This window comes from Chelon labrosus, assembly GCF_963514085.1.
Source record: "Chelon labrosus genome assembly, chromosome: 8".
NCBI lineage: Eukaryota > Metazoa > Chordata > Actinopteri > Mugiliformes > Mugilidae > Chelon > Chelon labrosus.
Genome location: NC_140358.1, coordinates 11761092 through 11815431, shown reverse-complemented (window position 1 = coordinate 11815431; position 54340 = coordinate 11761092). Strand labels below are relative to the sequence as shown.

The 54340-nt window shown below is 41.1% G+C and overlaps 2 protein-coding genes across 2 annotated transcripts; both read left to right on the top strand.

Moving 5' to 3' along the window:
• Positions 1–11859: 11859 nt before the first annotated feature.
• Positions 11860–25930, top strand: LOC311491351 (neuronal acetylcholine receptor subunit beta-2-like; the record flags this gene model as incomplete). Its single annotated transcript, XM_084549256.1, has 6 exons — positions 11860–11911; positions 19183–19328; positions 19485–19529; positions 20474–20583; positions 23643–24633; positions 25766–25930. 6 exons carry the CDS (start codon positions 11860–11862, stop codon positions 25928–25930), a joined length of 1509 nt encoding a protein of 502 aa, XP_084405382.1.
• An 8700-nt stretch (positions 25931–34630) lies between these two features.
• Positions 34631–50596, top strand: LOC311492222 (neuronal acetylcholine receptor subunit alpha-3-like; the record flags this gene model as incomplete). The annotated part of the gene is made up of 7 exons (XM_084550439.1): positions 34631–34691; positions 45740–45879; positions 45974–46018; positions 46110–46219; positions 47010–47217; positions 47476–48489; positions 50387–50596. The coding sequence occupies 7 exons, from the start codon at positions 34631–34633 to the stop codon at positions 50510–50512; spliced, it is 1704 nt and encodes a 567-aa protein (XP_084406565.1). The 3' UTR covers positions 50513–50596.
• Positions 50597–54340: the final 3744 nt, after the last annotated feature.

The following is a 54340-nucleotide window of genomic DNA, read 5'->3' as shown; positions in this document are numbered from 1 at the left end:
TCACCGTCTGTTTCAGTTTTAGACTGGAGCAGTGACAGAACCTGGCAAAAAAACAGTCCATTGTGTGGTCAAACTTCCTGCAAGTGGGTTCAGCATGTTTCAAAGTATGAAAATAAAGTTTCACTCTTTCAAAATGTAAGTTTCCGATATACTAAGAGTATGGTTAATAAAGACTTCCCACCAGTCCCCGATGAACTGAAGAAGCTACTTGGATGAGCGGTGAAACGTCTTCTCAAAAAACTCTACAAGTCCAGTTGATTTTTTTGAACCTTTTTTGGATATACCATGACCTGGATGACTGAGAACCTGTTGTTAAAAGCATTATGCAAGCTTTCAAATATTAGTTTCAGACTTGCAAACCATTTTTTAGTAGATGCCAAGCTTCCAAATACGAGTTTCATTTTGAATTGTGGCGTGGTATATGGTTTTTAAAGAGAAGATATTACTAAACGTGATCCTGACAGGCTGCTGCTGCTTTGGATGTTTCCATATTCTGTTCAGGTGGTGCAACCGCTTCACGTGACCACTAGGTGGTGCCACTGTCCTTCTGGACTTCTATTATCCCACTTCTGCCCAAGTTCCTGTCCTTGACTTGTGTTTTTGTTTCTGTAATGCATACACTATGTTGCACTATTGTGGCTTAATGCAACTGGAATTCTTTCATTGGAGGAAGCTATAATAATAACTAACTATTAACTGTCTTTTGTGTAACCCCAAATTCACTGTGGATTGAGTCTTCATTGAGACTCTGCAGTTATATCTGTTACTTCACTATCACACAGAAATCAAAATAATAAAAAATAACGAACTACAATTAAATACAGTGCAATAGAATAATTGATAAATTAGATATGAACAAACTTAAGAACTACAGCATGGTACAAGAACCATGCGTACACAGTAGACTGTATGGTAGACCTCTTAATAAAATGAGGATGTATTATAAGTGAAATGTTCCTATAAGTTGACAGTGTGACTGAAACAAGTGCATGCACACAGTTGCACAGACAGGCTGCCCACCTCCCCTTGCGGCTGACATCTGTTGCCTTGGTAGCAGCCCTGTTGTCCTGTGCCTTATGTTGATTAACGGAGCAGGAAACCGCGTTATAGTGAATACTGACAGCGTATCTACAGCTGAATTCTAAAAGCCTGGCATCACCTCTAGGCTCTGCAGCACAAATGGCTACGCTGCATGAGGCTGCTTGAGGCTCAGACAGCACAAATGTCATTGTTCCTTTACTGGACACACAACTTACAGAGCGCATTTATGAAGAATGTGACACAGGTCGCAGGGACCTGAGGGCTGTGTTCATCTTATGCATATTTTACCAAGTGATGGAAACAGGCCTTTTATGTTGACATTTGCTTTTGGTTTTGTGGTTTTAAAAATAAGATCCTGAGACAAATTCTGTCTCAGAACCACAAGATAAACAAGCAGTTTATCTTGTGGTTGAAGATTGTTCCTGGTGGATGATTAGGATGATAGAATGAATCTGAGATCCGACACCCCCCTGATGGTACTGTATAATTGTTAAGACTCTAAACATCATTATACAAAATACTGTATACTTTGAGTTGTTGTCTAATTAATGAGAAGCCTCCTGTCCTTCACCCTTTCCGAATATTAGTCTCTGCTCTCCTTTTATATATTTTTTATCTTTCATCTCATGCCTTGTACCAATTCTCTGCATCAACGCCCCCTTTTTTTTGCATCCCTTACTCTCCCATCTTCCGCTCTATCACCTCCTTTTCTGCTCTTGTTTCCTTCTCCTCTACCACTTCTGTCCTTTCCTTCAGAGACTCCTCTTCTTCCCCCTGTCCTCTCCGTGCACTGTCTTCTGTTTTATTCTCTCTCCTTCAGCTATCTGCACTCACCACCCGGTTTTCCTCTCCACTGTCTGTTTACTTATGCATCTTCTCTTCCACCCTGCTCCTTCTCTCCTTGTTTGCCTCCGCTGTGATCACCACCCACTCCTTTAACCTGCTTCCGCTGCAGTGAAGTGGAAGTGATGGGGGATTTCTGTCTAAAACTGTCTGCACATTTACTCCCAAGGAACACGTAATTTGCCTTGTCTCGTTTTATTTATTTTTTCTTTCCCAGGCTAGAAGTTGCCCAAACTTTCATGGCAGATGAACTCATCTTCTAATGTTTTACTTCTTCCCACATTTGAATTACTCATGAAATATGGCCTGAAATATAAAAAATAACTATGTAGAACAGAAATCAAGCAGCTGTGGCTTGTTCTTATTTGAAAAGTTGAAAACATTACCAAGAATCATTACAGTGCGTACTCTTGCAAAATAGTTTCTAAGTGCATAATATTGCTGTTACACATGGTGTAGAGTTTAAGATGCCCAAAAGGAGCTCTGCTTTGGATGACCGCCTGCTTGGTTGGTTAGTTGCACTCCGGTCACTTGTGTGTAACTCTCTGTTGTGTCCCGAGGCTGTGCCTGGACTGGTGACATGTTCCAGGCAGCTCGTCCTACAGTGGCTGTGAAGAGGAGGAGGCTTCTCCAAGTCTGCTGGTATCAGGTCAAACAGGGGGGAAGAGAAAAAAAAAGACATTTCTGTACATGGTGCCTGCTTTTTGTTTCTTGACGTGAACTTTTTAAAGGCCACTGGTGTTGCAGGAATAGCCTGTGCATACGGCTACTTCGTGTCACTAACTAGAGCATTGCTCTATGAAATTTGTTGTTTGGCTTTTTGTTTTAAATTTTTTATTTAATCTGTTTATTCCTGCAAGAAATAAATCATCTGTTTGATTATTCAGCACCACAGTCTTCCATAGAGAGGAGCGATGCAGCAAACATGTGCAGACATTTGGTTTAAGATAAATTGTAGCGGCCATTAAATCCACCTTTAAATCAACCTCAGGTAGATGTTTTAAACTGTGAGCACAGACAGTTATTATCACAGCAATGAAGTTTATTTTTGAGTGTGTGTGGTTTGATTAGGTTGGGGTTGGGTAAACTAAATTAGATCTCAGCAGACAGTCTCTCTCATTCATTCATTCGCCATTCATCTATGACGGAAGCTGCCATGCAAGGTGCTCGCCTTCCACTGGGAGCGACATTGGGTTCAGTGTCTTATACCCTAAGACAGTTGAGTCGGCCTTTTGGTTGGCCAGGGATTAAACCAACAACCATGTGATTAGTGGACATAATGATCAGTCATGATCAGGCAACACATCCTTCATTCTGCATTTAGACAGAATTATTTCTTCATTTACTTTAACTCATTGTGTTGCCTAAACAAAGAGAGGTGCAGCTTTTACATCTCAGCTGTCTCTAACGCTCTCCTGCAGGCGGCCAACATTTCTAATGTGCAAATGCGAAACTGTATTTGTGTGAGTGTGAGACCATGTGTGTGCATGCGGGCTGTCCCAGGCTGACAGGGTACATGGATTCTCCATCCTGCTTGAATATAAAAAGAAAGTGAGCGCATCATACTCTGCCTGCTTCACTTAGAGTCACACTCATACACGCACAAGCATGTACACGACAGCATGCACTGCATCTCCCTTCCTCCATTTCTCCATACTTCCACTCTCTGCACTCAGGAGTGTGAGGGTTAAATGTGAACCCGCCAGCAGGGGAGGTTGTTCCCTGCCCGTCTCCCTGGGTGAAGTGTGTGTGTAATATTTATTTCATCGGGATTTCCCTCTCTGCGTGTCGGGTGGCTGCTGGCCATGTCATCATGTTCTGAGCTGTCACAAGCCGTCACTGTCACTGAGCATGAGGTGTGTGTGAGAGACAGAAAAGACAAAACTGTGTGTGTGTGTGTGGCTTTCGATTACACACAGCTGACGAAGAGCGTGCTTGGAGGCAGAGTGCATCATACATGTTTGTAACATATACACACTGTTTTGTGTAGAGTACACAGTGTACATGTACAGCAGGACCCTCGGGTCGTCTTCCCACTCTGCTGTGTGATGAAGTCGTTTGAGATAGTATGAATGTTGACATCATTGTTCGCTGCCGTTAAAAGATGTTACGAGTTTAAGTCCAACTCAGCAAAACACTTTCAAAGAAATAAGAACTCACTGCATTAAAGAATGACAGTGTATGTATTGGGCTCTGTGTCATAGTTTTTAAATAGTAAAATCTGAGATACATTTTAATCTGAAAATGGATGTGGACTTTTCATGTTCTTATTTTGTCACATGCTGTAGGCGGAGTATTGAAAATCAGACACAAATGAACTGATGAAAAAACTGGATCAGATTTTTATGTGCATGAAGTTGCTTTGTCCAAATTTTTGTGTTGATGGCAGATGTTTTTCATCTCAATGCTGTTGTCCCCTCCTCTGTCCCTTTGGTTGCTTTAAAGTCTCTGTGGTTTTGGCGTTGCATCAGTTTTCTCTTGCATGATTTGATATTATTACCGAGGCCGACAAGCACATCTGGTTTCAGCTGTCTTTATGGTTTTCCTGGTGTTTATGTCTGCTCAGGCCAATATGTCACAAAAGACCACAGAAGTACAGTTTAGCACCACGTTCAAGTGGCTCCAAGGCAAAATTTGAGACAATAAAACAAATGGAAAAGCATGAGCTTTTACCTCAAGAAGGGTTGTCAAACAGGTCAGTGGCGAATGAGGTGGTATGAGTCGTATAAATTAACTTCTGTCAGTGATGTCGGCTATAGTTTGTACCTAATATAGATCTGGGACAAAACATAGCCTATTGCTGTTTCATATGATGCAGTAAACACACAAAATTCAAAATATCAGTCATGAACAGTAACACAGAGCAAAGATATCCTTGTTAACCAATGCTTTGAGTATCAGGTGCTGGATCCAACATTTGGAGAAAAGACTGCTGTTCTGTGTTTTGTGTGTCCGTGTGTGTCTCTCCCCCTATTTGTATGGAAGTGGATCATTTGCCTACTTGTTAGTCTGTGTGTCTGTGGACATGTTATTTCAGGTTGAGGTACTGACTGCAGGCCCGGCAGCAGCCTGAGTAAGGTGTGCTGAGGTCAGCCACAGACTGAGTCACGGTGACATAACAGCGCACACGATGCAAAACTCTGTGTCAGAGCATTCTCACAACCCAGAATATTCAACTACACTTAACCTTAGATGACATTTTATTCATATTTTTTATGTATAATAGGTATATGAATAAAAATATCTATGTATTATATCAGCTTAAAGATAGTCACACCGGAAAGTAGCCCAAAATCAGTCGTGCATCTTTGGGAAAATATCTGGCGAAACCGATGTAGTTCCTACACCTTACCACTGAGCTGGGCAAGAACTTGACAGTCACAGACACTTTTCTCTTTTGTTTTTTGTTTATATATTGTGTTATATACTTTCATATGGCATCATTTCATTAATTCATTTAAGATTTGTTTGAAGACTGATAGCTAGCTTTTTGTTAGCTTGGTAGACAAAAAAAATAACTGTTCCTTTAAGGAGACATTTCTAAATGAAGGATAACAGAAGTGAATGGTTACTTGGGTCTGATCATAGTCTGTTCCCATAGAGCACCATGTCAAAACAACCAACTTTATAGGATAAATAAACATGTTGGAATGAAGGCTGGTATGAACTCTTGAATTATCTGGGAGTTAGGAGGGGCTCTGGAGCCACCAACTGTGAGCTTCAAAACCATTCTTCAGAAATGGGTGACACCAATGAGCGACTGTCTGTAGAGTCAATGTCTCCCTCAAATGTTAAGATTGCTTGCTCCATCTTATCAGTTGCACGAATTAGTGAATTTTCTATTAGGTTCAAACCTCATCTTTACTTATCATCAGTGAGAAATTGGTTTTGCAGCAATACATATACACAAGTCAATGAAAATACCAAGAGAGAATGAGTGCTGTGATGATTTAATTATTAACTATGATCACTTTAGTGATAATGATCACTGTATACTAAATACTCATCTGTTATGTAGAATTAAAGCAACAGCTTGCTGACTGTTAAATGTGGGACTACACAAATAACCTCTTTACGCATCATCAGCTTCCTTGATATCATAAAACCCCCCAAAGCCAGGGACCATCAGGCTTCCCTGCTGGTTTTCAGTGAGGACTTGGACTACAGCAACAACCTTTCCACGAAGCTCATGTATTTGCCTATACTCTGTATGTGTTTTATATATATATATTGTATGTTCATTATGCTGGTTGACCCCTAAGAGCTCATCTGTTTACATATAGCTTTAATGACAGGACATTTACCTCCTTTTCATTTAGCTTCAGAAGACAGACTAATGGCAGAAAGTCTAATTGAAGTCTCCTTACTTTGTATAAAACCATAATTTTATTTCATTTATCACAGAAAACTTTTGACATATTCACTTTTTTTTTTTTGGCTTGGAAATTTGTGCTTTCAGAAATATTTTGTACTCATCTGGGGATCTATATTCAGTTTGGTGTTAGCCTTCTGTTGCTCAAAATCCAAGCTTTAAAATCCATGCACTGCAAATAGAAGATAAAAAGTGATTTGCAGCCACTTGTCTTCTGTTTAGTTCAGTCCATCATGAGCAAGTAACCAGTTAGAGACAGATTCACCTGTACTGTCACGTTAAGAGGGACCAGAGTCATTCAGAGAGAAGAGCTACAGCATAGATCAGTTTATTATTCATGAGCGTTCGTGCTCATGTAAAGGCACCTGAAGATGCTAAATGTAAAGCCAAACCTCCATCTCAACCCAGCTAAGAGTATGGATTTCCCTTGTCACACATAAAATAACAATGTGCATGGAGTTTTGTACTTTTAGTGGACCTTTGGATAAGTGGACACATCTAACGACAGATAGTGACAGATCAGTGGAGTTGTGTCACGATAAAGGAAATTAAACCTTGAACCCTGATCTGCTAGAGGAAACATGGAAATGGAATCACTATAATAAACCAGGGCAGTGATTTTAACCTTTTTATTGTCCTCCGGGTCGAATTTGACTCGTCTGGAATGTTTCAGTGTCACATAAATTGATATAAATGTGGTCTACTGCCCATGGATTCTGCAAATAAGTGTCCAGTATATAGTAATTAGTTGAAAAGAAGTTGAATAGCAATGTGTAACACAGAATTACGTGATTCATATTATGTTAGGCTTTTTAAATAATCAAACAGAGCAGGTCATTTTTGGATAAAAGCTGAACGGTTGACGGGAAGACAATACAATCTGTTGCTTTTCAGTCAGTCAGTGGAGATTGCTTTGAATGGTCCCATGTTTTCACTATCCATGTATGTACTTGTTTTCCCCTTACATGTTTTTTTTTTTTTTTACAGCAGCTGTAAAAAATGTGTGTCACATAGAGATGCTGGATTGTGCGATGCTGTCATATCTCTCTTTCTACAGTATGCGTGTGGTCCATGCCCCCATGTCAGAGTTTTGTTGGATTATATGCTGCACCTTGAGGTTTATGTGGAGGATGGTTGCCATAGACACAAGGTATCCATATATGTACACCACCCTTCACATCCAGAGAACTACAAGAATATTTAAAAAATGTGATAAATTTATATTGTTGCCCCTTTATGGGTGAAATTCTGAAGTGACTTTTCAGATCACACAAAGCTGCACAACCTCTAATGGGTTTCCACAAGTACGCCTGCGGCTATTTAATATTTTGTCATGAACAGTATGTTGAATAGGAGGTCCTATATTCAGTTGGATTTACTCACTTCCCAGACTTTCAGATTTCACCCCAGAGGGAACTCCTGGGACTCTTACAGAAACCACCTTCCCTTTTCACTGTACAGAAAAGAAAATCACGCAGGATGTGGCAGAGCAGCAGGGACGCTCATTTGAAGATATGCTGCGCGGCCGAAGGCTCCTTCTGAAGATTTAATTGAGTTTAGCCCAGATAATATTTCTACGACATTTCTGACATTTTTCTCCCACCTACTAAGAGCTCAGTAGGGGTTTCTAAATGCCGGTTTGGTTAAAGAGAAATGAGAGTAGAGTAAGAAGAAACCTCAATAAGAATAAGCGAAAGCAGGGAGAGGAGGAGATAGAAAGAGGTGAAAAGGTGAAAATGGACCACAAAGACAAAAAGTACAAGGGACAAACAGAGACTGGTGGCCATTGGTGATGACGAGGAGCTCAAAGCAGCAGCAGGAAAAGTAGAAACAGATAGAAGATGAGATGCATTCATCACCACAGGTTCAAGAGCTCCCATCATACTTATTCTGTACCAACCTGAGCAAGAAAAGGACCCAATGTGACAGGCCACCAGACTTGAATTTAGAAAGACCCATATTATACTGTCAGTCCAAGATACGAATTTATGACAACATTAATTCAGCAGGGGAATCGGCCACCTCACCAGGGCCCACTGTTACTGCCTGAGCAGCCTGGAGGCAAACAAGCACATAGTTAGATGACGGAGAGGCTGGTGAGGAGGCTCTTTGGACGGGAGGAAACAAAACAAACTTAATCCACTCAAATGATATACAAAATGAAAATACAGCTGCAGGGAAATAGATGCAGATGTTTGCCATAACCCTGAGGAATATGTGGAGGGGGAGACGACGGGTGTGGTGTCTGTGTTTGTGTGTAGAGAGGATACGTTACATACACATAAGGAGCTGTGTGCAATATTGGTTAATTGGATTATGACGTCAGAGTGGTTTGGCTCTGGTATATCAGAGGATCATTGCTGTAGGAACTGAGCTGATGTATGATTATGCAAATGTGACACCTTAGCACTTTGAGGACCAGACTGAACCAAAAAAAAATATTCAGGAAAACACCTTGGAAAAATGAAATAATCCATTAGAGTGAAGAGTCCTTGGTGGGTTTAATGTGTCAGGATTTAAAATGGTTTGATTAAAGACAAAATTGTTATGGTATTTCATGTTTATGCCAGTATCTAACAAATATCCATTATGACTCGTATATTCAGGAAACTGTAAAACATTGCAACTCACCAATATCACTGAATCAGTGGGCTGGTTTTCCTGCAACAAGATAGATCCCATCACTGGGTGAGATAGTAACACCCGAATGTTCCTTGTGTCCAGTCTATTTTACCATTTCCAGTATTATGTACTGTATATGATGTTACAAATCGTTCTCATCTGAACAGCTGGTATTAAAGAATGGTCCAGCCTCAGTGTGTCCCAGAAACTATGCTAATGTTGTCAACATGTCACATATGCTCCTATCCACTCATCACAATTCAAGTTTAGCTTTGAATGCAGACTCTTTATCTGTCAACTTGAGAACAGACAGTTTTTCTGAAAATAATGTCCATAGTGCCTCAAAAACTCTGGCTGATGAGCTACCCTCGTGGCGAGGGTGGAAGGTGTGATTACGGCACATAGCCTATAAAGTTGTTGGGAACATGTGCATTTATGTCTTTGCTGGCTGGCTCTTCAGAGCCCCCGCAGACCCCACAGCGAGCTTAAGTAGCTCTGATTAAATCTGGCCTCCCTCTGCTCCTCTCCGTTGCTTTTAGGATGCAGAGATAATGTTCATTAGGAGAGACGGTGGGGACTTTGAGAGGCGGATGCTCGCATGTTGCCAAAGTGAGTCCGTAATGAGACATGATGGGGGGGTAATACAGTTTGGTTGAATTTGGAGCTGTGGGCCAGAGGTTGATTTTATGGAGTGTGTTTGCGTGAATATATAAACAGTATAATGCCTCCATCGTATGAGGGAATATCATATAATGTATTATGTTGTAACTGTCATTCTGCCAATAGTAACCTCAGCACGGGTAACCCATCCCTGTGGACAAACAATGTTTGTGCGATGCGTCATTAAAGGAACAGTGTGTCAGATTTAGTGGCATCTAGTGGAGAAACAGTAGATTGCAACCAACTGATATCCTTTCAAAACATTTAAGACACCTGCAGTGGCTAATACTTTAATGTCAACCTGTGAAAGTCCCTCTCGAGACCAAGTGTTTGGTTTGTCCTTTTTAGGTTACCATAGAAACATGGTGGTGCTACAAGGAGCTCATGTTGGTATGAAAGGCTCATGCTCAACTAATGTAAACTGTGATTCATAGTTACAGGTCATTATAAACCAATGAAAACATTATTATGAATACTATATCCCATTTCTGCTAATCGATTCTTCGAAATCTATTATGTTTCTAAATAATGTTGGTAAGAAAGCTCACACTTTCTCCATATTGATTATGTTTAATCTATCTTTGAAAGAGCTTACCTTTTTATTTTTTGTACTCTTTTATTCCCCTGCTTCCTGTCCCGCTCCTCTTCCATTTCTCTGTCCATGAGGTGAAATGATTAGATGGAGTCATTTTGTGAAGCGCATTTTAGGTCATGTCATCCTCCATGCCCTCTCCTCTCCTCGCGTCACCAAAGGGACCTCTAGAGGGGTTGTACCAGACTGATGAGTGCAGATGGAGGAAGCCTGCAGCTTTTCCAGTCTCACAAGCTTGCACACACACACCCACCCACCCACACACACACACACACACACACACACACTAGGCCTGTAACCCACCGGCTGAGCTGCCTCTCCGCATCATGAGTGTGCAATAAAAGGCCTGTCATGTTCTCCGTGTTGATCGATCTATGTCAAGTCATGATAAGAAGTCAAACATGAAGGTTTCATAAGCAGTCGCTGGTGCTGATGCATGTCACTGTGCTTTGATGAATGTAAACTGTTAATTTGATGAAGTGACATGATGAATAATGATCAGCTTTCCCTCTGCCACAGTCCACGATCAAACAAGATCATTTTGTTTCAAACATTTTGTTCTTGATTACAGGGTTTGCTTTTTCCTCTATGTCTCAGCATGATGTGACATGGAGTCTTACAAGCTCTATTGTGTTGTCCTGCAGCTGACCATGACCTTTGACCTTCCTGCGGTTATAGTGGTGGAGAAACAAAATGGACAGCTACTCCATAGGGATCAACCGAACTCCACATTCACTGAATTGATATTATTACAAACTATGATTCTTGTACAAAAAAAAAAAATAATAATCATGAGCCCCTCACCCCACATCAATCCCTACACCTCATTTCTTCTCAACCTCAGTAAGGGTGCATACTGAAAAAACAATGTGCTTACTGCAGATAACAGGTCTTTATTTTTTTTTCTGGGAAACTGCTTCAGTCTCTAAATTATTGACTGCATGCTATCTTCCTAATTTGATAGATTATACAATAGATTATGAGATAATGTTTCCTATTTGTAGTTTCAACAGTTCCTGCAAAACTTGAGCTTCACGAGTGTGTCTTCTGATTAACTTGAAGAGAAATTCCAGGTTCCCTGGAGATGCCCATTTAATTTGAGGCGATAAGATTGGTTTTAGTGACTCCTGGGGGTGGTAAAGCTCCTTCCTGGGGGGATTTCTAGCTGTTATCGCTTCCTGTTTGTTGTCGCACATGTCAGACTGTGTCAAAAAGAGTGAAACTGACGCCCGGCTGCGGAGCGCGCTGGGCGGGCAGATCGAAGTAAGGACCAGGGCGCTTAAATCTTTTATCTGAAGAATGGGCGCTTTGGCGATAACAGGATTGGCGTATCCCCACTAGCTCCTGGCCCGTATTCCCTTGGAAAACCTAGTTTGTATTGGTCTAGAAGAATTGAGGGGCACTCTGTTCTCTGTAGCCGGTTTCAGCTGTGCGCAATCACAGCTCCAGGACCAGCGGTGGAGTCGGTGCGCTCTGGCAGAAAGCATCCAGCCTCCTCATCTCTCGACTCAGACAGCAGTCAGCATTCATCTCCATGCCTCCCAGCTTCAGCTACCGGCTGTCATCTGCGGAACCCTTCGCAATGGAACCGCTGTGATTCATTCTCGGTCTTTTTCTTTCCCCCAAAACATTGCTCACTAGAAACTGAGCACAGAAAAGAAGTCAGCGCGACAAGCACATCTTCATCTTCAAGTTTTCTCGTGTGGGTCGCACTGGAGGGGAGGAAGCGATGGCAGCCCCGGTGAAAGCAGTGCTGGCTCTCCTGGTTCTCACCGTGGCAAGTAAGTAATCCGTTTAAATCCTCCTGGAGTGGGACGAGACAGGGGGTTCTACTCTGGGGCTTATTATTGCGCAAGTATTGTGCTGTCCATTATAAAATGACCCATTCTCTCTTAGACATGTGCAGTTAATATATTGGATATGGTAAGTAATATAGATTATCTTTGCTAAAACGTCACAGTGTCACTCTCACTGGACAAACGCGCAACGATCCCTGCTATAGTATTTACTTTTTTTTTAAGGGAAATGTTAAAGCCGTACTTTTACCTTGCGCACACCGGAAAGCGGGCCAGTGGTGAAAAGTAGTGGCGTTTACGTGCGTCAGACACTTCGGCACGTGATTTTTCAGCACGCCTAAATTAACCAACTTGCTCCTCTTTCCGCAGCAAACCCATGGAGTCATAACGAAATCGAATTTGGACGGTCACGAGTGTCAAATTTGAGAAAGGTGCATTTATTTTGCACACATTTACTTTTACTTCCTCCACATTAAGTCCTGGCCCGTAATTTAATCAACACATTTGGCACTGTGCTCTTCTCCTGACTCACTGAGCAGTTGGATGGTGTGGATCTAATTGCAGACACAATTAGAGCTTTTAATTCACATGAAATCTGGTGATGGCATCCTGTGGCCCTTGCTGTGTCTAACTGCGTGCACATTGCACATTGCAGTTTGCACAGTTAGGCCAATGCATTAATAATAGGTGATGGCAAGGATATTAACAAACTGTATACTTACAAAGAACCTTTAACTAACTACACTGTTATCAGACGAGGGGCATGAGAGGTATTTCTGTGTATCAAATGAAGGCACTTAAAGTGAAGGGAACAGTGCATGGTGCTGAAATGGGATGTTACTGTGAAGACCTAAAATGGGCATACCATAGACAGATAGATAGCAGCCATGAAAAAAGTACGACTGGACTTTATTCAGGGTATTCCAATTAGTAGAGAACTGTGGTAATCTCTGTTCAATTAGAACAACATTGTAGAAGCACTCAATAGTCCATTAATTCAAGATAAACTCCCCAATGGACATTGTTTTTGTCCAGTATAATTAGTATCAGTGATTTGGGATTTAATTTGGGTTGGGGTCTGGATAGGTTTGTACTATAATTAAGGTAAGCACTGTGCAGATAATGCAAAAATGAATTACCACGTGGGAATAGCTAAAGTCAGCCGTTATTCTAGAAAAAAAAAAAAAACACTTAATGGCTAAAGAGTCACTTCCACAGAAGACCAGTTTCAGTATTGAATAAAAACTATATGAAATTCATTATTTAACTATCTACTAATAAAATGGACACTAATTGTAAACAAGTGCATCCATTATTAAGGGAAACAGGACAAACATGAAGTTTATAGACACAACTTTGTCTTCATCTGTGATTCACCCACTATCACCTGTGCTCCATCTGCAGCTGAGGCAGTGTATGACTGTGGCTCTGTCACACGTATCAGACTTCCCCCTCCCCGTGACTGTAAAAAAGACTGAATCCAGTCAGCCACTGTGTTGGGATTTATTGGCTCCATATCACATTGTGTCTACTGTTGGCTCCTCCACCCTTTTCGCTCTCTGTGCCATTCCCTGTCCTGTCCTGTTTGCTGTGTTTTTAGTTTTACTCTGTATTTTCAGACTCCTACTCTTGTGCTATGACCTATCTGAGATATTCACTTCTGCGCTAAGCAGTCTGCTGTCTGTCGCCTGTGCTCTCTGTCTCTCTTCTGCTCATTAAATTCTTAAAAAATGCGTAGGAGTGCAAGACAGGGTCACACAGTATTTATCAGGTTGCACGAAACTCTCACACAGCAGCACCCCCCCCCCCCCGTAGTCCAGAGTGAAACATCATTAATGGGTGTACATAAAGAAATATGCAGTTGTGAGTTTTGTCCCCAGGTTATTGTGAAATGTTTGTTTCTCATGACTTCTTAAACTGCTTTCTCATAACTGCAGAGTCCGGGCAACAGAGCCCAGCGTCAGTGAGTCAACACCTAATAGTAAACTATTAGTCATTGCGTTGGCTTACTTGTTTGGATGCAGCTCTTTCAAGGAGAGAAAAAGGCAGATGAAAAGAGGGATCAATGCACTTTGCAAGCATAGGAGGCCCCATCAGGTGGTGCCAACCTAAGCAGTTACTTGTAAAAGTGACATTGAGGGAACTAAGAACAGAGGAAAGCCACTTTTTGTCTGCACCCACAGCCGCTCTTCTGTCCTAAATGTTCCTGTCACTACTCAAAAGGGAAAGAGCAAAGCAGGATGAGAAAGACACAAGGGAGGAGTTGTGACAGATAAAAAAAGAAATCTTTGTAGTAAGAGCTCTTTTTATCCTTAGACAGAAAGAGTGTCTGCGTTGAGGAAAAGTTTGGGGCGAGACAGAAATCCCACGAGATGCTAAAAACACGAAAGCCTCTCAGGCGGTGTCTTCACCAGGAACAATGCTTTGCTGAAACTTGACCATGTGGCTGCAGATGCATATAAATGGCACTTGGTGTTTTTTTTTTATAACATTACTGTTTGGGGCAGTGTCGTGAAGAGAGCCACAGACAGCTTAACTGTTTTGGCCTCAGAAAGGCCACCTCAGATGGTTACTCAATGAATATTTTACTATTCTAAAAAGAAACCTACAGGATGCAGAATTTGGATGTTTTTTTTTTCTCTCTCTCTCTCTCTCTCTCTCTCTCTCTGTACTCTGCACTGATGAGACAGCCTGTCCAGCCATCTGCAAACACTGCAGCATTTCGGAGCGTTTTTTTTTTTGTTTGTTTTTTTTTGCGTTCGTTTGCGTATTTTTACATTTAGTGTATGCTGTGATGGACGCTGTGTTGATTTCACATGGATGAGAAAGAGTCGGAGAATAATCTCTGATTGTGTTTGAGTCTCTGTGCATGTAAGATGATGGCATTTTTATTTTAGCGGCAATGAATTATTGAGGTGTGGAGAGTGCAGTGGGGCGGACAGGAGTGTATGTGTGTGTGTGTGTGTCCATACATGTGTGATGAGACCTGCTGGTAGACTCCCTAATGCGCCATCTCTACTTACATCAACCTCATCTCATTTTAGCCCCTTCTGCCATTTTAGCATTTCCTGTCAAACCCATTACCTTACATCTCTCTTAATAATATTTACCTCCTCTTCATCCATTTCAGTGGTCACATCTCAATTGTCTTACCCAGTTTATTAATTTTTTGTGCTGGGTTTATTTTTACGCTGCCCCCTTTACATTTTTAAGGCGGTATGGCATGTCTTTTTTCTCTCAGGCTGAAATCAGTGAGTAGCCTCAAAAGACCAAATGCCGAAGCCACGAAACAAGGAACCGGACTGCTGGGTCAAACCACAATGAAGATTTGTATTTGAAGTGTGAACTGCATCTATTTAATCACTGCACAGCAACCTGTAGATACATATGTGTACGTGTGTTTGAAAAGCATTTTTGGATTTCACTGATTGAAGCCTACCACAGAAAAGTTTACTGACAATAAAGAAAATAATGAGAACTTCAAATAATAATAATTCTAAAATATTATTTAACAAATTAAATATTAAAGCTGCAGACTGGAACACAATACTGAGGATAATATGTCTTTATAATCCAACCTTTCCTAAAGTAGCACTGAGCTCAAATTTCCCAGTGGTCACATTTTAAGCAGAAAAAAATAATCCACTTTTTTCGTGAAGATCTTGAACTGTTGCTGAAGCTGGGACCTTACACGTTGTTTGAAGAGGGATTTCATAAACTGTGACGTCAAATTTGTTATCTAACCAAGAAACCAAACAAGGAGCACACAAAATGTGTGTACAGCATGCTAACACTGTGGATGCTGCAGTGATTTAATATGTATCATTACAATTTCAGTTAGTGGTTGGAATTAATGCAGCAGAGGTAGAAACATCTTGATCTTTAGACCCCATTAGATCTTACATTCCACATAATTCAACCTCTAGCATCTTGTTTGACCCTGCCGGCCTGGAAATGTCCCTCAAACCCAAGCTGGATAAGACATTATGCAACTGTTTCAGTTAAACTTCTTGTGGCGAGTGAACTGAGCTTAATGTGTAAAACTTGTCCAGTGTCCCTTTAGCCAAAGCTTAATGGGAGGATGCCTCTTGCTTTTTAAGATACCTCTAATTCACTTAACCAAGGCATGATGACAACTAAAGCTGAACACCAACAGTGAGCAAACACAACAGGATTCCTAGAGAGGCTTGTCTCAGCTCCCAATGCAACCTTAATCTGAAAACCAGTTGCATTTAATTAGAACCCCACGTTCCCTTCATGCATCAGTTTGCCCTCTTATTGCATATAAACAATAAATTGTTGCCAAGCTGTAATCCCATTAAGCAAATTTACGAATCGCTGCCATTTCCCATGAATCATCAGCATAATACGACATGATCCTGTTTCATTTTATCAGATGATTTTTACCAATCAGGGAATTGTTTTGCATCGCGCTCTGTGTATTGTGGTGTGTTTGTGTGCATTGTCCTTTTCTCCTTGCCTCCGTCTCCTCTCTCTGTCTAATCCTGACAGACAGAGCTTTCTGTCTCTAAACCCTCAGGGTTTAGTGTCATGTCATCACTGCTCAGACGCAGGACACATCTCCTGTCTCTTTTTCAGATGGAGGGCTGCTAGAGGTTAATGTATAGTGACCAAGTGTGGAGTATACCTCTTCTCCCTGCACCTGCCTTCAAAGCTCAGAGCCTCTTCTTCTCAGTCTCCGGACATGCCTCAGAACACATTGTTATCAATGAAAGTAAAGTGTCAAAACCAACAATATTCATGGTTTTCCAAAGCTGCACAGTTTTGACATGTCTGGATAAAAGTATGCTCCTAATGTTAGTTCAGAAATGTTTGCACAACTAAAAATGTAGCTGCATCAAAGGAGGATATATACAGTAGTTCTTATTGTAGCATACAGCAGGCTGTTTGAGTCAAATGTCATATTCCATAATGTATCTCAACCAGAAACTTATTTTCTTTACTTACACCTTAGAATCAGATTACGTCCAAATTCTGTGTCTGTAAACTTGGCCCAGTAAAAGAAGATCACAGTTTTCTCTCAGCACACCGCTGGCAAATCCATGGATGACTCATCTCAAAACAGATGACACTAGGCTTCGTAATAATAATAGACCAAATAGAGGACTGACAGAATTGTCCTTCACTAAGAAGTCAACACAAACCATATTAGTTACTTTTCTGGCTCTCAGGGTTTCTGATCATGTTCCTAAAGTAACTAGTAATGAGATTAAGATTAAGCTTTATTCAGCATCATACATTAAGTTAAAATGCTTGTCGCTTCTCATTTAATCCACCTCTCTCTTGTCTTTCTTGACACCCTCTAGTTTGTATTGTCCTAAAAGCAGGAAATCTAACAATCATCTCAGGGAAAGGCATTAACTACGCTGTCACAGAAGCCTCACAGAAACCGTGCAACATAAAAACACACAAGGCAAACATTAAAAACAAACTCAACAAAGGCATACAAGACCAAACTAGAGACATGAGCATATGTTCATTTAGGCGGCTCTCGAAAGTAAAGAAAGAAAACCAGGTATCCATGAGTCCATCTCAGTATCTACATTTTTTAATTAAATCTAAATTCTTGCACAAAGACATTAGATGTTCAGACATCCTCAATCCCTGCTCCTTCTCCATGAACAGCAAACAGATTGAAACTTTGTTGAAGCTAAGTATCTCTTGTCCAGCTGACTGCTTCACAGTCAAGTTAGGGATTAATGGTTTTTAAGTTTAAAAATGTATTAAAGTCTGGGAGGGTTTGTATATTAAAGCACTCACTGTCACTGAAGCTCTGTGATCCAGTCAGACGTTCTGTGTCATGGGTGAAATCCGCCCTGAGGTGTCTCTGTCTCCTTCTCTGTATCTCTGATTAAATGTGGCTGATATGAACTGCATATTGCGTACCCTGGTGACATGCAACATGCAGCATGCGATGCATTCGATTAAAGGCCTGTGAAGGGAGCGCGTACATATAGAACATGTTTGCGTGTTTATGTTTGTTGGACTGTCACTAAATATAATGTTGCATCTGATCTGTTTGTGCGACATGGATAGCCCACTCCCTCTCTCTCTCTCTCTCTCTCTCTCTCTCTCTCTCTCTCTCTCTCTCTCTCTCTCTCTCTCTCTCTCTCTCTCTCTCACACACACACACACACACACACCCACATTACTCTTATTACACACTCATTACATCCGAGCACATGCAGCATGCTGCATCACTACAGCGCGTAATTGGCACGAGATTTAAACCTCGCTTCACCAGCTAGAGCTCTGAGCATGTATGTGGGTGTTTTCTCATTATGATTTAATTTATCACGAGAATCAAGTGTTTGTCAGTGAAGCCACTTGAGAGAATTTCAGATTTTGCATAAGTTCTGTTTCTACTTATTTATTCTTTGCAGACATCAAACAAGAATGTAATGCTCAAAATAAAGCTAATGCAGTCAAGAAGAAACACAATAGGGTCAAATAAGAAATAATGGATTTTTTTAATGGGGCTCTAACTATCCATTAATGTAATGTAGCTTGTTCACCTATAAATTTCAAACTCAAGGTTACATTAAATTCCTGTCCAATAAAGACACCATCAATGTCTGCATTTAGTTTATGGAATGGATTTTTCTGCTATTTTATCCAGTTTGATTTCCCCTTGTGTTATTTAATTTCTGTTTAACTTTGGAGGAATCACTCATCTCGTATCTTGTAGGTTGATGCTTTGATCCCGTGTCTTGTCGCCCTTGCCTCCTGTTCATACTGGATGTGTTCACCCGTGATGTCCTCCCTCATGTTCCCTCACCTGTGTTTCTTCAAGTCGTCTTTTTTCAGCCTTTGTTTGTTCCTTTTGGCTCTTCCTCCCATTTTCTGCATTTGGGTCCTATTACCCGAGTGTGTAAACACAATGCCATGTGCGAGACTGAAACGTCATCTTAACACTCACTCCACTTGATGATTTTTTTTATTTATTATTTAGGTAGCTGAGATGTGTAGACTTAAGCAATGTGTCCCACAGAAAGAGATTACATAATGGCGAGATAATGTTTTAGCCTTGTGAAACAAAATACGTTAGAGTCGCTCCCATTCGGTTTTAACAGTGTGGTGAAGAAATGTAGGATTTGCTGCTGTTATGCAAGCAATAATGATGATGGGATTTATTGTCACCTCACCTGACCATAAAATGATTATAACATAGATCCCGATTTGTTGCACACACATTCACTCCATCTGTGTGTGTTTATTTCTGTGTGTGTGTGCAGCTGCCTGCTGTGCGGAGGTTGAGGAGCGGCTGGTGAGTCACCTGTTGTCGTCGGAGCGCTACAACAAGCTGATCAGACCAGCTATCAACAACAGCCAGCAGGTCACCATCTACATCCAGGTGTCTTTAGCTCAGCTGATCAACGTGGTACGAAAACACACACACTAATCCAAAACCACATAAGCAGCTATCATGGAGGCCTGTTCTGCTCATTTAAATTGACTCAAGAACACAGATGGTCGTCGGTAATAAGAGTGAGTTCAGTGTTTTCAGCGATACATTAACCTCGTGTCTGTGTTTCAGAACGAGAGGGAACAGATCATGACCACCAACTGTTGGCTCTCTCAGGTTTGTGTCCACACTCGTCCTCCTTATTTGAATATACTTTATGTGTGTATATTTGTGCATGTCTGAGGGTTAAGTCCATAGACTGTATATAAATATGGACGATGCGTCCACACTCCCTTGCATTGGCCAAACTGACGCTAGTTTCCCGGGGATACGGGCGGCGCTGTCTTGCGAGTTTGGAGCTGGGGTCTACGCAGTATGGTCTGTGAGTGGAGCCACAGCTTTTTGTTTATAGTGCACTCTGCTCCACCTCCACCAGTTACAAAGAAACGTTGGATTATACGGTGTACTTGTTTATTTTTCCCTATGGAGCGGTTGGCATGGTAACTGGTGGTCATCATGAGATCATATCCTGTTTTCTAAACTAAAATGAAACTTATCAGACAAAATTGATACTTGAACATGCTTCAGCATTATATTAACTAATTACAAAAATGGATTTAACGTGTTCTTTAGTGTTTTAGTTCGGTGAAAGTCCGCTTATGACCTACACTGCAACCAGACAACAGGGGGATCTCCACTTACTTTGTCTTCTCTTTTGCGGAACTGTTCCGCCTTCCATCTTTATTTACAGTCTATGGTTAAAACACTGTCTCCAAGTGACACAACAGGTGTCTAAGCTGTATTAGTCACTGCCCGACACACACCTGTACAGGCACACAGATGCTGACATCCACCTGGTCCACTGGGCAGGCCAGCCCATGGCATGTAAGTTAAATACGTCAGCGTACTGCTGTTTAAAATGCATTTTGCCAGAAAGGGATGACTCAGCTAGTGTGTGTCTTGGTTTGTTTATCTGTGTTCCCCGAATGCATCTGTTTTATTTTGGCCCTGTTTTTGGATGTGTTCTTGTATTTGCGTCCAAGTGAATCCAAATCTATGTTTCTATTGAATGTATTGGTTTACTTGTATGTGTGTTGTGCTTGTGTGCACTTTTATGTCAGGGGTGGAACGACTACAGATTAATGTGGGATCCTGAAGAGTATGAGGGAATCAAGAAAATCAGGCTCCCGTCGCAGCACATCTGGCTGCCAGACATCGTCCTCTATAACAAGTATGTGACTGACAGAATGAGTGTGAGTGGGTGTGTCTGCGTGTGTGTGTAAAACTAAGTAATGAAAGTGGGAACAAAGACTGAGCAACTTCATTGCAGTAGTAACTAAATCCCCCATTTTCCTAAAAGGTTTGTTTTTGTTTTATTTTTATTATTCTATCCTCTTATTCCATTCATCCTCTTCAGTGTCCTCTTTAACCCCACTTGTCAGCTCATTTGACGTAATGAATTCCACCAAACATATTTATTTAACACTTTTGGGAACCTCGTGATGACACAAAGTGAGATTGGGAGAGTAAGATTAAAAATCTGCCGAAAAATTTAAAGAAGCAGAGCCATAGTGGACATTGTGTAAAGTATTAATCTGGAAGGTTAACGGTTATAATGAATTTGGTCACATTTTTAGTTATTGGTGTCCAAGAGACTATTGAAAATAGTGATTGACAGCTATATTTAGGTATAAAACTTATTGCATTATTATTGCAACTGCAATACACATTGCAACAAGAATTTGTGGCTGTTAAAACCAGTCAAGGGATTTTGCTGACGTCACAGCAGAGTTGACCTTTGACTTACGGCACATGGAAATATTCATCATTCATCATCAAATATATCACTTCATCATTTTATCCTGTCCGACGTGTGTGTGAAATTTGATCCTAATTAGCATATGACCAAAAATTTATTTTCTAAGGATGCAGGCAACAGCGATTTGACCTTTGACCAACTAATTTGAATCCATTCATCCTCGAGTCCAAGTGTTTGCACCAAATCTGTCTTCAAGGCGCTCTTGAGATATCACGTTCACAAGAATGGGACAGACACACGAAAGGACGACCTGAAAAGATAAAGTTTCAGCCCATGATTATTGCTGCTATGAAGGCTATATATTAACTCTGTATTATAATATTTAGCTTTTAACTATGCTTGAGATAATTTTAACCCAAATTAGGCCACCGGTAAACCTTCTTATTCAGCTACTATTCAGCTAAACCCCATGACGGGGTTTATATTTCCACACATAGAGAATGAAAAAAATACAGAGTAAAACATTTTGCACATTTCTATTGCACACCACAGAGGTGGATAAATAGGATCAATACAATATGTACACAGGATCCCATCACGGCCTTCACTGGCCTTTAATGTCTTGACAAAAATCAATGTGCTCTAACACACTTAGACTATCTTACCAGCTAATATGGTTACAATGTGAACAACAGGACAAATCCCAGTGCAATTCTGTGCGTGGTTTTTCATACTGAGCAGTACAAAATATTGGCATTGTGTTTACATGTAAAAATCATCTTACAGCTGCATAAAATAGTTACAGGCGAAGATCAATATAGGAGAATCTCAATGCTGTAATGAGTTGAGTCAAGGACAAATTAGCCATGCTGCCTATATTCACTGGAGTATTACAGTAACTGACAGATATGAAGGCTTTTGGACCTCATTTCATCTGTCATCCATACAGGTGAACACGTTGATCTTCTGCTAGTTTGCTGTATGACATTAACTGTTAACTGTTACCTTTAAATCTTGATGTATCCATGTTGAAACCTTTACTCTTATGATCAAAGTCCAAAGAGACTAGTTTTGACTGTACTATTTTCTTTATCTTTTCTGGGAAGTTTCACTTCATTGTAGCATCGTCACTTTTATCTGCTCAGACCTGAGAAAGTTGTCAAATTGTTTCCTGAACTTCTGCATCGAATATCATCTACGCTCTCAACCTGAGGCTGAGATGGTGTGACCGTCTCACAGTAGTTTGGACTTGTAGCTTTTGTGTTAGTCAGCAAAGTCATTGTACAGTTAACAGGCCGTGTAGGCATTAAACTTTTATGAACACAGATTGCTGGTCAGCTAAGAAACACATTAGAAGCGTAATGATTTTGCTTATATAAAACAATTAGAGATGATCCGGACTACTTTGTAACTTCATGTTGAGCTTTCTGACCAAGTCTGACAGGTCACAGTAAGCAGGTGTGGTCTCTATTTTTAATTAGCCTGTGCTGCAGCACCAAAGCATTGGAGGTCAAGAGTGATGGTTGGATTCCTGACTTACTTTATAATTGATGTATCTTGTATTTATAATGCATCACCTGCAGACTCGGTGGGACGAAGAAAAGTCTCTGCAGATTTGATGTTGCTCTTCTCTGGAGATGATAAACACATCTAGTTGCATGTGTTGTCTCTCTAGACGCACAGTCATGAAATCATTTTCGCAACAGGCAGTCCATAATCTGACAAACAGTTCAGTGGTTATCATAAAGGTGTGGAAGAGCCTGTCAGTGAGCAGTCTGATGAGGCAGAGTGTCGGGTAGCTGCCTCATTTACGCTTCACAATCACTGCCTTATTCATCCCTTGATTTGCTCTGAGCCAACCAGTAATGCTTAATCAAATTCATCTGGTTTGTCCGTTATAACCTGACACTCTTAGACTGAAAACAGCAGCAGCATGTTGTGAAACACGCAGAGCTTAGTGATTGGCCATCAGTGTTGCAGGCTCTGGTGATACCAAGAAATATGATCCAGGAAATCCAATTAAAGTCATTGATCAATGAGACTGAAGGTTTATCAGATACCACTCCATAGTGGTTTATAATGTTATTAGGAGATCCCTGGAATGTTACCATGCCAGGAATATTTAGTTTTTTCATAACTCCTGGTTGAAGGGTTGAGGGATTGCATTTTGCTGGGTGAGGCAGTATTGGGACAAGGGAATACAGAATCAGGTTGAACTGTTTCACTGGAGAGCGCCGCATATTTTAGGCATTTCAACACCTTCTGTTACCTCAGCTCTGCCACAACCAAATTAACATATATGGAGAAATTTCCCAGTTTGGGATTAATAAAGAAACTATCTAATCTAAAGAAACTATCTAATATATACATTTGATAAGGGAGTCAGCTTTCCCAGTGGAATCTCTGTTCAGATTATTTGAAAATTCCTCAGATAGAATATTATTTTGATTTGCCATGCGCCTTGCAGTTATCAGCCTTTGTTTCACAACTTGACTTTCTCCTTTTTTTTGATCCCCTACCTTTTTCCTCAGTGCTGATGGCACCTATGAAGTCTCTTTCTACTCAAACGCCCTGGTCTCCAACAATGGTGAGGTGACTTGGCTCCCACCGGCTATCTACAAGTCAGCCTGCAAAATCGAGGTTCGTGATTTCCCCTTTGACCAGCAGAACTGCACCCTCAAATTTCGTTCTTGGACCTACGACCACACAGAGATTGATCTCATCCTCCTCAGTGATTACGCCTCACGTGACGACTTCAAACCCAGTGGTGAGTGGGATATTGTTTCACTGCCTGGGCGCAAGAATGAAGACCCTAACGATATCCGATACCTGGATATCACATATGACTTCATTATCAAGAGGAAACCTCTGTTCTACACCATCAACCTCATCATTCCCTGCATCCTAATCACGTCTCTAGCTATTCTGGTGTTCTACCTCCCATCAGACTGTGGTGAGAAAATGACTCTTTGTATCTCTGTCCTCCTGGCCCTGACTGTGTTTCTACTCCTAATCTCAAAGATTGTGCCACCCACGTCTTTAGCAGTGCCTCTGATTGGGAAGTACCTAATGTTTGCGATGGTGCTGGTCACCTTCTCCATCGTCACCAGTGTTTGCGTGCTCAATGTGCACCACCGATCCCCAAGTACGCACACCATGCCTCCTTGGGTCAAGCGTGTCTTCCTGTACCGGCTCCCCTCTTTCCTTTTCATGCGGAGACCCGGTAGCTCCAATATCCGTGAAAAGTTCCGAAAAACACACCAAAAGCAAAAGTACTCTGACCAGAAGCTGCGGGGAGCAGAGGGTGGGACTGGAAGTGCTGCAGGAATGGCAGATTCCTCCTCGTCCTTCTATGTCAATGAGGAGTCCGCCAAGCGCTACGGCTGGAAGGTTAGCGACTTGTCAGAGAACACAGAGATCAGGAAGAGGATGACGCTCAAGAGCAACATTGACGTGGAGGACGCAGTGGATGGAGTGCGCTACATTGCTGAGAAGATGAAGAGTGAGGATGATGATGAGGGGGTAAGTATCTGTATTTTTTTGTGTGTGTCAAGAACATGTTGGTCTGTTGGTCAGTTCATTATTTTGGGGCTGGCTGTTCTGGCTCTTCTCAGAAAATACTGGAAAAATTGAGGAAACCAATTTTCTTTAAAACACTTTGTTTTATGACAAATTTAACGCAAAATAGAAGATTTTTCCATCAGTGCTAACTACACATGGTTTCCATGTTAAGCTAAGATGGTGGTCACAGTAAACATCGCACTTGACAACATCGGCAAGTTAGCATGCCGACATTAGCATTTAGCTTAAAACAACTTTAGATCTTATTAGGATTATTTTGTGAGTCTATGCTGTACATGTTTACTGTACTTACAGTGAGAAGTGTCAGAGCACAATCTCAACACTGATTTGAGTCCGAAAGTAGATTTTATAGGCTGTGGAAATTCTACTTCTAGTAGCAGCACTTCTTCTACTTCTTCTAGTAGCAGTGACCCTAAAGAGAACTTTAGGTTCTACAGCGGGGACGTCAAACTCATTTTAGTTCAGGGGCCACATACAACCCAATTTGATCTGAAACGGGCCGGACCAGTAACATAACAGCATAATAACCTATAAATAATGACAACTCCAGATTTTTTCATTTGATTTACTGCAAAGAAGTACATGAAGAGTGAATAAACTATCCTTTAAAAAAAAAAATATATTTCTTAAGGAAAATGAGTGAAATTTGGGCACATTCCTGTTTAGTCCTGGGTCTCAGTGTTGTGTCTGCCCACTGCTCAAACTAAAACAGTAGACAAATCAGGAGTCAAAGCTATTTTCATTGAAAAATTGCAGTTTTCTATGTAATTTTTGCAAATTCATGCTGCGGGCGAGATTAGACACTCTGACGGGCCGCTTTTGCCCCGTGAACCATGTGTTTGACACCTGTGTTCTATAGTGTGAAACCAAGTGTGTTCCCTCAGAGCAGTTCATTGGCAGGTTTAATTCAGTGATTTGTGAGTGTGTTCTGCTTAGTACTGTCATAAAATCGTCACGCCATTACATATATATAAATAATAATAACCAGAATAATTTATTTTAAATGATGATTCAGTTTAATCTCACAATAGAGAGGCTGCATGTCACCTCGAGCTTCTCTTTTTCTCTGCAGATCATTGAAGACTGGAAATATGTGGCCATGGTGATCGACCGCCTCTTCCTGTGGATCTTTGTATGTGTGTGCGTGGTCGGGACACTGGGCCTCTTCATGCAGCCTCTATTCCAGAGTTACAACACCCCCATTCTTGACGATGTGGAGCATGTGGAGCATAACTGAAGTCTGAGCTTCGATCCTGAACTTTTTACCCCCCCCTCCCCAGAAACAGAGCTCTGCTAACATTTTATCACATGAACTCACACGTCCGCCTCTCACCGCACTCTGACTGGGAAATTATATCAGTGCACTTTAGCGTTCTTCCAACACCTGCTCCCCGTCTGCCATCATCATCCTCTGCATGTTATTTACAAAAAGAGCTGGGATTTATTTATTTTAACAACCCTGAAAACCTCAAGTTTGCTTAGCTTATTTCAGTGAGGAAGAGAAAGGAAGATTCTTGTTATAGTATCAGTCACAACACTTACTACTACATTTTATTTTTTTCAAAGGAACCACCGGACAAGTTATAGTTAACCGTATTTATATTTTAATTCAAAACATGAAGTGAAACCTAAAAGTGTATCGACCTTTATCACTGTTAAGACCTGACCAGCAGCAACTCAGGACCTTCATCTTTTTCCACTTCAGAATTTAACTTTGTTTTGCTCTTTTTCCTCTCTCTCTGTCTAAATTCAGTTCTAATGGCTAAAACATGACATAACTGGGGCTAGCATGCATACAGCCGGGCACTGTTTTTAGTTTTATATTTGATTTATGTTCACTCAAAGACGGACATAGCCCAAAGACGAACAAAACCACTGACTCCCTCACAAGCAGACTCGCGTCAATAAGGGCCTCACATCGCCATCACTGGCCCTGAAGAGAAGAAGATGAATCTCTTCTGCAGTAAATAAAGAGAAGATCACTCCCCCCTTTGACAACAGCACACATACTGTGAGAACTTTTAATATTTGCCTTGAAAATGAGACTGAAAGACGACGCAGAAGAGCCGACGGCTGGTCTGCTCAAATGAAAATGGAGTGTGGAGGAGTCCGAGCCTGTCTTTATGCACACTTGGACTGTGGACTGATTTATTTAGTAGACAGATCAAATCTACGACAAACTACTGTTGTGATGTTTAAAAGCAGCTTTGCTTTAAGTGAATGAGGGGTGTCACAGTAGTGCTAAAAATACAGCTGTTGCTGCACACTGTGCTTTTTTTTTAGAGGTACAGTATGCTGGTTTTGTCAAACCAGTGCTTGATAGCATCCATCACCAAGGAAACCAGCAGCAATAATATTGTACAGTATTTTATACGCACTAAGCTGAAACAAACAGACTGTCTCTTCACTCGCATTATCTTCCATTATATTGTACCCTTGATTATCGCGGTTTGTTATCAGAGATCTTACTTGAATCTGTGTCCAGTAATTATATCTGAGAGGTATTTGACCTCGTCACTGTCATAATGCACTCATCTGTCACTGCTGCCAGCGTTGGAAAAATTGTGTACGGTACTAACCCAGATTAATTAATTTCTTCCGTCTTTGTTTTCTCGGCGGTCGGTGGAATTAAACATGCTTTTTCTTTTTCTTCCCACCTGCCAGTCATGTTGCGTGACTTGTTGAATTTTGTCTGTGAGGAAAGGACGGTGATGGGACGTGTTATCTTGCTAAACTGATCGTGAAATAAATTGAAAGCAACCATCAGACTTGATCAATCGCATCGCTTCTCTCTTTCTTTCTTTTAATATTTTGTTGAGGACATGGCAAAGTAAAATTACTTTAAACTGAAGTTTCTGGATGTAGGTGCTCCTGTGTGGGTGAGCTGTCCTGGGTCGGAGTTAAATATTGCTCTTGTACACTCAGGGCTCGCAGCTTCACCTTCTGTTCGCTTAAGATGACAGCAAGGTTGTATGGTTGCTGAAGAGCAGCCTGTGAATGAATGTGCACATGCCCGTGATCATAAATCTGGATGTGTGTATTAAGATGCTTCCCCTCTTTATTTCATCACAGCTGCTGTCTGAAATATGGTGTAGCATTAGAAAGGACTATAAAGAGCTGACCATTTGTTGGTTCTGTGCCACAGTTAATCATTGTCTCTAACTCTAACTTTAACTTTAAGTCATCTATAATGTCAATAGTTAAAAATAAGCCTCAGTAAAAGATGTAAACCTCCAACAACAGCAGCATTTGTTAAGACCTTTTAATATTTTTTCAAATGAGAAGTATCTACAGTGTCTATAAGAGTCTGCATGGACACTTTCACTCTTTTTCCGTAACAGACAAGAACACACGCTTCTGTTTTCCAGCAACTGACGGTGCTTCCAGCAAACATCTTGTCAGCTACACACACACACAGTTGTGTTTCTGTCACTTCAGAGGACATTACATTGACTTGCATTCATTTCCTAGAGGCTTAGTCTAACCCTGTGCATAAACACTCCTTGCCCAACCATTGCTTTATTGGGTCTACATTACATTACATTATTAAGTCTAACCCGAACTTAAACCTGATTCTACCCTCAACCCTAAAACCAGGTCTGAACACTCACAGCTCTGTGAAGCCGTGTGGGCAAGCCCAAATCCCCCTCAATGACGGTTTGTAATTAAAAACTGTGCACGCATAAAAGCATAAAAAGACAGACACGTACACACACACACACACACACACACACACACACACACACACACACCCATACACACACACATACACACAGTGACATAATCCTGCAGACGTAGTGACAACCATTGCACTGGAATTGGGCTCAGCAATTATAGCCCATATTTGTTCACCCATCCTCGCCCTGTATGACACATAAATTAGATACTTGACATCTGCATCAATTTCCATTACGAGAGCAGCCACATGAGTGTGGGCGGGATGGGGGGACTGAGGAGTGAAGAGGTGTTGTGTTGTTGGTCCATAGTTGATCCATAGGGCTGCAGGGTAACACTGTCACATCATATTGTGGTTTCTGAAAACATCACTTTTACTTTATTTGTTTTTGGTTTTAATTTGAATTTGTGCTCTTTTTGGTATATTATATAATTTCATGTTTTCCTCTGTTGTTCCCGATTTGTCTCTTAAATTTTGAATGTCTGCCCATGCAGCACAAATAACACAAAACATTAGAGGAACATGGAGTGGTGCCAGTTTATGTGAAAATATGAAAAATTAAAGTGCAGTAAGGGCATGATATGAACAAAAACACAAGCGTACAACAAAGACACACAAGTGTTTTCAAGATCCAGCAGCCACATCATACCCACCTGTCTAAACACAGGGAAGGATTTTGTGTGTCTTTAGAGGTGTACCCCTTCAAATGTCTGTATGTCAGCGGCTGAACATTGATGGAAAAAAAGGAGAGCAGACGACTGGTGTCATGATGTCCACTTCTTGCCAAAGAGATGAAACTGAGTGGGCGTATAGAGAGGTAGCAAAGGACAGAAACAAGCAGGGTGAGAGGGAAAAGGAGACGGAGAGGTACGACAGTAGAAGACAGAGATGACAAATGTCGGCCATAAACAAGAGACACAAGACTTTTGTAGTCTGTTAGAGCGTCAGGGGGCCAACGTTAAAAAGTATTTCATGCTGTAATCAACGATCAATAAGCATTTTTTCTTCTTTGCAAGACAAACCCACACATATAATATGCATACACGCACTGTGTGAAAACATAAATCTGAAAAAAATAAAATTTTATTTAGTTTTTTTATATTTAATAGTGAATACAAGTTTTTTGAGCATCATTACTATTGACCCTGTTTAATTATTAATAACCTGTAGTGTATTTCTTAAAACACAACAGCCATGTGAAAGACCAGTTGGTCAGAGGTCATTGAGATACACTTTTACTGTTTAAGCACACCACCTCTAACCAGTGACTCTATTCTATTCTATTCTATTCTATTCTATTCTATTTAACTTAATGTGACTCCTGTATTTTGATGCAGCATGGTGAGCGTCAGCAGTTCTTCCCTGAAGCTGGCCGTTGCCCTCCATCTCCCCCATTATCCTGCACAGGACATTCCTTTAGGATTTATACCTGCCATTTCAGCTCAGTGGTCGATATTTATGAACTACATTACTGCATTACAGAATCTGTAGCTGCCGTGCAGTTGAGTCAGGGGGGCCATCGATCCTCTTCTCTGAGCCGCTGAGCCGCTGGGCAGAGGGAAAGACACGGGGACGTGGTCCAAGCGCTTTACGGGGTTTTAAACTGGGCTCAGGGGTCGCTCTGTGATGTCCCAGCCAGAGAAATAAATATCTCCTCAAGTCTGTTACCTGCTGACAGATCAGAGTGCATGCTGCTGCTCGCTAGTGGCCGGAAGAGACACTGCAGAGACACTACAGTGTTTGACTCAGCAGCAGCAGAGCCGCTCTTAAGGTCACTCTTAAAGTCTAAAATAATACATGAATTTTAAGTCAAGAAAAAAAAAAATAATGAAATTACAGTGTACACCTTTTTACATCAGTGTGGTGACAATACAACAGTTTGTGCCAGCAAATGGCACCAGATGTCTTGCGATACTGATAAGAGTCATTACAGTTCATTTGAACAGCGAGCCAGACTGCAAGAGCTAATAATTAAAACGTTCCACAACACATTTCAAACTGATTAGGCATCACTTGCAGCTACGATGAGGACATCATCTATGGAAGCAGGACAAACACGAATGCATCGTATAATGAGTAAGCTTTGCATGACACTGTTTAACCCCTCAGGCTGCAGCTGTTTAACTGAAAATGACACTGCTGGTCATTCAGAGAACAGGACGGATGGAGACAATAAAACAGGAAGTCGAACGGAGGATGGAGAAAATTAACTTATTGTAAGATAAGATAAGATAATCCCCTCACTTATCCCACAGTGGGATGTATATGTGAGAAAACAGAGTAAGGTAGAGAGGGTTTTTCACAGAGAGATGGTAGTTTAATTAGCAGCAATGGACTTTAATTAGATAAATGCGATTTGAGCAATGAAGGGACTTTAATTAGTTGCTGATGGCTGGATCTGGCCACAACATGACCAAGCGGGCTGCACACAGTGGACAGTGGATGAATGAGAAATAATAAGTAAACTCCGTGGCGTTAATGGGTCTGGAGCGAGGGAGAGGAGGAGGGAGCAGTGGTTAAGAGGGGCTGGAGGACGCTTCATGGCTGAGTGGGGTCACAGAGTGTAGCGTGACTGGCGCATCAGGACGAGCTGCGGGAGGAAAGGGGATGCTGAAAGCTCTTAAAAAGGGTCCGTCAGAGGGTGGTGATAGTGGAGCACTGGGATTAGACAGAGCACAAGGAAGAAGGAGATAATGGGAAGACGGCTACACTTTTTAGAGTGGGTTAAAGGGTACGGTGAGAAAGTTGAATTTTGAGATCTTATTTATATCATATCTATTCTTTATAGATGTTATAAATAAATGAAAAGTGAAAGCTTTTGGCTAAATACTAACTGCTTTCATATCAAAACACAGCAAAAATGTTCACCATACCTAAACAAGTGGCATGAATGACTAAACCACATAAAAAGATGTGAGTATTATTTGTCTTTTTCAAATTACATACACACTTATGTAAAACAACAGGGTTTCTCATTAAACCTTTTGCGCTGTCCTTTTGTTCAACATATTATAATGATTTATAGTTCAAAATAAAACAGTACAATTACGATTTTTTTTTCATGCAAAAACTGTATATTGTTTTTTTTTTATGTTTATTTGAATTTGGATATTTTACTTTAATTTTGCGGTATTTGTTGGTGCAGCTTTAAATGTACTTACTGTACAGCCGAACAGTGGTCAGCTGTAATCCAAGTGGAAGCTAAATTTGCCTCAGACATAACCTGATCAATAATACAGGTTAAGGATCAGACATGCTGTAACTTCAGACTGCAGGTTGTTTAAATGTAGACGTCTCATCAGTGTGACTGACAGGAAATGAAATGGGACAGTGACCAGCTAAGGACAAGAACTTACAATGCACTTAATTAGGCATGGGAAGCCACTTGTGTTCTCGTCTCTTATGCCTCTCAGTTTTAACCTCTCCCAATAGATCCACTCAGTCATGAGCTTTCCTTTACACCCTGCTGGCCTTTTTACCATTGACGGGAGTAAAAAGATGGAACTAATTATGAACAATAGGACTGTTACAGCAATTGACGCTGCAGTTCATAATGTTATTAATTACGCTTGTGTTTGACATTTTAGTCAGCTGTGACAAAGGCAAGAAGCAAAAGCACCACTTACAAAAAAAGAGCAGGAGGTTAAACTGGAGGGATGTGTGAACATGAAAGCCACAGAGGAGTGCGGGGAGCAACAAAAACAGATATATTCAGTCAAGGAGAATAAAACAGTGCGCAAAGTTGATGTGAATGAGCCAGGACAGTCCTGTCTGACACACACATTGTTACTACACTTGCCCTTTTCTTTTTGGGGGAATGCAAATATCTGGACTTCAGTTCACTTACAGGCCAGCAGCACTCAGTACCATGTTCAGATGCGAAAACATTGGCCTTTTTTCGTCATTACCTAGGTTTTATAGAAAATATGAACAGGCTACTGTTCATAGTCTAGCATGTTCACTGCTTTCTAAATCCTGACCAAAACATTTCCTGACTGCTATAGATGATACACAGTCTTAGACACTTGCTCTTTTCCTTCAGGAGGTTTGTAAAGTCCAAATCCCCTTTTCACTTTCCTCATTAACTGGAAACTAATCTCAAAGGTAGGAAGCAGATAAGACCCAGATGGGGGTATACTTCAGACACAGTCAACTGCAATCATGACGTCACAAAAGGACACATTCACATCATCTCTTTTAGTGCTTCTGATGAAATGATCTTTCAGTACAGACCATTACTGAAAACCCACACCTTCATTAATTCTTCCTTAAAAACACACAGATAGAGGTAATTGTAGGAAAAATAATCAATTACTGAGAAAAGGTCGCAGGTTGACCTTTTGTCTTTAAAGCTCAGTGCCACAGGAAAGCGCCACATTATGTTTGTTTTCTGACTTTAAATGTCACGGCTGTTTTAAATGTTGACGTCTTGCATGCGGCATGTCTCTGGGAATGGACTTACAGTTTTTAAGCTGTTGGTGCAAAGGCTGTTGTCGGGGAAGGACAGACTTGCTAAAAACAAAAGTCTGAAAAACCAACAAGAAAGCTGAAAGAATAAAGTGATGCTGCTCCCCACCCTGGGCCGGTGGGTGGAGACTCCTCCTCGGTCTTTCCTCTGCAGCTTACTAATTCAGAAAAAATGATTTCTGCAAATAGATTCACTGGCTCTGTCACACCGAAGAACATCAAGCAGCCTGAGCGTCTCTTCTTTTCTCTTCTGTTCCCTTCTCTTCTCTTCTTTTCTCCCCCACACTCCCCCACCACATCATGTCTATCGTGGAGCTTTTTCATTTTTTAAGGTTTTTCATTTTATTTTATTTTTAGGGCCTCCTGACCTGCAAGCTTCCAACATCTGACGTAGTTTTTTTTACAACTAACAGTAACACATTCAATCAAACTTACCCTCACATTTCGCTTCCGTAACACCGATCTTCGATGTGGTGACACTGTGAAAATGAGAACATGCAATGGTCTATGTAAGACAAAGTTAAAAACGATCTAATATTCTCCAATATGTACCTTCTTCTCCTATCTTCTATAGGTCCACTTTCGAAGTAGCAGTTTCTCCCAGGTTGGTGTTAGAGCTGACATGTGTAAATACATCTTATGCTGCCAAATACTGAAACAGATGATGCACACACAAGTGTAGTGTGTTCCTACATGCATTCACATATGAAATGTTATGTCACAAATCGTCTACAAGCCTTTTCTGTCCACTGTGTTATTTGCTATGTTATTAACTTTTAGGAAATGTGGACATACACGAAGAAGATACTTGGATGCATATCTGTGTGTTATTTCCAGTAACAGAGTAACTAATGCCCTCAGAGATGAAGATGGAAGATTTAACTCTTCAAACTAAAAGTATTGCACTGAGTGAAATATAAATGAAACATCTTCCAGCAAAAGTAAATTAATCCTGATGTTCACGTCACTTTTTTTTTTATCTACATTGTTCCCTTTAAGATGAGTCAGTAGTCATGCACTCTGGACGTCCTGAAAGCTCCAGTGCAATCCCATGCAGTGCTACTGAGCATTAATAGCTTTCCATTATTTGAACTGGGCAGACTCTGCAGCCTTCAAGACTCTATTATAGAGCAGCTAATGCTTTAAGCTGCCTGAGCATTGTTATGCGTACAAAATCAATTAAGTGACTAAATAGGTCATTTACAGCTCACTACTGAAAATGAACGATCTGACTGTGTGTGAAGGTGTGTGTGCTGCATCTTTCTGGAGAGCTGCATGAATAAATGTTTGAATAACTGTGTGGGTAGAGACATTTTACTTTCATGTTTTTTTTTTTCTTTTCCTTCCAGAAATATGTCGACAGTTTTAGATGAATCCACCACTGTGTTCAGACAAACACGTCAGACACATAGACAGGCAAATGAGAACAGAAAATGAATTGTTAATACTGATATTTTTCCTTTTTTGCAGTGAGCCATATTTGAAAACCATGTAATTCTTCATAACCTGTAACCTCTGAGTCACTGTGAGTCAGGTCGCTAGTTTTGGCCCGTGGGTGCGTGTGTGTGGGACACAGGGACGGGGGGGGAGGTCTAGGGGAGGCGGGACGTGCAGAAGTTGCTCATGTCGGCACAGCGCACCGCGACTCCAACCTCTCCAAGCTCGGGTGCGCAAATGAAAATGTCGGTCTAATCTTGCGGCTTCGTAAACGTCTGCAGCGGGTTACTGAAAAGAATTCATTGCTCGGCATCCAACTTTTATCCACCGGAAGCAACGCCGACCGCCGATGTATCGATGAATTTCCCCGGGAAACTAACAAACGTCCTCCTGCTGGTGCTCCTCCTCGCAGCGCAAGGTAAGACGCAGCGCGCTTGCATCGGTGCCTGCAGCTCTCAACACAAAATGCACCGTTATATTCGTTATTTGTGCTATACCTACCATTAATTTACCTTGCTTGTCACAACAGTTATAAGCACCAGCTGACCACAAGTTAACTCCCTTGTGCGTTTTAATTTCAAATCCTTAAACCAAGCGCAACGAATGTCGAGATGTTTACATCCAGAGAGAGGAAGTTAAACTTTACTTACATTTTATTATGCGAGACGGGTTGTACTCTAATTAAGATGATGCCAAATATGGCAGTTTGTAAAAAAACAAAACAAAAAAAAACGTCTTTTTAAATTACCCTGGGAGTTCATGTGCGCATATCAGGGCTGTTCTCGACAGTTCATTTTAACAGTGCCCATAAATCTGTATTATATTAAAGCAAGGGAGACAGCTAATAACAACATGCGTGTGAAACATAATATTCTATGTGCTCCTCAAACTTATAGAGTCGCTGTTACGCAGTAGAGAAGGGGCCCCAGTGGGATCTCTGAGCATGAAATAATTCAGTTGTGATTATCCGACATGCACGCTGGTTTTAGTTTCCCCAGGAGATGATGATCTGGATCATGACATGTGGCATTATTCCTAATACACCAGCCCTGGAGCTTCTGCAAGGCAGTCATACATGTAGAAAAAACAACAACACATGAATGACATACGTTTCTACATCAGCAGCTCAATAAATGCCAATTCTGATTTCATCCTTGAGTTCTTCTGATGTGGAGGTCTTGCATCCTTCATCTTTACACTGAGGTCAGAGGTCAGGGTTAGGTACAGTTGATCATGGTATCCCTGAGGCTGTACAAACTCAGCCTCTTCCTCAAGGGTATTTTAGCAAGCAGATTTTTAGCACAGTGCTTACCACCTAGTCAGCAGCCCGGTGCTATAGGAAAAATGATGAAGTTAAAAAGAAAACTAATTACCTTACTAGCTTGATCTGTATATCATCATGACTTGATAAAACTGTCAGTTGTTTTGGTGTGGTCCTTGTGATTGTGTCTTTCTTTTCTCTTATTTGTAAAATTCACCTCTTTGGTCTGAGTTTGGTTCATATAAGGCTACCAGTCTCCTGTGTGTTTTGAAACAACATAATGTGATGTGGGGTCCCTGAGTGGCTCCCTGGGGAGCTCACTCACTTGCACAGACAACACAAGTTTCTTGGGAGAGCGTCTTTTCTGTTAGGAACACCCGGGATAATGGGTGTATGAAGGATAAAATAACCCACTTTAAAGGGTAAATATATATTTTGGCATCCGCTCGGTTCTAAGTGCTTGCTTGTGTTTTTGCTCTTTAACGCCTGTCAGTTCAACAGTGTGAGATGTGCTGTTGCATCCTTTTTTAATGGATATTCTGCTGCTGAAGTTTAACCTTTTACCATCATATAAAGATAGAGAGAGCAGTAACTACAGAAGCAGTGACAATGCACAAAACAACAACAACAACAACAACGGCAGTACTCAACATTTGGTTAAAAATAGCATATACTTATAACTTCAGCTTCTTTTTGTTGTTGTTGTTCATTTGAACTAGTTGATTAACTAGTTCCTTTATTTACAGGCCATAGTATATTTGAATTAAATGTATTTCTGCTTTGCAAAATGAATGAATCAAATTACTATTAGACACATTTAAACATGAAAATTTTAATGGCATCTTAGCTAACCAGATTGCATCAGTTCAACTTGAGTCATGAGCTAAAGATGGCAGCTCAGCTTGTTACTGAATGTAGTTTAGTTTGAGTTTCATTTTAAATTACTGCCTCATTTAATCTGATGTTAAGTGGAATAACAAACTGGATTACCAACATATTTAATAAATATCAAAATTAAAAAAGGAAAATTGCTAAATTAATTTATTTTTAGCTTTAGCTAAGGTGAACTGTGCCTATTTTACCAGCTAACTTTCTTTAATATATCTTTTTAGCTGTTTATATTTTATTTACATTGCAACACGTATATCAGAAAGTCAGATATAATATCTTTTATAATAATATGAAAGGTAGATACTGAGTTTGCATTTTTGGGGGAGGCTCTGAAGAGACACTGTAGAAGGAGTAATTAAACTGGCTATGGGTTAAACCAATGTTGTGATTTTTTTTTCCCCCACTGTGAAGCCTTGAGTGAAGCAGAAAGTGCTTCCCAGATGTGGTACTTAGCACACCGCACTAAGTGCCTTTGTACTGTCACGCTCCAGTCATCATGAAAGACACAGCCTTCGCACATCCTGAAACATGAGGGGAACACGAGGGGAAGCGATGTGTTTCTGTACGAAACGTGGGCACGTGAACATCCCTCAATTCTCTCTTTTTACGCCTCTCTCTGTCATTCTCTTCAGCTGGAGAGATTTGCTACAGCCAACTGCTTGCCCTTGAACTGAGGGAATTTCAAAAGGAAACTGTGACTTGAAAGGCTGAGTGTGAGTGCTCTCGCAGCAGAACAGATTTTAGCGAGAGGAAATCCAGTCTATGTTCTTGCTGGTTAGATGTGGTCAGCTTGGCTCTTTAAGGGGAAAAGCTGAAAAAGGAGAGGATTTTGTTCTTACCTTCTTCTTTACCCACTCTCTCCCCTCTTCTCCTCCATTACTCAATCCCTCATTGACTGCATTTGCATGATTTTGAACAGGGGCTGTGTATGCAGATAACACACACACAGACACACATACAGAAATACACCCACACTCCCAGTGGTGGTCCGATTAGTGGGCTTCAGAAGGTATTGTCTCCCGCCATCCAGGATTGGGCGATTTGTCCCCATAACAGAGGAAATGCTGATCCTGCAGTTCATGGGATTGGGGTATTGCAGTCAAAAATAGAATCTGGTTGGAGTAGCTTGGAGGTAAGGATTGAGAGATCTGTACAGCATGGGGTTTTTAGATTTGACATTCAAACTAAAGTCCAAAGCCTGTGGAATAGATTGTGGTGCACATGAACATATTTTAGGGCAGGGTGGGTTTATTAAGGCTGGCACTGTGGGAAAAGAGAGAGAGTATGATGCATTTCCTTGCAGTAACCTGCATGCACCATCTCCTGCAGAAATGTCCAGCCAAGCCTGCATTATACTGATCTGATCCGCATTATGTTCTAGGCTTGACCCTTTGTCTCACTTCATGGTGCATTTTAATAGGCTGCTGCTGTGTGTTGATGGTGTGCAGAGGTTCTGCTCCAGAGAGCAGCGGGCTGGCAATATGTCAAAAAACTTCAAAAGTCATCACAACTATGTCTTAAATCATCACAAGTTGTAGTGTGGCGACAATCAAATGATTTTTTTTCCATGAGCAGCATGAGAAATGGTTTATATTAAGCTCCCGTTGCCCTTATCTAAGTCTGCATGGATGGAGTTGTCACTGCAGCATCATGAAGCATATTCACCGCTCTTCCAGACTTAAATGCCTGTCTGAGATTTGCTCAGAACTGGAGAGCAGCTATCTGGTTTCCCTCCTAGAAGCAATACAGTTGTATTAAAGTCTGACAGGCGCAGTCTACAGTATCTGTGTGTGTGTGTTAGTGTTAGTGTGTGGCTTATGGAATGTGTGGAAGCTTGAGGATCCTTTTAACGCGATTGTCATGTGATTATTTCAACCAACTTCAACCAACTGTGTAACCACCACAGGCATAGGTCTATTCCAACCCCCCTCCCCAATGGAGTGGCTTAAAACCTTCATACTCCCCTCCAACACATACACACATCCTCATCCAGACAGCCCTGCTGCTTGATTCCTCCGGGACATCCCAGTCTTCTGAGCTGGCAATGAACTGAGTCACACTTCAGGATGGTGGGAGAAAGGGTGAGAAATAAAATGTAAGAGGTGAGGTTGAGCAAGAGATGGACGAAGACTCATCATTTTCCAGCGATTGACCTCTGTCTCTCTTGTCATTTGGTATTTTTGTGAACTATGTGGTGGTGAAGATGAGAGCACATGAGCTGTAAGCTTTTACAGGTCACAACAATGTATTCCATTGTATATTTCAATTATGTAAAGTTGTTAAATTGGGATTTCAAAGTGTGGCATGTTTTTTCATAGCTCAGTGCATCTGCATTATTAACAGGAGTGCAGGATTAACAACTTAAACCTTTATGGATAACAGACAGCAAAATGAGTCCTTCTTCTCAGCAATCCAAACTACAAATGTTTCATGTATAAAACACTTTTAAATTTTCATCTCAGTCACCTGCAGTCGTCAAATTTCTTCTTCTTCTTTAAACTTCGTGTCCTTGAAATGTCCTCTAAGTCTAAGTCATCCAGTATCATCAGCTAGGTTTGGCTTTATTATGTTGTCCATTTTCTAAATGGTGAGATGGTGCTCATGTAGGCTATTCTCTATTGCTGGCATTCAGATCCAACACTTTCCACAAGAATCACCATCAAGAACCTGCTCAGAATCCATCAGTAGTGCAACACTGTGGCACATAAATAAATCCTCTGTTGTATTATCCAGCTATTCATTTGTTTTCAGTTCACTTGTCCATGTCTAAGGCTTGGAAATCCACAATGTGATGGAGGAGACACATAGAACCATCAGTCTGAAGGAACCTGATCCTTGACAGAAGACCCACCAGTCCTTGAAAAATGTTCTTGGGACTAATGAAATGTTCTAGTAGGTACTTTGGGTGGAAATGCGGCTTTGAAACATTCAATTCACTTCCATCAATTGTCAGTTGTGCATGATAGACATGTCTGCTCCAGCATCACTGCAGGAGACATAAGCAGACAGTAGAACTGATTACTCAATTATCTGCAGCTGTAACTGCATTTCTGAAAACAAACACGCCACAGACCTCCCACTCCAGACAGTACACTGTTACTCGCCACCCTTTTCCAATGTGTCTGGCGGTCCCAACTCCTAATAACCGGATTCAGTCATTGGAAAATGCATATTTGAATCTTAAATTAGTTGAATGAGTAGGAAGTCTTAAGTTAGTTATTTTTCTTCTTCTTGTTCTCTGACACTTGTTTTCTGGGGAAACGTTATTTTTACTTATGTTGCTGCACATGTTGACTATTTCCAGCCATGTTCTGTATTTTTTAGGTGGTTACTCTGTGATTGGACATTAGGTGACCACAGAGCCATTCTTGCAGTGCTTTGGTTGACAGAAATGATCTATAGCGGTCATAGTTTCCTGTCTGACTTCAGCATTCATCTGGACTCAGGGATGCACTTATCATTCACTTGAAAAAGTCAGTGTCAGCTGGTATCACCAACGTCTTCTCTTTGGCCCTTGGTCATTTTATCCTCTGTGTGACTAAAGTGTCCCATGCTCCTCATCACAGAACATGTCCTGGAAGATGTCAAAATGGATAAAAGAAAACAAAAAAATACGACATGCTAATCTTTATCAGTACATCCTGACGAGTCCCAGATGCTTTTCCACTCAGCATCCCACAAAATAAAATGTGCGGTTGTTTTGCCTCAAGCTCATTTTCATTGCCAACAATCCATGTCTATTTAATCAGTTTTGCTCTGGTAATTGATTATAAACATAGCACAGGATTGATTGACTTACATGTATTGTTGACTCGTTACATTATCTCTACATTCCTTTGTGTAAAAAAGTAACTTTACTTAAAAAATATCCCCAAATATCTGAAGAGAATCTGACCTCAAAATTCAAACATCTTCTCCGATGAAAGCGTGGAGGCAAGGCACTACTGAATTTCATGCATCAGTGAAAAAATAATAATATATATGCTGCACAGAGTGAGTCAAATCAAAGGTGAATGGACATACTGTATATAAATAGGAACATGTGCTTACACATGGGAACGCATGGCTACATGTACCGTGAAGGATCATACATGAAGACACATATATGTAGGTTAAGTCACATGTGCTTAATGGGATGGTCACGGCAAATGCAGTAATCACTGCGGATCCTCTTGTGCGTCATTCAGCATGTCACAGTCAGGCCATCAAAAACCCTGGAGAGCAAAGACACTCTATCTCGCTTTTCTCTGCTCGTTCCTACTGTCGGTTCTCCCCTCCTATCTCTTCTCTCCCTCATTTCTCTCTCTCTCTCTTTGTATCTCTTTTCGATGCACTCGCACACTGTCAGTGGTGTATTTTTGGAGGGTAATTAGTTCCTTCAGAGTGTCCACCACTGGCTCCCAGGCTCATCCTGTTAAGCACATGCCTGATCAAAGAGCTCTCCCACAGGCCAAGGGTCTTTCTGCAGCTTTAGGCTCCTGTAGCCACGAGGGATAGAGTCACTGTTTGGCTTGCTAATTCTAAATCAATGTGGCTTTTTAAGGGTGAAATGACTGCTTGACTTGGCTTCATCTGCATCAGTACAAAGGCTTGTCGCTTTGATACCACATCACAAAGAAGGGGGAACAGAGGAGCACATCTGGTAAAATGAAACACGACCGTGAAGCTGATTTCACGTGATTTTCATCATCAGGGACCAAGACAGTGATGTCTACTTTGATTACCTTCTTTTCTTTAAAGTTTAATGTGTGGTGATAAAAGACAGGGGCATATTTTGAAGGTTATGGTTCCTGGAAAAAATGTTTTTTTATGACGGTAGGTATAGCCATGCTGAATTGTTTGTTGGATTAATTGCCAATAAGATTTTACACAGGCATTTCTGTTTCCTATACATCCCAATGAAACACTGATTAACCAAATAATTCATCTCACCTCACCTTGTTTACCCCACCATTGTTTGGTCAGTAGGTTCCAAACAAAATTTATCATCAAATACCTACGAAACCATTGTCATTTCCAGCCGTACTTTGAGTTTCCTGCAAAATAGAAATTATTTTTTAAGTAAGCCAGAACAGATTTGTCTGAAACTGTTACACTGGGAACTGATAATGCTCTAGTAAATATCTGATGGACAATCAAATTGAGTGTAACAGCGATGTAGTCATCCACATCAGCTGGATGCTGTGAAGCTGAATTTGTTAACAACAAAATGGCTCCGACTGGATGTAGGGCAATCCATTGGCATGCAGAGCTCTTACTTTCTCTGTCTGTTGAAACATGACCCCTAATGAATTCCAAATGGCGTGTAATTCTTAGCATGCTAACACGCTAAACTGAGATGATGAAGTTGGCACCTGCTACAGTAAATGTCAGCTGTCAGTGTTTTCACTGTAGCATGTTAGCATGCTGACATAAGCATTTTGCCTAGGTATAGCCTATGTGCCTGTACAGCTACACAGAACTGTTTGCATTATCTGATGGATCAGTTTAATATTTCGTTTGATCTGAATCTTACAAAATAAACACAATCTAACATAAGAGATCAAAGCTTTTCAAACATTGAAAATATAATTTCACGGCTGAGTCAGTGATAATAAGAACTACATGTGCTCTGGATTTTAATTTTAACTTGATCTCTTTCAGAGGTACGTAGCTTATTTACTCCTTGAAGAGGGTTCTTCATGAATCATCCTTAATAAGCCCTGCCTTTTGATTCACATGCACACTTACAAATTAACCGCGGCAGCACACAAATTTAGTCCTTAACTTAAAGGTTGCGTGGCAAATAGTAAAAGCAGAGTAAACTGAGGTAAAAGTGCAAAGGTTATAATTAACTTCTCTTAAACTGAGGCTGCTTAAGAAGGAAGTGAAAAAATATTGGCTTAATTTATTTATTTCTTTGGTCACAACGAACAAAAGTTCCAATTAACTGACTGATTATAATTGCCCTGGTTTTCCCTCGCCCAATTAGAGGCTTAAACAAGGTTCTGACCGCGCAGCGAATCAGGCGGCAAAGGCAGGTACAGAGAGCTGAAATTACACAAGTGTCTCTGGAGAAAAGTCTTTTCATTAAGCTTTAAGACTCAACTTGCCTCTGCCAGTGACCTCAGAAAAGTTCTTAAGAGTTTTGAAGTCACTGTATGATGGAACCATCTTAGGCGCTCAGAGCTGGAACTAGATGTAGTTGTGTTGTAGATTTGTGTAATGTAGTAGTGTAGTAGTATTGAGTAAAATAAAATCAGCTTGCTTTTGTCGTGGTGGTTTAAATTGATGGAGTTACTGTAATGTTGAGTTTTACTTCCTGCCTTTGTTTTCCCACCTGTGTGATTGTTTCCTCCAACCCCATTGATTTCACCTGTTTCTAGTTTCCCTATTAGCTCTCAGTGAGTCTCAGTGCATTTATCAATCTGTGTTCTTGTCTGTGCTTTATTCTTGATGACTTGTGAAACATCATCACCTGCTGCCAAAGTACTGTTCCCATTTGAAGTACACCTCTGACCAAGTACAGTCTAAATACCCGAATGTGTAAATGCCCCACCCGTTTTATCAAGGATGTATCAGGGGGTAACTTGCATGGACTTGGTACTGCCAGGTATCCCAGAATGCATTTCAAGTACGCCGCTGTTCAAGGAGTGTCCTGCAAATGGAATTTGTCAAGTCCGAACTATCGTATATGAAAGTCCAGATTTAGTTGCTGTTGTCAAACGCCCTCCGTCTCACAAGTTCTTTCCCTTGGTGAGTTTGTCTGTTGACCTTGTCAGTGTTCTGCACCAGTCATCTTTGGACCATTCTCCTATTTCTACCATTTTATTTTGCATCAGTTTTAGTATTAAATCTCACTTTTCAAATTTTAAACTTCCCATGTCCTGGTTTGTTTACCTGTCAAGACAAATCACCAAATTAACATAATGGCACCTCGTTTTAAATTTATTTATTTATTTATTGGGCTGAAATGACTTCTGTCATTCATACATTGCGTGTGCTTTACCTGAAGTTTAGAAAGAATAATATCTCACCATAATCAGATAGAACTTATATAAATTCAGTGTCTTGTGTAAATTATGGGCATTTTTGCATGCACTTTTAGACCTTTGTGTCCTGTGTGTAGTCATAGTTTTATGTGCACCAGATATTGTGATTACGTAAGCGTTGTGTGATGTTTAGCTCCGTTTCCTGTGTGATACGTATTAAAACATGTATGAGGCTTAAGCACTGTGTTCACTGCGTTTCTTAAATATGGTTTTCAGATTTAACCAGGCCCTCTGATAAACTAACTTGGCATCAAAATAAGTGCCCTGACATAACTGAATTAATATTGTGAGCTTGAGTAAACTAACGAGTCTCCCAAAATGAGAATTCAGACAGACTGTGAGCTGAGGCGTCTGGAAGATACTCATCAAAGTGTACTCCCAATGGAAATAATTGGAACTACTATATGACTTTATTGTATGAACAGCGAATATGAAATGTTTGTTTCAACATATAGCTTAAGCCTCACGGAAAGGATATTTTTACCTAAAATGAATGTGTCGTGTGTTGTGTCTTGAGAACATTTAATAATAACCAAGTCGAATTTATATCAGACATATAAAAGCAATAAAGCTGACACCTTTGGGAAAGGGAGGGGGGATTGCAAAACAGTATGTTTTTTTTTAGAAAGTACAGGCTTAAAACTTTCACCCCATTGTTTAACTAAAACACAGACAAAGACTACATTAATCAAACAACATTATACACACACACAAGGGTTTCTTGGAGCTGGTGCCAATTAAAATTTGCCCATACTGAAATGCGGTGCTGTAGAATTATTCAGTTTTTGTAGACAATGGAAAATAGATTGAGCAAAGGTAACGGCAGTCACTCAGCAGCTCAGTTTCTGGACAGTCCCCACCAGCTATATCTTCTTCCAGGGCTAATGCAGCTGCAGCCTCTGCTTCTCTTTGATAGATTCAGCCAAAGCACTGTAAAGAGTATCCTCCTCCATAACATCCTCTGCTCGCTGCAAACACGATGCGTTGGTGTTTTTTGTGTGTAGTAATGCAGATTACAGAGCTGGAGGTCACAAAAACTTGTGACAATACTGGATGACACCTACTCCTGGATGACACTTACTCTTTTCTGCCGTATATCTACGTCTATTATGTGAAGAACCTTTTGCTGATTTACCAAGCTGTTGGACATTCTCGTAGATTATCAGGAACTGACATTTTCATTAGAAAAATCTTTTGCACAACAAAACAAACAAATAAATCTCCCCCTTATTGGTACAAATGTAAGTAACCTCTCAGTACAGACTGTACTGTAACGTAATATTGTGTTTTTTTTAAGACAGTGACGAATAAAGCACAAACTGACGGGATATAAATGTCTTATAAGGCTTTTGGTTAGCAGGGGGGTCACTGACTCGGACAGAAAATGTCCCATTAAGGAGCCATGTTTTATTTATTGTTGTCAGGGAAACAAACCTTTTTCAGCAAATGTGGCTTTTTGTGTTTGTATGGGTTGTGCTCCACTTGCCCTTTTGTTGATGCACATTCGCTTACCTCTCTAAAACGCAGCTCACTAAGTGCAGGTTTGATGGCTTCATACTGTCGAATAACATGTGCATCACTTCTTGACTCGAAAGCTGGGATGGAAGACATTTGCTTCTGCTCTTTTGCAGCTATCAAGCTCCCAGTGTTGGAGCTTGAACAAAATGAATCAGTCGCACCAAAATCCAAGGGCATAGAAAACGTTTGTGTTTAGTTAGGATGCGATGGAGGCTCTGTGCATTTCTATAATAAGGTACAGGGTATGGAGCTCATTAAAGTCATACAATAGTGTTTCTGAGGCTGTGCCGGTGGCGTGAGTTTGCCCTGTCCCACGTGAGGCAACATTTTCTGCTTGGACAGGCGTGGATCTGTACACCACTGCAGGCACCAGTGTTACTAGTGACATTTTCCATAATATAACCTTGAGTCAAGTCTTACACTTCTCCAGTCACGCTTCCTAAAAGCTTTCAGACTTTACCTTCATTGTGTTGATAACTCTAGGAGTAAGCTCTCTAATAAAGTATGTTAAATGAAAAAATAAAAGCAGAATAAAGCGGATTCAGTTTGACTGCTTATATGGGCTTCATATTTGTCTCTGTTTCCTACTTAAATCCTTTTGAGTGACTGACCTTTAGTAATATTGGACTCAAGTTCAATCTGCCAGCTTACCAAGGCCTACATTTCAGCGTCGTAAATGAGTTTTCCATTCTCTCAGTGTGTTATGTCAATGTATTTGCTCATTATCTTCCATTTCTTCATCATCTTCCTCCTCTATTTCATCAGGTTGTTTTTCATCGAAGGGCGAGGACAGATTATTTCGGAGGTTGTTCCGAAGGTACAACCAGTTCATCCGACCAGTGGAGAATGTATCTGATCCAGTTACTGTGGAGTTTGAGGTGTCCATATCTCAGCTTGTCAAAGTGGTAAGAAGAGAGAAACAGTATAATAAATCTGTATTTAAATAAAGAAAACGTATTTTTGATGATTTGAGATAATGGGTCCTGTCTGACCTTTCAGGATGAGGTGAATCAGATCATGGAAACCAACCTATGGCTGAGACACGTGAGTACTGATCACGTCTCATTCTTTGTGAGTTGTGTTGCATTATTTGTTCATAATAAGTGTATGATGTGGTGGTTTTGCTGGCTTTCAGGTATGGAACGACTACAAACTGAAATGGGCTCCTGTTGAGTATGATGGGATTGAGTTCATACGAGTCCCATCCAACAAGATCTGGAGACCAGACATCGTCCTGTACAACAAGTAAGGTTTAGTGCGCGAAAACTCAGCATAATTGTTGCACATTGTTACACACAGAAACCTCCCAGACTGAGTGCAGTATGTTCTATTTCTCTATTTGTAACACAAGACAAAATGCAGTTAGGATGAATGTTGGGACCATTCAAACCTTAGACGAAGTTAAGAGCAGGAAATTTTAGCTTCGGATTGTTAGGAAGTCAGTGGTAATCTTTTTTAAGTTGACTGAAACCGCACATTAAAAAAAAAAACAGCCATTTCCACAGTCCATGGGATCTAGAACAGCAGCTGGCAGTATGTACACATTTCACAATAAGCTGTTTGGACAGAGTTTGCATGTAAAAAAGGCTTTTGACTGATGCATAAAATTTAACCTGTCCTGAAAACTTTATAGGCTTACCAAAGCTTTAGAGTTGGTGTGTTATCAGGATACACACATCCTCTGACAATTTTGGATGCTAAATACATACATACCTTGTGTGCAAATTCTGATCTGTAGGTGTCTTCGCTCAGCTTCTCTGATGCTGTGCTGAGACGCAGAGCCCTTCTCAAGCTTAAATCTATGATAATTACAGTGACATTTTATTTGCTGTGAAAATTAGATGATTTTTTTCTGCTTTCTCTTTTGCCTGAGAGGCTGTGTACTTCAAATAGTGTATCATGCGTGCCCTGCATATTTCTGGAACATAGTTTATTGTAATTAATCATCAGATGACTTTCCTTTCTATCTAAAGTTGTTTTTTTCCATCAGTTTTTAGCTTATTATTAATTCTCTCCATTGTGTGCTCTCTCATAGTGCTGTGGGTGATTTCCTTGTGGAAGACAAGACCAAGGCTCTGCTGAAGTTTGATGGTACAATCACTTGGGTTCCTCCAGCAATTTTCAAATCCTCCTGCCCCATGGACATCACCTACTTCCCCTTCGACTACCAGAACTGCTCCATGAAGTTTGGCTCCTGGACCTACGACAAAGCCAAGATTGACCTGGTGCTCATTGGCTCAAAGGTCAGGTCAACAGAGATCCTGGCTGTCTGCTTTGTAGTACATGCCATTTTTTATTATACTTTGGGATATATATAGTGTATGTCCTTTTTGAGAGTAGCAAACTTATCGCGATTAATATTGGTCACTGATTAATGTTTTAAAGCAGACTCTTTTAACGATCAAGAATAATTTACAAGGGAGTTTGAACTTCTATTTTTGTCCTCAAACTGTCTTGATTTTAATTTTTTACACACTAAAAATAACCTTCCTCTTCATCAGGTCAACCTAAAAGACTTCTGGGAAAGCGGGGAGTGGGAGATCATTGATGCACCAGGATACAAACACGACATCAAGTATAACTGCTGTGAAGAGATCTACCCTGACATCACCTACTCCTTCTACATCCGCCGCCTGCCTCTCTTCTACACCATCAACCTAATCATCCCCTGCCTCCTCATATCCTTCCTCACGGTGCTGGTCTTCTACCTTCCGTCTGACTGCGGGGAGAAGGTCACCCTGTGCATCTCTGTCCTCCTCTCCCTCACTGTGTTCCTCCTGGTCATCACTGAGACCATCCCTTCAACGTCGCTCGTCATCCCTCTGATCGGCGAGTACCTCCTCTTCACTATGATATTTGTCACGCTCAGCATCGTCATCACGGTCTTTGTGCTTAATGTCCACTACCGCACCCCGATGACTCACACAATGCCAGAGTGGGTGAGGTCCGTGTTCCTCGGGGTGCTGCCCAGGGTCATGCTGATGAGGAGGCCTATTGACCAGGGTTGCTCCTCGCCTCCCAGTATTACAGGGGGGATGGGAGGAGGAAGCAGTGGAGGAAACAAGAAGAGGAAGAACAGCATAGGAAGCGGCTCGGGAAGCGTAAGTATTGGAGGCATAACTGGAGGTGTGGCGTGTCCACCGCTGGAGAGTGGTGCGGGAGGAGGAGGAGGAGGAGGAGGAGGAGGAACCTCCTCAGCTGGCGGCTCCATGAACTGTGTGGAGTACGGCGAGATGAACCGTGACTTGAGTAGGGATATAAACAGGAGGTGTCCCTACAGAGGCAAGGAGGTGCCAACTCCTGTTCCACCTCCAATGGTGCCGCCTCTTCCCCCGGCACCTCCAACCCAAGGGCCCCAGGAGTCAGAGCTTCCCAAGCCGCCGAGACCCATTAATGCTTCATCCCCAGTCAATGCTGTCGTCGCCTTTTCTGTGGTGTCGCCAGAGATAAAGCAGGCCATAGAGAGCGTGAAGTACATCGCAGAGAATATGAGGACACGGAACAAGGCCAAAGAGGTACATAAGCAAGCACACTTTGTGTTGTGTGTTGTTATAAAGTATCTGTTGAAGAATGAATGATTTATGGATGTTTGTAAAGGGCAGTCACTGTGAAGGTCAATTATTTTGTGAATGTTAGCTTTAGATTGCACCGTCGCATTAAATCTAAAATGTTTCTCAGCTGAAGGTTGAATTCTGTAAAAGAATGATTCAGTATCTCACTGAAAAGACTCGGGTGTGTAACTGGAAATAAACTAATTTGGCACACTCTTTACTTACTGATTCTACAGTCTATTTACGGATCTCTGGGTTTAGCACAACAAATGGGAGGAATGTTGTATAAAGCCTTTGTGGCTTTAGAAAGAGTTGCGCTAAATCTGCTAAAGTGCTTTAAGGGACTTCACTTGAGGAAACTTGGTTTGGGGCTACAAGTTTAAAAATAAAAATAATCTGGTGTGGTGAGTCAGAAAGAAGTGAGTTTATCAGAGTTCTGTCGTCCGCTCTTCATCTCATCTCGCTTGAGACTAGAGGCCTGAGGTTCTTATAGCACAACTACTCACTGCTGCACATAATATGATCCACACTGACCAAAACGTCCAAGCGCAAAACCTGCTTTGGTTGTGAAGATATTGTACAGACTTGCACTAACAATATCTTGTATAAAAACTGAACGAATTATTTCTTCCCCAAAGGAAGTGCACTAAAACGAACATAAAGTAACGATAACCAAACAGAACCAAACGAAAAGAAACTCAGGGGGTCATTTATGTACCTTCTGGCTAGATGCAGCTAATACAGAGTGTGTCTGAGAGCATCTTAAGGGAAATGCAAACACAAGCACATAATGAGAGTAATGAGGCAGCACCTCCTGGCAATGGCAAAACCAGAGTGCTATCACAGAGGCTTATACGTTAACTAAACCATGTTAGATTATACCCTTACCTTACCTAAACTTAATCACATCCTCATACCAAAACAAAGCCTTAATCCATTTAATGTTGTGGGGATCTGACTGTTTATTCTTAGAATTTGGTGAAAATATCTTGTCCCCACATTATAGATGGCCCACAAATCAACACGCACACACAACAAAGCTGTAGTGCACATGTTATCTCTGCATAGTAGGTGAATTTCCACCTAGCTTAGTCAATGGCGTAGAAGCCATTCACACGGGGCTATAAAGGGAGTGTAAAGCTGCTTGTTTGCCACGGATGGAGGGCTTTGTGTACTCCCCCCTCACACTCTGGATGGTCCTGATATGTTTGTTGCTTCGGCTCCATCTTTTCTTAGCAACGCTTGGGTCTTGGTGCGTGCAGAATAGCCATGCCGCCTCCTCTGTATACACAATAGCATAATGGTCACTGCAGCCATTTTCCACACCTGACTGATCGAGGACTACTCGTCCTGTATAGTGTGTGTGGTTTGGGAACTATAAGGATGGAAGCATGCTTTCAGAACCAATGGCATGACTAGTTATTACTCATTAATTCAAATAAAGCCCTGGCTTTATTGTTGTGGTTGTTTCCTGCAGATTTATTATTGCTGACTGATCACAAACCTCCTGGATTGTCGTGTGTGGTATGAAGTATCATCTAAAGAGCTTAAATATTTGCATAGCACAATATGTTTACTGCGGAAACTGCTTCCAACATTAAACCAGATGCATGATCGTAAACACTGGTGGGTCTTTCAGCCTCTCTTAGAGAAACACACTCATTCCCCTCACAGCCATAGAGCTCTAGTGTTGACACAATGACATGCAGTGAATGTGACAATTTGTGGCATTGCTATAAAGTTCACAATTACCATTAAGGAAAAGTCTCTGGGAGGTTTCGGGGAGGATTGTGTACGAATCTGTGGCGACATTTTGTTCTTTTCACGCACAAACCAAACTTCCCGTCTTCTCTCTCCTCAGGTGGAGGACGACTGGAAGTACGTCGCCATGGTCATAGACAGGATTTTCCTGTGGGTTTTTGTGACAGTGTGCGTACTGGGGACTCTGGGACTCTTCCTCCAGCCACTCATCAGCTTCTTCAAATAACACACTTTGTTTTGCCCTCACTCTTTCTCCCTGTCTTTTTGTCGACATCTGTCTTTCTCTGTGCTCCGCACGACTTACTGTGGGAATTATCCATCTTACCGCTCTTTCGCATCAAACACCAGAGTCTAGTTGTCCTCCTTTCTTGAATTTTTGTCTCCTATGTCTGTCTTTTGCTCTTCTGTGGGACTCCACTATCAGCCATCACTTGCAGCCCTCAGCTGTCTGTTTTTCGCATATGACGCACCCAGATTTCCTCGTTCCTCTCCATCAATGTGCAAGCAATGCTGTTAGCCTGTCTCCTTCACTCTGTCAATGTTTTTTTTTTTTTTTTTTTTAAATCTTATTATCACATCTGCTCTCTTTTCTTTGTTTTTCTCCACTCCTCTGCCATGGTCTGACCTAACACTGCCGCAAGCGTATCTTTTAACAGTTGTCTTGCCATTGTGGCTTCATTTCCTTTCTGTGTTTTTTAATTGAAGATGTCGACTCAGTCACTGTGTGTTAATATTGTCAGCGACTTGTTTCAGTTATACAGTAGAAAAAGCTCCTAAAATAAACAAATCACTAAAGAAGAACCTGAATAACTTTGCAGAAGCACACTGTTGTTGTAAGTCAGTGCAATAAAAACAGTGCACTTTGGAGAACCATAGCACAGTTTGTGTATTTACGTTTATAGGTGTTAAAACCCAGCAGTTTTTGAGAGCTGATAATGAGTGTGTGTTTTGTTGTTAGTTATCGGTACGTTTCCCTGTAAATACTTTTGTAAAATATAAGAATTAAGCATGGCTTCCTAAGAAGGATGCTGGCTGTGGCTGTACATCCTTAGAGATTATGTGTGTCTTAAAATACTATGCACCACACAAACTGTACATCCACATCAGTGCAAGCGTACAATGTATAGAAACACTTCAAAGTGCACAATGTAGATTAAACTTGTAAAAAAAAAAAAAATCTAAATAATGAAACTGCCTCTTTTCATTTCTAACAATAACTATGATCTGTGGTAATGGCACAGATAGCCTGTGATTGCTAAGGTTAGGAATGCAGATAACATGAAAGGTAGATCATAATGTTGAAATCTACCATGATGGCTTAATGTCTTTTAAAACTGTGTAATTGTGCTGGTGTGTGTGCTTTCCATGTATCAGTGACACATATACACAGGGGTTTGAAGACGTACAGTAAATACATAATCAGTTCCTGCATGAAAGAACGTGACAGGATGTAGAAGGTGAGATTGCATCAACTCAAACTGCATAGTCGGTCTATGAAATGGGCACAAAGAAAGTGTGTGTGATCAAGTGATACACTGTAGTGCCAGCAATTTACATTTTACTGCACAGGTTTGCAGAGGCACGTACATCTGTTGTACCATAGCTGTCCACTGCCACTTGGTAACGGTGTCAATAAATATGTAGAACAACTGGAAATGTAGGCTACTCTTGTCCGTCCTTGTGCTGTTGCTGATCCTTTAGTTTTGTCCCTGCAGTGAGGCAAAGTGATTCTTTATACTGGAGTTTTAATATGCAACCATTGTCTGTGTCTCTTGTGCTCTTTATTCATATTTTTTTATTTTCTTTTGCTCATCTTATGATCCACTCTGCTGTCATCATTCCTTTTCTATTTCAAACCAAACTTTCAGCCAACTGTATGAATCGTAATGTCACCCACTGGCAGCTGTACCAAACAGGCTTTAACAGAACAATGACCTTCGATCTGAAAACATACATACATATAATAGATGGCCGTGTGCAACAATGAAAAGGTCCAAAGACAATGAATAGAGTAACTCAATGAGTTTGTTGCTGCTGGTCACTAAACTGTATGACCACGGAGAGGAAGGAATGGAGGAGAAAAAAGGCAGATGAAAACAGGGTGATGAGTGAAGATATACAGTAGAGTAGTTGTGGAATTATTCAAAAGCTGTTATTGGAAATATTTGAAGAAACTTCACTTTGGATGATTATTCTTGCAGTTTCAGTGTGAATCCAGGTCAGTGAGGTAATGAGGTGAGTGTTATTTTCACAAACAGGCATCAGTCTGAAATGGTAAAAGTACAACCAAAGCAAAAAGCATAGGGCTTTTCTTTGAAGCTCTCTCGTTTCTCAACTTATCCTTCTTTGCCTCCCTCTATCAAAGGTCACGGGTGAGTCTGAATGCGCCCGTCGGCTCCCACAGACACACACTCTGAAAGAGAAGTGAAGGCACAACGTATAGCCCTTTTCCCCTCGAGTCAAATTGGAGTGTGACTATGGCTTTGAGTTGGCCTCCTCTGTGGCTCCCAGCAACTCAACCGCTCCCACTTAATCCCTTCTTGTGCGTGCTCAAGGGGCACATACGCGTCTGTGTTTGTTCATGAGTGTGTCCACGAAGAGAAGAGGGCGATTACACGTGTCACCTGAGGAAGTGAGAGCGAGAAACAGAGCGAGAGGAAGAGAGAGGGAGAGAGAGGTTGATATGGTGGCAGAGTGTGCACGTTTGTGATTCCATATGTGCGCTCGGCAGCACTGCTGTCACTGCATGCGGATTATAGGCTAGATGGAGTCTAGCTATAAATATGGAGAGTTTGCAACAGCAGCAGCAGCAGCTCTACCGCAGATACACAGTATCCCATCATTCTCAGTCTACAGCTTGACAGGGTCACATCATCGCCCGGCTGCCACAGAATGAAGAGACCAAGTAAATATCTACTCCAGCTATATTTGGATAATATTTGTGTGAGGCGTGCAATTTCACTAACATACTCGCACTGAACTTATTGAATTGCCCTTCAAACTTTTAATAAGCAACGGAACAGTAAACAAGCCTGCCAACACTTCCTTAATAATCAGTTTCACATTAAGACTCCCATTGCTCCCAAACAAACATGCTTCTGTTGGACAACATTTTGAGAAACACTCACTAATTGGCTGCTTCGAGAACGAGGCAGCTACTTTAATCTGAATTTGTAATGGTGTAAGTTTGATGTTTTGAAGCTGAGGATCCTTCTTGAATGATTGGACTTCAAGGACTCGGTGGCAGTCAGAGCAAAGCAAAGCACGGCAAAGCTCCGGGTGGTAAATTGAGGGATAATACATTATTAAGCCAGCCTCATGGATGAATATTTTACATGGTTTTTCACTGTTGATGCAGAATGTTAGCATCCAGCTCCTGGATAGCAGGACTCCGGGATGGCGTTGAGTCATGTCATCTCTCTTGTATTTTTTAGGCATAAACCCTTGAAAAATAAAAACATAGTGCTGTAACATGCTTTGTTTTCCATTTTTTACTCAATTTTGATCTTGCTCTAAGTGAGGTTCCCTACATATCGTATCCCCGTCTGCCTCGTTTTTTTTTTTTTGTTTTTTTTTGTGGTTAGTTTTGGGAACCACGTCTGCAAAGTTGCACGTATTTGAGGAGGGGGACATCTGCAGAAGACCCCTTGAGCTTCTTGGTGGAGAAAGTTAGGGTGGGGTTGAAGGGTGAGATTGGGTCATGATGCAGATGGTGAATTAGGGTAGTCTCTTGTGTCGTTGGGAGCAGAACGGTACACGCCTGCAGCCAGTCGACCATGGATAAGTAAAGGAGACTCTTTGCTAAATAATTCATTCCAAAGGGAGCCTTCTGAACAACACACACACACACACACACGCACACACACACACACACACACACTGAGGGTCCTCTCTCACACACAAGTGGCTGCTTCTCGAAGTGGAATACTACACACACTCACACCAAACACAGACTCACATATGCTCGCGAAGAGCGGGCTTCTAATTTTATTCTTTGATGAATATTTATAGATGGCAGAAGAAACATTGTCTTGGAATTAAAAAGAGCATTTTA